This window comes from Phyllostomus discolor, chromosome 12, assembly GCF_004126475.2.
Source record: "Phyllostomus discolor isolate MPI-MPIP mPhyDis1 chromosome 12, mPhyDis1.pri.v3, whole genome shotgun sequence".
NCBI classification, from domain to species: domain Eukaryota; kingdom Metazoa; phylum Chordata; class Mammalia; order Chiroptera; family Phyllostomidae; genus Phyllostomus; species Phyllostomus discolor.
The window spans coordinates 27,960,527-28,032,615 of NC_040914.2; the positions used below are offsets into that span (position 1 = coordinate 27,960,527).

At 44.0% G+C, this 72,089-nt stretch overlaps 1 protein-coding gene and 1 long non-coding RNA gene across 2 annotated transcripts in view; one reads left to right on the forward strand and one right to left on the reverse strand.

Moving 5' to 3' along the window:
• Positions 1-21,714: 21,714 nt before the first annotated feature.
• Positions 21,715-39,930, forward strand: LOC114511244 (putative zinc finger and SCAN domain-containing protein 5D). The gene is made up of 5 exons (XM_036013536.1): positions 21,715-21,999; positions 22,349-22,561; positions 23,562-23,712; positions 24,176-24,529; positions 39,875-39,930. The coding sequence occupies exons 1-5, from the start codon at positions 21,739-21,741 to the stop codon at positions 39,928-39,930; spliced, it is 1,035 nt and encodes a 344-aa protein (XP_035869429.1). The 5' UTR covers positions 21,715-21,738.
• A 16,057-nt stretch (positions 39,931-55,987) lies between these two features.
• The window catches only part of LOC118497634, a 19,972-nt gene continuing 3,870 nt past the window's right edge, over positions 55,988-72,089 (reverse strand). Inside the window, exons 2-3 of the long non-coding RNA XR_004900174.1 lie at positions 60,907-60,912; positions 55,988-56,163 (exon numbers count right to left, since the gene is read on the reverse strand). This is a non-coding gene — a long non-coding RNA (uncharacterized LOC118497634). The remainder of the gene's footprint in view (positions 56,164-60,906; positions 60,913-72,089) is intronic.

Consider the following 72,089-nt stretch of genomic DNA (forward strand, 5'->3'; position numbering starts at 1 on the left):
ATATCTGGGCCCCTTCTGTCCAAGCCATCAAGACAGAAAATGGGAAATCAGTTCTAAAGTGAAGCCCTGAGATTGCCGGAACCCTTCACCAACCCAACCATGTAGGTTCAGCCAAACCATTGAGTCTCAGGGTGATGATGAACATGGGCTCCTTAAGTGAGGCCTATATTGCAACCAATCCCTCAGGTAATGAGGTCATAGGCATATGCCCTATGAAAACAGAAGAACACACAGGTTAATTCACACAACATTCCTCAAACCAGTCTCTGTGCCTGGGAGATTGTCTTTTGGGAAGACATTCAGTTGCAAGGCCCTTTCTGCAATGACATTTAGCAATGGCAATTGGACAGGTCCTCTGTACGTGTAAATTGTACATCTTTGGTGATATTACAAACCCACCTTCAACTTTCAAATGAAAACAAACTTTCAAGACAGCTGCACCTTTCTGATGTCCAGTACTGAGCATTGTGATTTTCCTTGAACTGCAATTTTTCCCGTTAAGGTCATCCTCACTGTAATTAAAGGGACTACTTTGTGTCCTGCTTTGAATCTTGCCTGTTCATTTGCATAAGCACACCAAGAACAGCCTGGATCACTTATTATCTTTAAGTCCACTTTGCTGGAACTCACACAGGGAACCTTTAGATTGACCTCTCAGTTCACCCCTCGGGGCACAGAAGCAGAGGCACACAACTGCCATGTGGTTTCACGTGTACCACTTGTTTCACTCAAATCCTTGAGGCTTCCATTGTGCCTAGAGGTTCCTTTTTGGCCATCTTCCAGGAGAGCAACCTTTGTTCCTTCCAGGAAAGACTGCCATGCACTGCACAACCAACCAAAGTACTGGGCTTTTCTTGTGCGCTTACACTAGCTTCGCAAGTCAATACCCATTCCCCAGGGCTTTTTGGTGACGACCAGAACCCATCCATGCCTCCTCCAAGTGTGACATTCCAGTCAAAGTCTTGGTTAACAAAACCACTATTAATGACTGGTCTTATTGGATTTATGCAAGGAAACCTTATGTCATCACTCCTTCAGAATGGCCAGTTCTGAAGGAATCAGATAGGGAGAAAAACACAAAGTGTGAAGGAAAATCCTTTTCCTTCTGATATCCACCAGGCTTCTCAAAACTTTCACTTCCACTGACCTTCTGCAACACTCACAAACCCTCTAATCTTTCTTTCCTACACCTTCTTCATTTACATATTTTTTACTTCCCCATTTGCTTTCCTACAGAATGTGAAGTTTCAACCTTCCCTGGAATCCTCCATTAACTTTTCAGAGCAGATACAGAGCAAAATCCAAAACACAGAGTTCCAGAACACTACACAGGTAGAGGCATTCTGTTGCACTAGTGTGTCCATTAGTGTCTCACAGAAACATGCTTCTTCAGGCCCGGTCTCTTGGCAGAGACATGCCCCCTTTGCCTCAGGCTGAAACACTCATCAGCCCCGAATGACCCCTCCTGGGGCCAGAGAGGCAAAGGCATGCTCCCCCTCTGGGGAGCATGAAACTGTAAGTGAGCAGATAGGGGCAACCTGGGAGCAGCCTACTAAGCAAACCATTACCCACAACTCCATTGTTCCAAAACAGTGTTCAGAAATCAGTTTTCAACCAAACCACTTCACTTTATTGCTCCCTTTCTGTTCCCTTTCCTTTTCACCTTTCCAGGTGTGATTAGGCAGCCAATGCCCTCAGGAGGAGTGCAGAAAAAATCTTGAGACTGGGAAAATTCCGTAGTCTCACTCTATCACACCTGAGGGGGTCGGTCTGCCATGGACAATTATTGTCTCCAAGAAGTCGCCAAAAACTGTTACAGAACAACAAGGGCTGGGGCTAAGGGTGATATACTATTACCAAGAGGAACCCCTCAGGCTCATTATGTCCACCACCAGGGGAAAGACATCTCTCCATGCCAGAGATTCCTGAAAAGGAAAGGAATGTTTATCTAATTCCATACAGACTTAAAGTAGTGACCTAATGTCTTCATCAAAATCACAAAGTTCCTTCAAACACCCACAAACACGCACAGTCCTTCCTTCCCCCTTTGTCCAGTCTGGGGGAACCTATCTCAGGAAAAGAAATAGAAGTTGGTGGCTCAGGCAGCCCCAAGTTCTCCCAATAATCCATGTCAGCTGGTAGACCTCCCTCAGTTCCCGGCACCATCAGCTGTGTCACCAGGATCTCTCCTAAAGATGGGTGGTGGTTTCCCCTATGAAAGCTGAGGGGACCCCACTCTGGCAAAGCCGCAAGATTCTCTTTCTATTGCCTCAGCCACGAAGTCCTCTCTGCACAATGGCTGCAGTAGTCTCTACTCTGCCAAAGCCACGTGGTTCTCCTTTCACTGCCCCAGCAGTGTGGTCCTGTCTCCCAGGGCTGAGGGAGTCACAATTCTGTCAAAACTGCTTGGGCCTCTCTCCACTGCCTGCAAGGATCGGGGTTGCCAATCTGCCTAAGCCATGTGGAGGTTCTCTGCTAAAGCCGCATGGTGATTCTCACAGGGCTGTGGGAGTCCCCACTCTCCTAAAGAACAAGTGATTCTCTCCCTGCCCAATGGCCATGGAGTCTGGGTTTAAAGCCAGTGGCGCTCTTTTCAGAGACTCCAGGGTGGTTTTGGTCTCCACAAAGCCCATGATCAGGTCATTTCTCAAGCCACCAGCTCTCACTGAAACTCTTGCAGCACTGATGAACTTGAACTCAGCCATGAACTAGCCTGTCCTTCCTCATGTCACTGGCTTCTCTCCTGCCCACTCATCGGCCTCACAACCTCCTTGTTGTTGTTGGGTTTTTTTTTGCCCCAGATTTATAAGTATCAATACCCCCTTTTTAGGGGTAAATTACCTCATATTGTTAGAATAAAAAATTAAAAAAATTTTGGATATGGACACGTTCACCATGGAGTAATGATGAAATACAGAGAAAATAAAAGAAGACATCTTAGAAGTGTGCTTTCAAAGTACAGAGTTTTTAAAAATAATGTAAATGATTTTAAAAAATATTTTCTAAGAATTTCTAAAAAATTCCTGTTAATACCTAGAGGTATTAGTTGTTCACAAGTTGGCAAGAAATGAAGTGGTCAGGGGTGGGCCTTGTTACATTTAGGGGGACTGAGGTTGAAAATGTTAGAAGTCTCATGGTTAGCAGCATGGAAAATTATCTTGAGTCGTTGACATTAAAGAGATTTCTGACAGGGCAAGGTTCAAGGTCTGAGGAATGACCAAGTATTGGTAAAGCCAGGGCTGTGGCGTTTCTTGGCGGATTCACGTTTTTTGCAGAACAAGGTGGTGATGACTAAGCTGGTGCTCCCAGAAGCACAAACCGCTAGGTTATTTCCAACATCTTCAATTGTTACCTTGTAAGGACTGGTGATTCCAGAGCTCGTTAGTATCGTTACTATTACAAACATCCACTAGATAGGAGCAAAGGCCATTGAATAGGTTCTGGATGGTTTTTGCTCCCAGGTTTAAAAAAGAATTGCTCTTAATAACTTAATTTAGCTACAATGAACGGACCACAGAAAGACATGAGTGTAATAGGAATTTTTTCTTATCACCTATATCCATACTTTCAAAAAATGTGTATAGCTTTAGTAATTCTTCTATTTCTTATTTTTTCCTACATATATATGTATAAACACACATCTTTATTATATTTTCCCCATTACCATTTAGTCCCCTTATATTCTCCCCTTACCTACAGCATATTTATTAAAGTGTACTTTTATGTATTTTTAACATATGAATAACAAATTTGGTCTTGTATTTTATAAACAACATTGCTAAAGGTGAAGGGATTAAGTACAGGTAGGTGGTGACAAAACAGTCACAGGGATGTCAAATACAGCACAAATGTCAAGTTTATTAAAAAATAACTTTATTTTTTAGCCTTGGGTAGTGTGGCGCTGTGGATTGAGTTCCGGCCTGTGAAGGAAAGGGTTGCCACTTTGATTCCCAGTCAGCACATACTCCTGAGTTGTGACCCAAGTCCCCAGTAGGGGGCGCGCGAGAGGTAACCACACACTGATGCTTCTCTCCCTCTCTACCTCTCTCCCGCACTCTCTAAAAAATAAATAAAATCTTTTTAAAAATTGTTTTAATTTTTCAGTTACAGTTAGCACACAGTATTGTATTAGTTTCAACTATGTATATTTTTAATTGGAACAAATTCCAGAATCAACTGCAAAACTGTTATATGACCTTTCCTGATGTCAGAATTTTTTAAAGGCTCAGAAAGAGAAAATAGAAAGACACTCAAGATAAAAATGGACAAAAATTTACCTTGGTCATTGCCTAGTCTTTAAGAAAACTGGTGGAATGCCACAGAAGAAAAGGAGTTTAGAGCTCCTGATTTCAGATACATATAGGATACAACCTTGAGGGATAGGTTTTCAAGGTTTTCATGAACTATACCAAGTTAATTATTACTGATGGCTCCCTCCCCAAAACCATAACAGAAAAAGAAAAGAGTCAATTCATATCAGCATTTTTTCATCTTAAATTTTTTTAAAAAGAGATTTTATTTACTTATTTTTAGATGGAGGGGAAGTGAGGGAGAAAGAGAGGGAGAGAAACATCAATGTGTGTCAGATACATCCATCATTTGCCTCTTGCACGCCTTCAACTGGGGTCCTGGCCTGCAACACAGCATGGGCCCTGACTGGGAATCGAACTGGTGACCTTTTGGTTCACAGGCCAGCACTTAATCCGCTGAGCCACACTATCCATGGCTCCCCACCCCCCATTTTTAACATTGTGACAAGGCACACATAAGATAAACTTTAGCATTTAGGCATTTTTAAAAACGATTTTATTCACTTATTTTTTATACAGGGGAAGAGAGAGAAAGAGGAGAAAAGCATCAATATGTTGATACCTCTCACATGACCCCCAATGGGAACATGGCCTGCAATCCAGGCATATGCCCTGACTGGGAATCAAACCTGCAACCCTATGGTCCACAGGCTGTCACTGAACTACTGAGCCACACCAGCCAGGGCCTTTGCCCAGCTTTTTAACTGGATTGTTAGTTTTTTGGTGGTGGTGGTGAGTGTTAGATTTTTTTACATATCCTTGATATTAACCCCTTATCAGGCATTTGCAAATATTGTTTCCCATTCTTAGGTTGCCTTACACACTGTGAATTATGTCCCTTTGATGCAGAGATGTGGCTTTAAGATATATTTTGATAACATTATTTACTATAATTAAGATACAGTCCAGTGCACATATTATTAGTTTATGGATCATATACTTCTGGCAGACCTGGGAAGGCATAATCAAACCAAGATAACAATATCCATAGCCCCAGAAGTTTCCAGGGCCCCCTGTGTGGTGCACCACTTTCTCCTGCCCAGGTGACTACTGATCTGCTTTGCATTATTACAGGTTAGTTAGCGTTTTTCACTACTCTAAATAAGGGGAATCACACCGTTACCATGGACTCTTTGGGTGTGCTTGCTTTCACTGAGAAATATGACTTTCTGATGCACCCCTACTGTCCTCATATCATGAATTCTTTATTCTCCTTGTTGAATATTATTCCCTTGTGTAGACTTAACATTGTTGCTCTATTTGTTAATGGACATGGGAGTTGCAAAATGTGGCCTTTTATCACACACAAAATTCTCCCGAGTACCTGGGTGTGTTTTTATTGTCTCTGTTTGCTTCTGCAGATCTGTTTATTCAGGTGACTGTGCTCCAGGAACATAGTCTCTCTGTTGCTGCATTTGAATAGGCATTTTTCTCATGATTGTCTTCTTTTTATTTTAGTTTGTGTGTGTGCACGTTCTCTTCTCTGTGAACTTTAGACACTACTTAATAAGTTGCATCAACTATCCAATTGAAATATGGCTTTCATTGCATTTTCTTTGCAACTGGACTCCCAGCCACTGGCAACATACCCAGAACGTGTCCTGTATTAAGCAGTATTTGCTGAAGGGGAGAGTGTATAACACCATGGGACATAAGAAATATGAAGAGGGTCCTCACTGAGGACTGGCCTTTACCTACCAGTCTGAACAAAATGTCCATGACAATCTGATGACTGAAAAAAAAAAATAAAAGCAGGTTACTTAACCACAGAGAACACTTGGTTCACTTGCCTTGTTAGTCCAGGTGCTTGCATGCACCTGCAGATATGCCTGCAGGTGTGCAGGTGCATGTGCACGTGCAGGTGCAGGTTCAGGTGCATGCAGGTGTGCGTGCCGATGCATGCATGCGTGTGTGTAACAGGGCTACAGCACACTGTGAAGAGGGTTACTGTGAAGAAGAATAAAGGGGGAAACAGGCAGAGACACTGGCGCTGTCTCTGCATTTTGAATGCTGCTGTCTCTGGAAACACTGCAGATACTTTTGCTTCAGTTGGGAAGCTTGTTGGCGACAGAGGGGTATCTCCTCTAGACTGCAGCATGTCCCCTCTGAGCCCGAGGACCTCGAGTGGGAGTAGGGGGAGAAATGAGCAACCTGACATCGGGGACAGCTTGCGCGTCACCCCCAGAGAATCAGGACCCCGCCAGGAGCCCCTGTCATCAGGGGCAGGGGAAAGAAGAAGAAAAAAAAAAAAACAGCGGCCACAGACGCAGACGGGTCCCTCCTCGGCACTGCTCCTGGGACTCCCCTTCTTGCAGTTTCAAAGTTTTCATTCCCTCTAATGGGTTCAAATTAATTTATTCCCAAACCTCTCGCACCTGTGGCCTCCACCTGTTTTTCCCGCCAGCTCCAGGTGGGGCGAGCACTCATCCCCACTCACTGCATGGCCTGCCAGGAAAGAGCAAGAACCCAGTAGTGGGACCTGCGTCCCTACCAGGCTGGTTAAGGCCGCCTCGACGGATCCCGGAGCACGAGGCCCCGGAGGCCGTGAACTGGACCCAGAAAGTTTACTCTGTTGACATGGAAAACTTTGTTTGCCAACGGCCAGCCTCCAGGGTGGAGCGCTGCGTGTCAAGGATGCCTGTGGAAACAGCGCTCCAGGGGCTGTTTCTGGTGCTAAAGTTAATATCTGTCTAGAAAATACAGACCAAGGGCAATGGAGAATACATAAATTGCCTATAACCTTGGGCTGCTGACAAGCAGTTTTAATGGCATTTCCATTTTTTTCTTTTCAATGGTCACTTGTATTTATTCATTTTCCAGTTAGAGTTGGCGTTCAATATGACATCAGTTTCAGGTGTGCGCCCCAGCGATCAACCATTTATAGGACTTGCCAAGTGCTCCACCTGCCGAGTCCAGCACCCTCTTGGTGCCATCCACACTGATCAGAATATTCTTGATGGTGTTCCCTGTACTGCACCTCACATCCCTGGGACTGTTCTGTGATCACCAGTCTGTCCTTCCCAATCCCTTCACCTCACCCAGCTACGCTGACCCCCTGCCATCTGGTAAATATCTGTCTATTCCCTGTATCTATGAGTCTGTTTCCGTTCTGTTTGTTTATGTTGTGCTGATTACATACAATATAAGTAAGTGAAATCATTTGGTATTTTATTTTATTTTTATTTTTTAGTTTATTAAAGATTTTATTTATTTATTTATTTATAGACAGAGGGAGGGAGAGAGAAACAGAGGGAGGGAGAGAAGCATCGTTATTTGGTTGCCTTTCGAGAGCCCCCTACTGGGGACTTGGCCCCCAACTCAGGCGTGTGCCCTGACTGGCAATCAAAGTGGCAACCCTTTGTAAAGATGTAAAAATATGTCCAGAAAGACAAGGAGTTGACTTCCTCTTCTTGGCTCACGGGGGTAGACTAGACAACCCAGTTGAAGTCCAGGGCATCAGAGTTCAGTTTACCCAAAGAGAAAAACATCCTGAGGATTAGGACCCCCAAAAGACTCTACCCAAGGCCCCCTGGTGGTCCCATAATTGCCCCAGGGGAGGGCGTGGTCCAGGTGGGGAGGACAGTGTCCCACCTCAGCCTCTCCCTTCAGGAGTCCAGGTTCCTAAACCCTAACTTGTGTCCCAGACCACACTGTGAAGACCTCTGGTTCTGGGCTGTGGAGACCCCTGCAGAGGTAGAAATCCTGGTTCTGCAACATTTTAGCAGCAGGAATTCTGGAAAAGCTGCTTAATCCCTTTGTCCCTGGAAGTTCTTTGTAAAACTACTGGCCCGTTAGCTCAGTTGGTAGGAGTGTCGCCCCGATTGCCAAGTTTGTGGGTTCAATCCCCCATCAGGGACCATACAAGACGCAACCAAAAAATGCATGAATAGTGGAACAACAAATTGATGTTTCCTCGCCCCCCCTCCCCCCACAGCTTTCTCTCTCTCTCTCCAATAAGTTTTTAAAGAACTGGAGGGTGAATTGAGTTCTTCCTTGCAAGACCCTGGGGGGGACTTGGCACACTGATGTTACCCCTGACTTGTGGGGTGCCCGCCACCTTCTCCGTCTCTCTGAGCCTTGATCTCTCCATTTCTGTCCAGGGTCAAGGAGGCTGGATGCCCAAAGTGCTGCCTACCTGCTGGGTCCTGGTAAGTGAGTCTCTCTGAGCACTCCATCCCTGGCAGGCTTGGACCCTCAACCCACATCCACTGAAGTCCACAGGTTTTATTCCAATGCTGGAGTCAGAGCACTGGGTTCAAGTCCCAGCTCTGCCACTTGCCTGGTGTGTGACTCTCATCTCCCTCAGTTTCTTCACCTGTTTCAATGGGTACAAGATGGCTCTTGCCTCATAAGGATGTTGGGAAATCTCCTCCATCCCTCACTCCCCATGTCTCCATGAACATCCTCACTGGGTGTTTGTCAGTGTGCTGCCCAGTGACAATCCCGTTACACAAGGAGAACCCCTGTGAGGCTCAGGGCATGGTTTATCCTGGGCCTCACTCGGTGGTCTCAGCAAACCCAGCCTCCCACCACTGTGTGGTGGAACGCACCTGAGACCTTGATCCAGAGGGACCTAGTCATGTTCAGATGCTATTTCTGCCCCTTGGAGTGGTCCTTGTGAGCAGGTGACTTTCCTTCCCAGAGTCACAATGTCCTTCCTCACTGGCAAGTAGAGATGGTCACAACAGCATTATCATTACCCTCCAAGGACCACCCGGTTTGCTTCTCCCCGCTCTTCCCAGCCCCAATGCTCCTGCTCCAGAGTGCTGAGCAGGACGGGAAGAAGGTGACAACTCTAGAGACCCTATGAGGGGCCACTGGTGAGTCACCTCATTACTGCCCTCCATGTGCCCACAGTTGCTTTGAAAAGTGGCCACTGTGGGGGCCATGCACTCCTTGGAAGACTGTTCAAATGCTCATCCAGGAGTCAGAATAGGGGAGGAACAAAAGGGGTCATAGTTGTTATTTGTAATGTTATCTCCTTGCTATACCCCTTCCCCGGCCACTTCCCCCTTGTTCCCCAGGCTCCTGTTATCTCCTCTTCTTGCCTGACCACATAATATCTCTGACATTTCCCTCCCCTTCTCACTCCACATCTCAAGGGAGAGAATCTCAGATTTGCACAGGGCTTTGGAGCCCTGAGTGTGTACACCATGATTGCAGCCTATGAATTGGACATGATTTTCTCATGATTGGCACCTGCCAAATGGGGTCAGTGGAGTGTACCTGAGGGAGGTTTTTTGCTTCCACAGTGTTCACATTTGGGGATAGATCCTCCTGTACTGTGCGGGCATCCTGTTCATTGGGGGGTGTTTAGCAGCATCTTTGGCCTCCCCCACTAGAGGGCAGGACAAACTCCAAGCTGTGGTGACCTACAATGTCTGCAGACATTGTCAAATGTCCCAAGGGGGGCAAAATCGCCTCTCAATGAGACCCACTGAGTACTTTAAGATCCCAGGAAAATAAGGACGTCGTATACAGTCCTGTTGAAGACAGAATGATTTTTGGCTTTGTTCCTAGATGAGTTGCCCTATTTCCACCCTCAGCCTGTCTCCAAGAGGACTTGGAGGAAGACTCTGGCCAAACCACTCATTGGAGGTAAAGGCAGGGCAGATATGGGAGAAAGAAATAAACATGAGAAGGAGAAAAGTGAAGTGGCAGACAGAGCACTGAAGGTCAGGGAGGGTGGAGAGGAAACAGAAATCCACCGAGAACCCCCCTTACTTACAGCCACCACCCCTACTCTCAACTCAGAATGCCCCTCTGGCCTGGAATCTGCCTTCTTGAAACACTGGGTCCCTTTCACTCTGGGATCTTTGCATCCACTATTGGCTCAGTCTAGGAAGTTCTGGTTATAGAGCTTTGCACTGCCAGATCCTTCCTGTCCTTCACAAATCATTTCAGTCTCCACTTCCTCCTCAAATGTTTTCCCTGAAACAAAGCTCCTTTTTCTCTATTTTTTCCATCTCATTATATTCCAACAGTAACATTGATCACTGTATGACTCCTCCTTGCCTTGTATATTTATCTGTTCATTCTCCACTTTCCCCCAATAAAATCTACAGTCCATTTGAGGAGGGAGCTCCTTTGTCTTGCTCACTGCCTAGTATAATGAGTCCTTAGTAAATATTTGTTAAGTGACTGAACTAAATCGCCCAAATATAGGATGCACATGCCACCATCCTACCTAGCCATGATCAAGGTCAATGCTCAAACTCCAGCTTTGCTTGCCTTCCTACTGTTGGATATTCAGCCCCATTCTATTTCCTTCTGTACTTTTTTGAAATTAACCCCATGGTTTTATTTCAACTACACTTAATTTATTTGAAAAGCATGTATCGGACAATTACCAACACTAGAGATGTCATGCCTCCTGAATTCACTAGTTCCTGTGCCAGCCTTGAAAATACCCACAAGCAATATGTGGCTTCTTGACATGGAGATGGAGTCTTGGCAGAGCAGCTCAACTGGTTAGAGTGTCATCCCAATGCACCAAGTTTACAGGTTCGGTCTTCAGTCAGGACACACACAAGAATTAGCCAATGAGTGTATAAGTAAGTGGAAAAATAAATCAATATTTCTCTCTCTCTCAAATCAATTAATAAATAAAAAGTTTAAAAAAAACATGAGGATGAGACAGAGGAATGTGTGGGTGGATGAAAACGAAGAGAAGGTTGAACAAAAAAGGAGAAAAAAGGGAGGAAAGGGAAGGCTGTTGGATCTGAGATGAACAAAAGAGGTCTTGTTTGGAATAGTAATTTTTTCAGAAGCAATCAATGTCTTCTTCAATTAATTAGGATTTTAATTTATTGGTGGTAGAAAGATCAAGGATGATAGGATCAGGTGTGGAAATAAAACATGTTGGAAACAAGAGATCTTGAGTTATTTAATGAAAGAACCTAAATTTAATTCCAGTTTCTGGTTGTTGTCCATTCCTGGGTATCTGGCCTCCTGTGTGCTTAGTGGTCCATTAGTTGTTTGTTTGTTTTTTATCCTCACATGAGGATATTTCCTTTTTCATTGAGTTCAGAGAGAGAGAGAAAGGGAGAGAGAGAAATATTAATGTGATAGGAAAACATCAGTAGACCTTCTCCAATATGTGCCCGGACTAGAGAGTGGAAATCACAACCCAGTTATATGCTCAGACTGGGAACCGAACCCCCACTCTTTGGTGTACTGGTGAATGCTTCAACCAATTGAGCCATAGCGACCAGAGAGAGTTTTATACTTTCAAGTGGTAGAGAAAGAACAAAGCAGAATGTAGGCAGAGGCTGCAAAGCCTAAAATATCTTTTTTTAAAAGGACATCAATTTATTTTTATCTTTTTAAATATATATATGTTTATTTTTAGAGAGGGGAATGGAGGGAGAAAGAGAGAGAAAATATTATTGTGTGGTTCCCTCTCGTGTGGCCCCCATTGGGGAACTAGACTGCAACCCAGGCATGAGCCCTGACTGGAAATGGAATCTGTGACTCTTTGGTTCTCAGCCTGCACTCAATCCACTGAGTTATGCAAGCAAGGGCATAAAATATATATATTTTTAAAATTCTTTATTTATTTGAGAGAGAGAAGAACATCAATTTGGTGTTCCATGAATTTATGCATTCTTCTTGTATGTGCCCTGACCAAGCATCGAACCTGCAACTGTAGCATATTGGCACAACGCTCCACCCCATGGAGCTAGCCAGCCAGGGCAAGCCTGACATATTTATTATTTCACCCTTGACCTGGAAAGTTAGCCAATTCTTGCTGCAACAACTCCAACACAATAGAAATATTTTCTTCTTCACCCAACCGCCCCAGGAGGGTGTCTGCAGTCAGCCAGGGACTCTCTTCTCATGACTGAGATGCCAAGATTCATTCCACATAGCAGTTCACCCATCACTGAGAGTCTTGTCTTTGGTTACACTCAACCAGTGAGAGGGGAAAAGGAATATTGAGGGTGGGGTGGACCTGTGCTTCATCATCATCATTCTGGCCACCCTTGGCTTCAATGCTCAGTGGGAGACAGGGAGGTCTTTGAAAGGACAAAAGACCCTCATTCCAGGTGTGAGTCACCCTCCATGTGTCCTGGTGACTCACAGCAACTGGGAGACCCATCTCCTGTGCTCAGAGGAGTCAGGTGAGGGACACACCTGAGGAAGGAGGAGAGAGGTGCACACTTGTCTGGCCACTGTCCCTCCTTCATCCAATTCTCCAAACTAGTCTTTTAAAAATACTTAGAAATGGTTTGGTTGTGATACAATACATGTAACATGAAATTTACCATCTGAACTATTTTAAGTGCACAGTTCAATGTTACCAGTGATATTAAGCACATTCATAATGGTGAAACCATCAACCCCACCTGTCTCCATCTCCAGAGCTCTTCTCATCTTGCAAAACAGACACTCTGTCCCCATCAAACAACAGTTCTCCCTTCCTCCCCCAGCACCCGACACTCACCATTCTCCTTTCCATCTCCAATCGCAGCATTTGCTCTTTTTTTAAAAATGACATTTCCCAGTGGTTTTGTTTCTCATGATCACTATTGACATTGTGACTGAACCATGTACCCTCCTGATGCATTTTTCAGTTCTTTTAAAAATATATTTTATTGATTATGCTATTACAGTTGTCCCATTTTCCTCCTTCACTCCCTTCCACCCTCCCTACCCACATTCCCTGCCTTTAGTTCATTTCCACATATCATAAGTTCTTCAGCTTCCACATCTCCCATACTATTCTTGCCCTCTCCCTGTCTATCTTCTACCTACTGTCTATGCCACTTATTCTCTGTACCTTTTCCCCTCTTTCCTCCCCCCACTCCCCTGTTGCTAACCCTTCATGTGATCTCCATTTCTGTGGTTCTCTTCCTGTTCTAGTTGTTTGCTTTTGTTTTAGGTGTGGTTGTTAATAACTGAGTTTGATGTCTTTTTTACGGTTCATATTTTTTAACCTTCTTTTTCTTACATAAGTCCTTTTATCATTTCATATAATAAGGCCTTGATGATGATGAACTCCTTTTTCTTGACCTTATCTCAGAGGCACTTTATCTGCCCTTCCATTCTAAATGAACACTTTTCTGGACAGAGCACTCTTGGATGTAGGTCCTTGCCTTTCATGACTTGGAATACTTCGTTCCATCCCCTTCTTGCCTGCATGGTCTCTTTTAAGGTATCAGCTGACAGTCTGATGGAAACTCCTTTGTAGGTGACTGTCCCCTTATCTCTTGCTCCTTCTAGAATTCTCTCCTTCATTTTTACCTTGGCTAATGTAATTATGCTGTGCCTTGGCTTGTTTCTCCTTGGGTCCAACCTCTTTGGGACTCTCTGAGCATCCTGGACTTCCTGGAAGTCTATTTCCTTTGCCAGAGTGGGGAAGTTCTCCTTTATTATTTCTTCATATAAGTTTTCCACCTGTTGCTCTTCCTCTTCTCCTTCTAGTACCCCTATTATTCAGATGTTGGAACGTTTAGAGATGTCCTGGAGGTTCCTAAACTTCTCCTCATTTTCTTAAATTCTTATTTCTTCATTCTTTTCTGTTTGATTGTTTCTTTCTTCCTTCTGGTACACTCCATTGATTTGAATCCCAGTGTTCTTTCCATCACTATTGGTTTCCTGTGCATTTTTCTTCATTTCACTTATTGTAGGCTTCATTTGTTCATCTAATTTTCAACCAAAATTCAACCCATTTTGTGAGCATCCTGATCACCAGTGCTTTGAACTGTGCATCTGATAAGTTGGCTATCTTTTCATCACTTTAAAGTATTGGCTGTGCAGATTTGATTTGTTCTGTTTGAGCCATATTTTTTTTGTCTGGTCGTACCTGTGCTACATATGAGGTGTTGAGCCTTAGGTGTTGACCAGGGCAGGGCAACCCACTTGCTGGGTAGTGACTTTGTATGTGGGGACAGGGTCAGACAGGAAACAATGGTGCTTGTTCTGCTCTCTCTAGGACTTCAGTACCCTCTGCCACTTTTCAGAAGATGATTGGGCCCTTCTGTGCTGGCTCCCGGGCGGGTGGGCTTGTGTACATTCTAGGACTCTGTGGGTCTCCTCAAAGAACTCTCCTCTGAGGCTGGGAGATTCTTCTGGCACCTCAACCCCCAAAGGTGTTTTCAGCCAGAGCTTTTAGGGTTTGTTTCCATTGCTGGATCCCTGGATTGTGTAGTCTGTGTCCCTGCCCATTTTCACCTGGTTTATCTGTGCTCGAATGTGTGATTGTGGGCAGCCAGCTTCCTTGAACACCTCACTGGGTCTGTTCTTTGCCTCCCACATTCAGGGTCTACCACCAGGTCCGTCAGCTGCTCCTGGATGTCTTGGGTTGCCAACTGCCACCTGGATCATTCACACCTGAGTCTGCAAGTCACAGCTTTTTCCTGCTGGGACACCTCGACCCCTCTCCAAAGGCCTCCAACTTTGCCCCTCCTACCGGCCTGCATGAATGGTTCCCAGACTTCTGTACACTTCATTTGTGTGTGTTCTCGTTTGTTTGTTTGTTTTTTGTTTGTTTGTTTGTTTCTAAATTTTTGTTCTCCTTAGTTTTGGTTGTGCGAGGAGGCACAGTGTCTACTTACGCCTCCATCTTGTCTGGAAGTCACTTGCAGAAGCCTTTTCAAAAACCCTCTCTAAGCCCTGACCTGTGTGGCTCAGTAAAGAGGGCATTGTCTTCCAAAGTGAAAGGTTGCTGGTTCTATTCCTGGTCAGGGCACTTATTTGGTGGGTTTGTTTCCTGGTCAGTGGGTGTAGGAGAGGCAATTGACTAATGTTTCTTTCTCACACTGATGTTTCTCTCCCTTCCTTCTTCTCTCCATTCAAACAGAGAGGGGGGGGGTGGGGGCGGGGGGAGGGGGGGGAGAAATCCTATCTAAGCTCGTCTCCAGACTACATAACTCTCTGAGGGTGGGGCAAAGGTGCAAGCTACATAACTCTCTGAGGGTGGGGCAAAGGTGCAAGCAAGATTTTTGTTTGTTCTTTGTGCTCCAGGGGTTTTATTAACTGAGGTTTAAGGAGTGAATCTTGTAAAAGCTAATCTCCAAGGAAGGGTTCCAGGAGGGAGTCACATTTTTGGTTTTAGTGGTAGAATTTCAATAAACTGAGTTAACAGTTCATTAATGCCCTTATCTCTCCTCTCCCCATGTGAGTACTAAAATGGATTACTCTGTAGTTTAACTTGTGCTGCCAGGTTTATCAACTACAGACACTATCACCACCCCAGGCTTTCTCGGCCTTAGCACTTCTGACATTTTGGAGGGGACCACTTTGTTGTGGGGCTGTCCTGTGCATTGCAGGGTGTTCAGTGGTGTGCCTGGCCTCCCGCCCACTAGATAGCAAGAACATCCTTTCCACGATGTGACAATGAAAAATGTCTAGACATTGCCCAGTGTCCACTAGACATTTTACAAGTATCCACTCAGTCCACAAAGTTATCCTGGACTGAGAATCTCCATCCTAAAAAATATTAACTCACAGGCCAAATAAGACAACTAACTCAGATACAAAGGACTATAAAAATATGGTACACAAACCAAAGACAAAAAGAAACAGGAAAAAGACCCCACTGGTGCAGATACCTTCAGAAACAGGAATATTTGAATACAAATATTCATCATCCAGGAAATATGAATACAAATAAGAAACATTAGGAAAGAAATCAGCCAAATGCTATAAGAATAAAATTTAAAAACATCAGTGTAGTTGAATACTAGTTAAAATACATATGTTTTACATATTATATACAATAGGTGGAATAAAAAAATAAGTTGGGACATAGGGCAGAATGAACGCAATAGAAAAACAAATTAAAGAGGTGAAAACCATATAGAAGACTTTTCTTGCAACAAGAAGGTATAAAGAATTTAGAGAAGTAATAGGATTTGTGAGAGAACAGGACTTCCCCCAAAGAGGAGAAAATACTAATGGAGAGGATGAAATATTTGAAGAAATAATGATGAATAGGGAGTTCCCATGAGCTTTCACTCAGATTCCTAGTGATTTCATCTTCCATACCCCCACTTAAACAGGACGGTAACAAGGGCACAAAACTCTTAACTAAACAGATTGTATGTGGATGAGCAGAGCAGAGAGACTAGGGGTCCCATGTGAGAAAGAAAAGCAAACAAATCAATATTTCCAGGGATGGATTTGCTATCGAGACACTCAATGAGGCATTCTGTCTGGGCAGGGACCTGGCTGAATCCTTCATGACTTCCCATCTCCTCGTTAAGAAAGATTCATGAACAGTTTATGCTGAAACAAAATGAGCTGAGAATTTCCATAGACCTGCCAAAATTATCCATTTTTAGTTCAGTATAGACTTACAGCAGATCTAAGGTTAAAATAATGAATGTCAGGGTGCCAGAAGTCTAAAGTAGCTCTAATAACATAGAGTCCAAAAAACAAAACTTTGAAGGCTACACACAATGAGATGAATTTTTAGAAAGAAAGAGTCGGACATGTTGGGTAGGTAGATGGTGGTGTGGGGCAGAGCCCAGTTAATTCTGGGTCTCGCCATGATTCATACTGAATTGTTGACATAACTTCCATTGTTCTGAGTGAAAAAAAGATCAGAAAGGATCAGAAAATAATCATTACAATTTGGGGGTCAAAACAACCTTCCACTCTTCTATGCCCCACACAAGGTAGGGAATAACCTCCCCATTCCCATTCTACTCACAAGGCATTTGAGATTCATAGGGTTAAAAACCTGGTTTTAAGATTCCATACAGATCTAAACCAAAATCAGTCCAAAGCCAACCACTCTCCAATTCATCTAAAAGGTTAAATAAAAAACGGGTTAATGTTAACCAGATACAAACAACTCCCTATTTGCATTCACGTAGTGATTTGTTCTGATTTGATCAACTAGGGGAATTTTCAAACTGGTGATCCAATTATGCCCACTCCTTGATTAAAATTCAATATTGACTCAGTGACTCCAACAAAAACATTCAGACCCTGGCCACCCCCGCTATAGTTTTTGAGATTTAATTATCTTTTTAAAATCTTTCAATTTTTTTTCAGATCTAATTTGCAGGAACAAAAACTAAGGTCCATGTAGGATCCCACTCTGTCTATAAACACCCTTTTACCAACCCTGGGGGGAATGGAATGTAGAGTGAAATCTATGTGCTTTTTCCTGGTTTCTATTCTTTTTATTTAAAAAAATTATTTTAAAAAATGTATTGATTTTACAGAGGCAGAGGAAAGGAGACACAAATCAATTTGTTGTTCCACTTATTTCTGCATTCATTGGTTGATTCCTGAAAGCACTCTGACTGGAGGTTGAATCCGAAACCCTGGCATATCAGCCGGACTTTCTGACCCACTGAGGACCAAGCCAGGGCTTAAAAAACTATTTCAATTTTTGTCTCTCTATTTTTTAGAAAAGGTTGTTGACTAATAGCAAACAAGCTATTGAATCTATTTTGAACAACAGTTTAATGTATTAATTTTGAGATACTAAAAAGTTTTAAATGTTTTAAAAATGACTCTTTCCTGTGTATGAATAGTTACTTTTCTCTTGTTCAATATCTTGTTTTGCTAAATTGGCATGAGATCATTGTTTTTCTCTCCTGGTGTTCGACCTCTGGTTTGCTATGTGTCTTTTCAGAAATATGTTCTTCTCACACTTTGTCATTTTATTTATTTTTTAATTTAAAATGTTCATCTATTCTTAGAGAGAGAGGAAAGGAAGGATGTCTTACGTTATTTGTGTTTTATTTTTCCATTTTTATTTATTTATTTTTAGAGCGAGGGGAAGGGATGGAGAAAGAGAGAGGAACATGGATGTTAGAAGGAAAGATCAGTGGGTTGCCTCTCCTACACGTCCCGACTAGGGATGGAACCGCCAACCCAGGCATTTCCCTAACCAGGAATCAAACGCCGGACCTTTCGCTTTGCTAGACAATGCCCAACCCACCACTAATCACAATGCAACGGACAGATGATGTGTTGCAGAATTGTATCCCTGAATCCTATGTAATTTTATTAATCAATTTCACCCCAATGAACGCAATAAAAAATAAATTTTAAAAAATAAATATTTAAAAAAAATCATTTACAACTAACAAAAAAGTAGGTGACCTATCTCAAATGCATTAGGACTTGCAGGTCTCTTTGTTTGTCTATGGCTCTATATATCTCGATGCCTTCAAACACTTCAGCTGTATGGCAAATACCATAATCCACTGAACTAGACCAAAGCAATAAATGTTGGGTCCAACCGAGGGTTATTTTTTTCTCCTGTGAAGTTTCAGCGGGAAAATTTAATCAAAGCTGATAGTCTAAATGAGTGGGCGGTACCATGGCCTTCGACCAATCCCAGGGCTGACAGAGAACAGGGGCAGGGCCTGGAGCTTCTATATAAATGGACACCCTTCACGGCATGGCACAGTTAGTCCAGCTCCAGACTCAGGGTGACTTAGGCACCGGAGACCCGGAGAAGACCGGAGTAGATAGACTGCGAAGGAGGTAAGGCAGGGCTGGGGATGTGTGAGGGCGTCTGGAAATTAGGATGGATGGAGGTGGGCTTCGGAAAGGTTTGGGTTTATGTTCGTGGTGCATTATTTCCGTGATCTCAGGAAAACAAGAGGTCTCCCTTGTTCTCTATTCACTCGGATTTCTTGTATACCTCCTGGTTTAACATGCATGATGTGGTTTACATTTTTATTTTAGTGCCTGATTTTATTTTATTTCATTTTTGGCAGTGAGAGGCTGTATATTTCTCGGTGTAAGTTTACTTATCAATTACAGTTGATATGGACTATTATATTATTGTAGTTTCAGGTGTACAGTGTAGTGATTAGAATTTTATATAATTTAAGAAGTGGTCCCCCAAATAAGTCTAGTACCCGCCTGGCAGCATCCATGGTTATTACAATATTATTGACTATATTCCCTGTGCTGTACTTTACATCTCCGTGAGTATTTTGTAACTACCAATTAGTATCCCTCAATCCCCTCATCTCTCTCACTCAGCCCCTGCCCAACCCTTCTCCTCTCTGGCAACCATCAGTCTATTCTCTGTATCTATGAGTTGGTTCCGATTTTGTTCTTTAGATCCCACTGATGAGACAGATCCCACAGTGTTTGTTTTTCTCTGCCTGAGTTCACTCAGCACAATGCCCTCCAGGTCCATCCGAGTTGTTATCAATGACTAGGTTTCACTCTTTTTGACGGCTGAGTCATATTCCATTCAGTAGAAGCTCCACTTGTTTATCCAACTATTTCTTGATGGGCTCTTCAGTTGCTTCCATATCTTGGCTCTGATTTTTATTGCTTCCTGTGACTGCGTGTTTTTGATTAATGTGAAAGGAACCTGGAGGGATTAAAAATGACCAGTGGAATCACTGCCTTCTTCCCAATGGCAAACAACCTGAAACCCCTTAATTCCTGGGGTTCCAGATGGTCTTTTCTCCCATGCCAAAGCTTGTGGGAGGATGTGTTCACCTTCCAGACAAGAACCTCTAGGAATGCTCCCCTCCCCCACCTGTCCTAGGGGTTCATCTTTTTGACTCTCAGTGACCTTGCCCAGACCTTCAGAGAGACACCCTCCATCTCTGGCTGGAAGGAAGGTTGTTTTTCCCTGGCTTTTGTACTTGGAATCCAATGAATCTCTGGAGAAAATAGAAAATGGCTTTTTTATTTCAGGAGGTATTATTCGGGACTCATGCATAACTGCTTTTTAGACATCTTGATTCCTGGAACTTCCAAAGGTGATTGGGTTTTAATCAGTTTTCTGGAATGAGATTAAGTATAGGTGGTTCAGCCCTGGCTGGAGTAGCTCAGTGGATTGAGCATGGACTCAGAACTAAAGGGTCACCAGTTCGATTCCCGGTCCAGGCACATGCCTGGATTGCTGGGCAGGTCCCTAGTGGGGCCCACATGAGAGGCAACCACACATTGATATATCTCTGCCTCTCTCTCCCTCCCTTCCCCAGTGTCAAAAAATAAATACATAAAATATATATTTTTAAATGTTAATCCATTAACATTTAATGGTTCTGTTAATTCATTAATCCCAAAATGCCAGCAGGAGATTGTGCTGTAGGGGGTTGGGAGTGGATGAGCAGGAACCAGAGGACCATTCCAAGGTACAAGGTTACCTTTTAGGGCAATGAAAATGAGGTTCACACAACACTGGGAGTGCATTTAGTGGCATGAAACCGTACCCTGTTAAAAAATAGTGAAAGGGTGAATTTTTTCCTTATGCATTTTACCACTATACCAAAGTATCTGTAGCAGCCTAACTCTCGTAGGATTTTTTTGTGCATGTGTGTGTTCTCCCTTCTCTGGAACAAAGAAGGAAATCTTAGAGGACAACCTTGGGTTAATATTTTTCATGTTTACCTTGGTCAGGTGGCTCTCAGTTGGTTGGAGCATCATCCTCTGCACCACACCGTTGCTGGTTTGATTCCCAGTGAGAGCGCAAAGAGAAGGTAATCGAAGTTTCTCTGTGACACTGGTGTTTCTCTCTCTCCCTTGCTCTCTCTCTCTCTCCAGTCAATAAGCATCCTCTGATGAGAATTTAAAAATAAATCTTTCCCTTGTTACTACGCCACATGCAATTCCGTAGTTGTAAATATGTTTCTGTATCTTCCTACAGAATCATGGCTGATACAGTGATTAAAAACTACCAATCTATTCTCTGTTCCAGGGGTGTCAAACTCATTTTCACTAGGGGCCACATCAGCCTCCCAGTTGCCTTCAAAGGCTGAAATAGATTTAGGACTGTATAAATATAACTACTCCTTAACTCTTAAGGAGTTAAAATCCCACTCAGCCCTTTGAAGGCAACTGGGAGGCTGATGTGGCCCCCAGTGAAAATGAGTTTGACACGCCTACTGTATCATGTCTTGATGAAAAGCTATATAAGGTGATGTCATTATTAAAACAGAGTTTAGAAGCATCCCACTTCATGACTGTATTTGATTTACATTACAGGACAAACAATATTGTTCCAAATCACAGGTGAGAATACTGAGCGCCCCCCCCCCCAACCTGTGTACATTTAGGAGTCAGAATCTAGGGGGTCATTCATGAGTGGATAACAAGCATCTACAATCAAATATGGACATCAGAGAATAATAGTACAGGTTAACTTCCAGGGTATTAAGTATGGGACCAGCGAGGAGTGTCTCCTATTGTGAGGAGGGTTTTTGAGGGCAGGAAAGGGTAGAGTAATAGGTTAAACTCACTTTATTCTTTTCCCCCTGCTCAACTTCTAGATTTATTACAGAGTCAACTGCTTCCTTGGGTCTCCATTAGTTGCTGGCTTCAGGAACAGCTTGCTCGAGTGACATTGAAACATTTTCTAGTGACTATGGCCACACACCAGACATTCCAGTGTGGTCCTGGAAATCCCCAGGAAGGCCGGGGACCGCAGCTGCCACCGTCTGCACTGCCCCAGGGAAGCCTTCCTGGCAGGCAGGGACAGGACTCGGAGATGTGGCACGTAGCCTTCAGAGCCTTCACCAGCTCGGAGGACTCAGACCCAGTCCAGGATCTGCAGAAACTCTCTGAGCTCTGTCGTCTGTGGCTGAGGCCGGACCTGCACACCCCAGAACAGATTCTGGACAAGCTGGTGTTGGAGCAGTTCATGATCTCCATGCCCCTAGAGCTCCAGGTCTTGGTCAAGGATCATAACGTGCAGAGTTGCAAAGACTTGGAGGACATTCTGAGACGTCAGGAGAAACCTAAGACATGGGTGAGTAGGAATCTCAGGGTTGGCACGCGGAAGGGAGGGCAGGCATGGGGGCCCCAGACCTGAAAGGCAGGTGGGATTGTTTCTGTGTCTTTGGTTCTCCAGTGGGGACGCTTGGAGATAACTGGATACATTTTGGGCTGTCACAGTGGGGAGCAGAGAGGATGCTGGAGGCCAGCAGTGCTGCTCACATTCTGTACTGCCCAAGACAGAACCATGCAGCCTTGAATGTTCACTGTGCCCAGGTTCAGAAACACTAGTCTGTGCCCACACAAAGTGTGAGTGTTGGGTCAGATGCATACAAAGAACATGATATCTATGGTTCATAACTAGTTTGATGTTCTCCCCACAGACCATAGTCACCATCGAAGGACAGAAGTTTCTTGTGTCAAATTCAGATGTCCAGATGGCTGGAGTGGAAGTGGGTGACCAGGACCCTGTGATGGGCTTATCCATGAAGTCCCGAAACTTCGTGTGTGAGGCAGAAGTACATGGCAAGAACAGCCAGGAGGTCAGCCAGGAGCCAGAGAATCAGCCAGAAATCAAGGACGTGTCAAGGGAGCAGGTGAGTGTGTGATACCCTGACCTCTGGGGACACGTGGGAGAAGGTACAAGAGGAGGAAGCAATGGGTGGAGTGATGGGGACATTCGGCCCAGGACAGAACTGGACCTGTTAAATGCATCCCAAGAATGCATTCAAATCCAGACATTTCTGAGCTAATGTGGACAATAAAGACTCACCAACCTTTGCCCCTCCTCCACAAACAGTCCAGTGAACTCAAAGCTAATTTTCTTCAAAAGGCGTTTCATGAAATGATAATTGGCCAAAGGACCCATTTTTGGAATATTGCCCATTTCTTAACATTAAAGGAGTGGATTTCCCCTGGAGTCCTTTTGCCTCCAAGGCCACCTTAACCAGTGGCGGGAGACACTTTGAGTTGTCCACCTGGGTGGGGGATGCTATCGCTGCCCAGTGGGCCAATGTCCATTGTTGGAAACGTGCAACAGAATAATCCAGGCAAAATGTCAACAGGGATGACTCAGGAAATCTGGGGCTAGAATGGCTGTGCTCCCACAGTTGGGAGCAGGGGGCATGTGGGATGTCATGAAGAGGCACATTTAGTGAATTAAGAGTAAAAACTGTCAGATACAGCCCTGACTGGTGTAGGTCCATGGGGTGGGCATTGTCCTGCAGGCTGACAGTTCCAATTTCTGGTAGGGCACATGCCTGGGTTGTTCGCCAGGTCCCTGGTTGGGGCAAGTGAGTGGCAACTGACGGCTGTTTCTGTTGCACATCCATATTAGAAAAGAGAAAGAAAAAAAAACCCTGGAAGTATAGACTTGACTGAAATAGGTGGTGGGTAGAGATGAACAATGGGGGTGTCAGGTGTGGGTTACCGGGGACAATGGAGTAGCCCCCAAGAAACTGTGGGTAGAGCCCCAGAACTGCACCATTAGGGTAGCTGGAGTCTCAGGGAGCTGGGAGCTGGGTAGTTCAGGGGAAGAGGAGATGGAGCTTTTTATGCCTGAATGTAGACACATCCACAATCCCTCTTGGTTGTCAGGGACAGACAGCTCTCCTGCCAGAGACCATCCCCAAGGAAGGAGACTTGGAGGGAATGAGACCCACGTGCATCCTGGAGGAGGACCCAATGGAAGATCAGGAGGAGGTGACAGTGCTTGCACCTCCAGAGACTCAGCTTCTGGGGTGTCCTGGTGAGTGGGACATGGGGGCTTCAGTGGATTTAGTCACCCAGCCAGGCAGGAAAGTTCTCAACCAGCATCAGCACTGGTTCAAATATGCTTACTAGTGTTGAACATGCTCTTGGTTAAATGATACATGGTGATTCCTTTCTTCTAGAAGTTTCTTTGTGGACGGAGAGGAAGGACAACCTGCCAGAAGGGGCTGGCACTGAAAACGCAAATTCCACCCACCATTTGGAGATAGACATTTTGCCTCAGTGTCAGAAAAGAAAAGATTTTCAGGCTGCAAGAGGTCCCCTCAGAAGAGAACGCTTCAACCCCTCCATGCCCCAGGATGTTTCAGAAGAAGGAGCCATGTGTCTGGATGAAGGAGAACTCTCCAGACAGCTCAGGTCCCATTCAGGTCAGGCACAGAGCCCCGCGGGAACTACTGTCAGAAAAGGAGCCAGAGGACGCACACTGTCTGAATATGCAGATTGCAAGAAAACATTTATTTATGAATCACAGTTAACAATTCACCAGAGGTCACACACTGGAGAGAGGCCCTTCCAGTGCCAGCTTTGTTCAAAGAAGTTCACACAACCTTCAGATCTGCGAGTTCACCAGCAAGTCCACATGGGTGAGAAGCCCTACAGATGTCAGATCTGTGCGAAGTCCTTTGCCCGTGAATCCACGCTGCGAGGCCACCAGAAGGTCCACACAGGGGAGAAGTCGTACTCATGCAAGATCTGTCAGAAGCGTTTTGGCCACAAGGGGAACTTCAACGTCCACTTGCGCACCCACACGGGCCTCAGGCCCCACCGCGGCCCCGAGTGTGGCCAGGACTTCTGTCAGGTGGGGACTTTGAAACACCACAAACAAACACATTTGAACATGACTCCCTGAGGATTCCAACTCCCTTCTGCCCAAGAGGGAAATTCATTGTATCACCTGTGTTGGAAAAATGTTGGATGTCAGGCTAAACCCACTTGAGGTTTCTAGAACACAGTAGGGCTTCTACACTTTGGAATTCAGATCCTTGCATAAGCACAGACCCTCCTTACTGGTTTCTGTTTTCTGCCTCATTATAACCTACAGTTTCCTTCCACACAGGAAGTTTTCTGGTTGTTTATGATACTGTTGTTATTCTATATTGTTGTTCATTGCTTCAATAAATATTCCACAATTTAACCATGATCTCTTATTTTGTCTTCTTGTTGTTATTCTTTATTTCATGGTAGAAGGGGGCAACCCCACACCTGGACTCCGCTTTGATGGGTAGAGTTGTTACTGAACAACAAGGGGGTGCCTAAGGGTGATATAGTATTACAGCAAGGAACCCCCCAGGTTCATTATGTCTGCCATGAGAGGAAACACATCTCTCTCAAATCCCTTTTTGGGGCCCCCCTCTTGGCTGCACCCTGTTACACTCCCTCCTTTCAGATATATATCCACCTTATAATATTATAAAGGACAATGGACGAAGGTCTCATCTTCTTGTAACTACTTCCTGCTGGACATGGATGTCATCCTACCTACCCTTGGGTCAAGGGTGCCCTGAAAGGGAGGAGGGTTTAGCACCGAGGGAGTCCTTCCTGTAAGGGGAAGGAGCTTACAGAATCCCAGTCAGCTGGCTGTCACCAGGAAGTCCCAGGCTTGGTGTCCAAAGGCTGGCATTACTGGGCCATAGGCATCCTGGTCATATTCTGGAAGTCACAGATTTGGAAAGAATTGGAAGGCACAATGAAATCATAACCACTAAATGACAAACACAAGGACTTAAGTAAATAATGGCTTATTTGCAGGAAGGTGTACAAGGCATGCTACACCTTTCCAAAACTCTTGTGGCCCATTATATACTTCACTTTCAGATGTTGGCCCCTTTCTGTCCAAGAAATCAAGACAGAAAAGGGAAAATCAGTTCTAAAGTGAAGCCCACAGATCACCTGAACCCTTCAGGAACCAACCACTTAGGTTCAGCCAAACCACTGAGTCTCAGGGGTTGATGATGAACATGGGCTCCTTAAATGAGGCCTATATTGCAACCAATCACTCAGGTAATGAAGTCATAGGCGTATGCCCTAGGAAAACAGAAGAACACATAGGTTAATTCGCATAACAGTCCCCAAACCAGTCTCTCTGCCTGGGAGACTGTGTTTTGGGAAGACATTCAGTTGCAAGGCCTTTTCTGCAATGACATTTAGCAATGGCAATTTGACAGGACCTCCTTACCTGTAAATTGTACATCTTTGGGGATATTACAAACCCAGCTTCAACTTTCAAATGAAAACAAACTTTCAAGACAGTTAGATGTTCCATTCTGATGTCCAATACTGAGATTTATGATTTTCCTTGAACCACAATTTTTCTCCTTAAGATCACCCTCACTGTTATAAAAGGGACTACTTTGAGTCCTGCTTTTAAGTTTGCCTGTTCGTTTGCATAAACACACCAAGAGCAGCCTGGATTACTTATGATCTTTAAGTCTGCTTTGCTGGAACTCACACAGGGAACCTTTAGATTGACTTCTCAATCCACTCCTCAAGGCACAGAAGCACAGCCACACATCCGCCATCTGGTTTTGCCTGTATCAGTTATTTCACTCAAATCCTTGAGGCTTCCATTGTGCCTACAGGTTCCTTTGCGTCCATCTTTCAGGAAAGCAACCTTTGTCCCTCCCCTGGAAAGACTGCCATGAACCGCATAGCCAACCAAAGTACCAGGCTTTTCTCGTGGGCTTACACTAGCTTCGCAAGTCAACCCCAGTTCCTCAGGGCTTTCTGGTGATGACCAGAGCCCACACATGCCTCCTTCAGGTGTGACAATCCAATCAAAGTCTTGGTTAACAAAAGCAATATTAACAACTGGTCTTATTGGATTTATGCAAAGACACCTTATGTCATCACTCACTCCTTCAGAATGCCAAATTCTGGAGGGATCAGGTAGGGAGAAAAACACAAAGTATGAAGGCAAATCCTTTCCCTTCTGATACCAACAAGGGTTCACAAAACTTTCACTTCCACAGACCTTCTGCAACATTCACAAACCCTCTAATCTTTCTTTCCTACACCTTCTTCATGTACATATCTTATACTTCCCATTTACTTTCCTACAGAGTATGACATTTCAACCTTCCCTGGAATCCTCATTTTCCTTTTCAGAGCAGATACAGAGCAAAATCCAAAACAGAGTTCCAGAACAATACACAGGTATAGGCATTTCTTGCACGAATGTGTCCATAGGTGCCTCACAGAGACATGGTCCTTCAGGCCCGGTCTCTTGGCAGAGACATGCCCCCTTTGCTTCAGGCTGAAGCACTCATCAGCCCCAAATGACCCTTCCTGGGTCCCAAGCGACAAAGGCATGCTCCCTACCTGGGCTCACTGAAACTGTGAGTGAGCAGACAAGGGCAACCTGGGAGCAGCATACTAACCAAACCATTACCCACAACTCTATTGTTCCAAAACAGTGTTCAGAAACCAGTCTTCAAGCAAACCATTTCACCTTTTTGCCCCCTCCCCGTTTCATTTCCTTTTCACTTTTCCAGGTATGATTAGGAGGCTGATGCCCTCAGGAGGAGTGCAGAGAAATTCTCGAGACTGGGAAAATACCAAAGTCTCACTCTCTCACACCTGACGGGATCGGTCTGCCACCGGCAATTATTGTCCCCAAGAAGTCACCAAAAACTGTTACAGGACAACAAGGGGGCCTAAGGGTGACATACTATTACCAAAAGGAACCCCCCAGGTTCATTATATCCGCTGCCAGAGGAAAGACATCTCTCAATCCCAGAGATTCATGAAAAGGAAAGGAAATGTTTATTTAATACTGTACATACTTAAAGTAGTGACCTAATGTCTCCATCAAAGTCCCAAAGTCCCTTAAAACACCCACAAACACACACAGTCCTTCCTTCCCCCTTTGTGCAGTCAGGGGTACCATGTCTGAGGAAAAGAAATGGAAGTCTGTGGCTCAGACAGCCCCAAGTTCTTCCTAGTAATCCATCTCAGCTGGTAAGCCTTCCTCAGTTCCCGGCACCATCAGCTGTGTCTCTGGAATCTCTGCTAAAGCCGGGTGGTGGTTCCCCCTACTAAAGTAAGCTTCGGGGGTCTCCACTCTCGCAAAGCCACAAGATTCTCATTCTATTGCCCTGCCACGTGGTCATCTCTGCACAGTGGCTGCAGTAGTCCCTACTCTGCCAAAGCCACATGGTTCTCCTTTCACTGCTCCTGCAGTGTGGTCCACTCCCGTGGGTGAGGGAATCAGCACTCTGGCAAAGCCGCCAGGTCTTCTCTCCACTGGCTGCAAGGAGGGGGGTTGCCACTCTGCCTAAGCCGAGTGGAGGTTCTCTGCTAAAGCCACATGGTGATTCTCTCTCGCAGGGCTCTGGGAGTCCCCACTCTGCTAAAGACCCAGTGATTCTCTCCCACCCCAATGGCTACCACGTCTGGGTTTAAATCCCCATGCCAATCTTCCTCTGAAGCCCCATTTCTGACTTCTCCCACAATTGGCTACACTTGCCAGCACTCCTATATCCTTCCAGCTTCACTGGGCTGCCATCGTGGGTCTGGGCAGCCGTGGCCCCATGTCATGGAGCCAATCCTCTCCAAGCTCCCATGCAGGTGCTGTAACTTGAGGGACCTGCCCCTCAGGTACGTCTTGGTGGGGAAGTTACTTCCATTCCCCTGGCTCAGAGCTTGGCCACAGCTATTTAACATGTCTATGTAACCAGTTAAATGTTACAGATATGTTAAATGACCATACCAAAGATTAGCTGCAAAGCTCTTGCTATGCAAAACAACTCTCAATGGCTCTGCTCCTTTTGTTCCTTCGACCAACTCACACCTGTGGGTGGAGGGGAGTGATGACAGCCTAATATTTCCTGGACACCTAGAGTTCTGGACTCCATTCCCAATCCCCATTTGGGGCCCCTCCTCTTGGCTGCACCCTGTTGCAGACTGAGGGTTTAGAAGGAGGCTGAGTAGGGCCACATGTGGCAAACAATCCACTCACCCCCACCTCTAGCTGTGGCCCCCAACCTGCAGCATCCACAGAGTTTAAGTTCTAAGTTGGACCCTGGCTGGCGTAGCTAAGTGGATTGAGCGCAGGCTGTGAACCAAAGTGTCGCAGGTTCCATTCCCAGTCAGGGCACATGCCTGGGTTGCAGACCACAGCCCCCAGCAACTGCAGATTGATGTTTCTCTCCCTCTCTCTCTCTCTCTCTCTCTCTCTCTTTCTCCCTCCCTCTCTCTCCAAAAATAAATAAATAAAATATTTTTAAAAAGATTAAAAGAATAATAAGTTCCTTGTTGGAAATTAAAACCTGCCAAAGCAGAAAATGTGGGCTTTGGTCCCATGTGCTGGTTGAACCAGCCCTCCAGGTGGTTGTCATACAGGTGGATCCCTGAACCGCAGCCCTTCCTCCCTGGTTCTTAGGCCTGGAGTCACCTGGTGGGAGTTTTCCTTCATTTTAGTTTTATTTTGAAATCATTGTAGCATCAGAAGAGTTGCAACAAAAGCTCAAGGAGGTCTTGTGTATTAAAAATTGGCCTGGCAGCTGTGGAGGTGAGTGGATTTAAACATCCTAAGGGGACAGGGTGGCTGGGCTTGCTTGTATTTCTTCCCATCCCATTGCCTCCAATGGCACTCTTTTCAGAGACTCAGGGGTGGTTTTGGTCTCCACAAAGCCCAGGGTCATTTCCCAAGCCACCAGCTCTCACTGAAACTCTTGCAGCACTGGTGAAATTGACCTCAGCCCTAAACTAGCCTGACCTTCCCTTTGTTACTGGCTTCTCTCCTGCCTCCTCCTCTGCCTCACACCCTCCTTGTTTTTTTGCCCCAGGTTTATAATAGCAACACCTCCTTTTTATGGGTAAATTACCTCAGATTGTTATAATGAAAAATTAAAAAGTTCAGTGATGTGTACACGTTCACAATGGAGTAATGATAAAATACAGAGAAAATAAAAGAAGACATCTTAGAAGTGTGCTTTCAAAGTACAGAGGTTTTTATAAAAATGTAAGTGGTTTAAAAAAATATTTTCTAAGAATTTCTAAAAAATTCCTGTTAATACCCAGAGGTATTAGTTGTTCACGAGTCGGCAAGAAATGAAGTGGTCGAGGGTGGGCATTGTTACGTTTGGGAGGGCTGAGGTTGAAAATGTTAAATGTCATGATAGCAGTGTGGACAATTATCTTGAGTTGTTGACATCATAGAAAAGCATTTCTGACAGGGCAAGGTTCAAGGTCTGAGGAGTGACCAAAAATTGGAAAAGCCAGGGCTGTGGCGTATCTTTGTGGATTCAGGTTTTTCGCAGAACAAGGTGGTGATGACTAAGCTGGTGCTTCCAGCAGCAAAAAGACTTGGTTATTTCAAACATCTTGAATTGTTCTGTTGTAACAACTGGTGACTCCAGAGCTTGTTTGTATATTTATTTTGACAAATGTTGACTAGATGGCAGCAAAGGCCCTTGAATAGGTTCCTGATGGTTTTGCTCTCAGGTTTTAAAAACAATTGCTCTTTTTAACTTGAAGTAGCTACAATGAACGGATCACAGAAAGTGATAAGTGTAATAGGAATTTTCTATTATCACCTATATGCATAGTTTCACAAAGGATGTGTATAGCTTTAGTAATTCTTCTATTTTTTATTTGTCCTACAAATATATGTGCATTTTTATTATATTTTCCCCATTACCATTTAGTCCCCTTATATTCTTCTCCCTTCTACTTACAGTATATTTATTAAAGTGTACTTTTATGTCTTTTTGACATATGAATAACAAATTTGGGCTTTTATGATAAAAACCACTATGCTAAAGGTGAAGGGATTAAGTACAGGTAGGTGGTTACAAAACAGTCACAAGAATGTCAAATACAGCACAAAAGTCAAATTTGTTAAAAAAAATAACTTTATTTCTTAGCCCTGGCTAGTGTGGTGCAGTGGATTGAGTGCCCGCCTGGGAACCAAAGGATCGCCACTTTGATTACCAGTCAGGGCACACACGTGAGTTGTGGGCCAAGTCCCCAGTAGGGGGCGCGCGAGAGGCAACCACACATTCATGTTTGTCTCCCTCTCTTTCTTCCTCCCTTCTCCTCTCTGTAAAAAATAAAATATTTTTTAAAATTATGTTTTAATATATCAGTTGCAGTTAGCACACAGTATTGTATTAGTTTCAAGTATATATATTTTTAATTGTAACAAATTCCACAATCGATTGCCAAGCTGTTATATAATTTTTGCTGATGTCAGATTTTTTTTAAAGGCTCAGAAAGAGAAAATAGAAAGACACTCAATATAAAATTGGGAAAAAAATTTACCTCGGTCATTACCTAGTCTTTAAGAAAACTGGTGGAGTGCCAAAGAAGAAAAGGAGTTTAGAGCTCCTGATTTCAGATACATATAGGATACAACTTTGAGAGATAGGTTCTCAAGGTTTCCATGAACTATACCAAGTTAATTATTACTAATGGCTCCCTCCCCCAAACCATAACAGAAAAAGAAAAGAGTCAATTCAAATGAGTATTCTTTCCTCTTAACTTTTTTAAAGAAGACTTTTGTAAAAAGAGATTTTATTTATTTATTTATTCTTAGATGGAGGGAAAGGGAGAAAGAAAGAGAGAAAGAGAAACATTAATGTGTCAGAGATACATCCATCATTTGCCTCTTGTACGCCTTCAACTGGTGTCCTGGTCTGCAACACAGCATGTGCCCTCGGGGGGGGGTGGAACTGGTGACCTTTTGGTTCACAGGCCAGCTGAAGCGACACTGAGCGACACTGTCCATGGCTCCCCCCGATTTGTAAACTTGTGATAAGGCACACATAAGATAAACTTTACCATGTTAGGCATTTTTAAAAAATATTTTATTCACTTATATTTAGGGAGGGGAAGGGAGGGAGAAAGAGAAGGAGAGAAGCATCAATATGTGGATGCTCTCACATGACCCCCACTGGGGAACTGGACTGCAACCCAGGCATATGCTCTGACTGGGAATCAAACCTACAACCCTATGGTTCACAGGTCAGCACTGAACCATGCCAGCCAGGGACTTTGCCCAGTTTTTTAAACTGAGTTGTTAGTATTTTGTTGTTGTTCCTGGTGGTGGTGGTGGTGAGTGTTAGAGTTCTTCTTTTATATATATAATATATTTTATTGATTATGTTGTTACACTTGTCCCATTTCCCCCTTCACTCCCCTCTACCCTGTACACCCCTTCCACTCACATTCCCCCCTTTACTTTCTGTCCATGTGTCATAAGTTCTTTAGCTTCTACATTTCCCATACTATTCTTGCCCTCCCCCTGTCTATTTTCCACCTACCATTTATGCCACTTATTTTCTGTACCTTCCCCCCTTCCTCCTCCCACTCCCCTGTTGCTAACTCTCCATGTAATCTCCATTTCTGTGGTTCTCTTCCTGTTTTAGTTGTTTGCTTAATTTCTTTTGGTTTTGTTTTAGGTGTGGTTTTTAATAAGTGTGAATTTGCTGTCATTTTACTCTACATGTTTTTTTTTAATCTTCTTTTCTTAGATAAGTCCCTTTAACATTTCATAAAATAAGGGCTTGGTGATGATGAACTCCTTTAACTCGACCTTATCTGAGAAGCGCTTTATCTGCCCTTCCATTCTAAATGTACGCTTTGCTGGACAGAGCACTCTTGGGTGTAGGGCCTTGCCTTTCATAACTTGGAATACTTCTTTCTAGTCCCTTCTTGCCTGTAAGGTCTCTTTTGAGAAATCAGCTGACAGTCTGATGGGAACTCCTTTGTAAGTGACTGTCTCCTTATCTCTTGCTGCTTCTAGGATTCTCGCCTTCATTTTTACCTTGGCTAATGTAATTATGATGTGCCTTGGTGTGTCCTTCTTGGGTCCAACTTCTTTGGTACTTTCTGAGCTTCCTGGACTTCCTGGAGGTCTATTTCCTTTGTCAGAATGGGGAAATTCTCCTTTATTATTTCTTCAAATAAGTTTTCCAGTTGTTGCTCTTCCTCTTCTTCTGGTACCCCTATAATTCAGATGTTGGAACATTTAAAGATGTCCTGGTGGTTCTCCTCATTTTTTTGAATTCTTATTTCTCCTTTCTTTCCTGTTTGGTTGTTTCTTCCTTCTGGTACACTCTATTGTTTTGAGTCCCAGTTTTCTTCCCGTCCCTATTGGTTTCCTGTGCATTTTTCTTCATTTCTCTAATTGTAGTCCGCATATTTTCATATGTTCATCTAATTTGTGATGAAAATCAACCCATTCTGTGAGCATACTGATCACCAGTGTTTTGAACTGTGCATCTGATAGGTTAGCTATCTCTCGGTCGCTTAAAAGGATGAGTTCTAGGGCTTTAATTTGTTCTTCTGTTTGAGCCATCTTTTTTTTTTTTTTTTTGGTCTGGTCGCACCTGTTACAGTAAGGGGCGGAGACTTAGATGTTCAACAGGGCAGGGAAACCCGGTTGCTGGGTTGTGACGTTTTATGTGGGGGCAGAGTCGAGAGGGAACAATGGTGATTGCTCCATTCCCCCTGGGATCTCAATCCCCTCTGCTGCCTCCCCCAAGCAAACTGGGCCCTGTGGTGCCAATTCCCTTGTGGGTGGGCTTGTGCATGCGGTGGCACCCTCCAAGCATCTCCCCTATGAGGATGGGTGTCCCTCTGTGTGCCTCATTTCCCACAGATGTCCTCAGTCGGTGTCCCAAGGCCCTATTTCCCAGCGCTGTGATCTGGGGTTGCGCGCCCTGCCTTGCTTTATTATCGCCACCTCACTGGGTCTGCCAGTTGCCGGTTGCCACCCCTGGGCCTGGGTCTACAAGCTGCTGTCTGCACACTCAGGGTCCACCCACTGTGGTCCTGTGCACCCCGGATGCCTTACACACCCCCAGATATCTTATGCTCCAGTCCCACTGTTCTCTGCTCTCCACACTGCGACCCAACCCACACCTGGATGCTAGTCTCCGCTCCTCCTACCGGTCTGGATGCATGGGTCTAATTCAACTTCTTGGTTATCCGACTTCCATTCAGATCAATTTTCTGTCATTTCTGGATGTTATTCTGTTTCTAAATTGTTGTTGTCCCTATCTTGGTTGTGCATGGGGGTACGGTGTGTCCATCTATGCCTGCATCTTGGCCAGGAGTACCGAGTGTTAGAGTTTTTTACATATCCTGAATATAAACCCCTTATCCAGCCTTTGCAAATATTGTTTCCCATTCTTAGGTTGCCTTACACACTGTGAATTATGTCCCTTTGATGCAAAGATGTGATTTTAAAATATATTATTTATAATATTATTTAGGATAATTAACATACAGTCCAGCACACATATTATTCATTTATGAATTATATACTTCTGGCAGACCTGTGAAACCATAATCAAACCAAGATAACAATCTCCATAGCCCTCAGAAGTTTCCAGGGCAGCCTGTGTGGCACACCCCTCCCCCTGCCCAGGTGACCACTGGTCTGCTTTGCATCATGACAGGTTAGTTAGCGTTTTTTACTACTTTAAATAAGAGGACTCACACCATCAGCATGGACTCTTTAGGTGTGCTGGCTCTCACCAAGAAATTTGACTTTTTGATTCACCCCCCACTCTCCTCATATCACTAATTCTTTCTTCTCCTTGTTGAGCATTATTCCCTCATGTAGACTTCACATTGTTGCTCCATTTGTTAATGGACATGGGAGTTGCAAAATGTGATCTTTTATTACACACAAAATTCTCCTGAGTACCTGGGTGTGTTTTTATTCCCTCTGTTTACTTCTGCAGATCTGTTTATTCAGGTAACTGTGCTCTAATGACATACTCTCTCTGTTGCTACATTTCAATAGGCATTTTTCTCATTATTGTCTTCTTTTTATTTTAGTGTGTGTGTGCACTTTCTCTTCTCTGTGAACTTTAGAAACTACATAATAAGTTGTATCAACTATCCAATGGAAATATGGCTTTCATTGTGTTTTCTTTGCAACTGAACTCCCAGCCACTGGCATTGTACCCAGCACATGTCCTGAGCTTCAGGAGTGTTTGATGAAGGGGTGAGCGGGTAACACCTTGGGACATAAGAAATATGAAGAAGGTGCATCCTCACTGAGGACTGCCCTTTACCTACCAGACTGAAAAAAAAAATGTCCATAACAATCTGATGATAAAAAAATAAAAGCAGATTACTTAACCACAGAGACCACGTGGTTCACTTGCCTTGTTGGCACAGGTGCTTGGAGGCTGGTGCAGATATGCCTCCAGGTGTGCAGTTCCATGTGTAGGTTCATGTGCAGGTGCATGCGCAGGTGTGCATGAACGTGCATGTGCAGGTGCATACAGGCATGCGTGCAGGTGCATGCGTGCACGTGTATAAAAGGGCAACAACACACTGTGAAGAAGAATAAAGGGAAAAACGTGCAGGGACACTGGTGCTGTCTCTGTATATTGAACGCTGCCCTCTCTGGAGACAGTGCAGATACTTCCATTTCAGTTGGAAATATTTTTGGCGACAGAGGGGTGTCTCCTCTGGAGTGCAGGATGTCAGCACTGAGCCCGGGGACCTGGGGTGGGAATAGAGGGAGAAATAAGCAACCTTACATCAGGGACGGCTTGCGCATCACCCTCAGAGAATCAGGACCCTGAGAGGAGCTCCCGTCATCAGGGGCAGGGGAAAAAAATAACCCGACGCAGTGAAGGCAGGTGGGTCCCTCCTGGATACTGCCCCTGGAACTCCCCTTCTTGCAATTTCAAAGTTTTCATTCCTCTAATAGGTTCAAATTAATTTATTCCCAAAGCCTCTCGCGCCTGTGGCCTCCACCGGTTTTTACCGCCAGCCCCAGGTGGGGCAAGCAATCATCCCCACTCACTGCATGGCCTGCCAGGAAAAAGCAAGAACCCAGTACCACGGGGCCCGCATCCCTGCCAGGCTCCTTGAGGACGCCTCGAGGAGTCCTGGAGCGTGAGGCCCCTGGAGCCTCTAAAATGACACCAGAAAGTTCACTCTGCTGACCTGGAAAACTTTGTTTGCCAACGGCCAACCTCCAGGGTGGCACACTGCATGTCAATGCTGCCTGTAGAAACAGCGCTCCAGGGTCTATTTCTGACCCTAAAGTTAGCATCTGTTTGGAAAATACAGACCAAGGGGAATGGGGAATATATAAACTGCCCATAACCTTGGGCTGTAGACAAGCAGTTTTAATGGCATTTCCTTTTTTTTTGTTTTCAATAGTCACTTCTTTTTATTTCTTTTTCAGTTACAGTTGGCGTTCAATATGACATCAGTTTAGGGTGTGCCCCAGTGATCAGCGGTTTATAGGACTTGCCAGGTGCTCCACCTGCTGAGTCCAGCACTCGCCTGGCACCATCCACACTCATCACAATGTTACTGATGGTGTTCCCTATGCTGCACCTCACATCCCTGGGACTGTTTTGTGACCTCCAGTCTGTCCTTCTCAATCCCTTCGCCTCTTCACCCAGCTACCCTGACCCCTGCCATCTGGCAAATATCCCTCTATTCCCTGTACCTATGAGTCTGTATCTGTTTTGCTTGTTTATGTTGTGTTGATTAGACACAATATAAATAAGTGAGATCATAAGGTATTTTGTTTTATTTTTTTCATTTATTACAGATTTTATTTATTTATTTTTAGACAGAGGGGAAGGGAGGGAGAAAGAGAGGGAGAGAAGTATCAATGTGTGGTTGCCTCTCCCAAGACCCCTACTGCGGACATGGCCCACAACTCAAGCATGTGCCCTGACAAGGAATCAAAGTGGCGACCCTTTGTAAAGATGTAAAAATATGTCCAGAAAGACAAGGAGTTGACTTCCTCTCCTTGGCTCTCCAGGGTAGACTAGAGAACCCAGCTGAAGTCCAGGGCGTCAGGGTCAGTTTACCCCAGGGAAAATGTTCTGAAGATTAGCATTGCCTCAAAAGACCCCACCCAAGCCTACCAGAAGCCCGCCTAACTGCCCCAGGGGAGGGTGTGGTCCAGGTGGGGAGAACAGAGCCAAACCCCAGCCCTTCCCCTTAGGAGCCCACTTCCCTAATTCTTAACCAATGTCTCAGACCACACTGTGAGGACCTCTGATTCTGGGCTGTGGAGACCCTCAGAGAGGTAGAAATCCTGGTTCTGCAACTTTTTAGCAGCAGGAATTCTGGGAAAAAATTCTTAATCCCTTTGTCCCTGGAAGTTCTTTGTAAAACTGCTAGCCCATTAGCTCAGTTGGTTAGAGCATCCTCCCAATAGCCAAGGTTGTGGGTTCAATGCCAGGTAAGGGTATATACAAGAAACAACAAATGAGTGAATAAATAAGTGGAGCAACAAATTGATATCTCTCCCCCCCCCCCCCCCGTTACTCTCTCTCTCTCTAATAAATTTTTAAAGAACTGGAGGGTGAACTGAGTTCATCCTTGCAAAACCCTTCAGGGGAGGTGACACATTGACGTTACCCCTGACTTGTGGGGTGCCCTCCAGTTTCTCCATCTCTCTGAGCCTTGATCTCTCCATCATTGTCCAGGGCTGAGGAGGCTGGATGCCCAAAGTGCTGCCTACCTTCTGGGTCCTGGTAAGTGAGTCTCTCTGAGCACTCCATCCCTGGCAGGCTTGGACCCTCAACCCACATCCACTGAAGTCCACGGGTTTTATTCCCGAGCTGGAGTCAGAGCGCTGGGTTCAAGTCCCAGCTCTGCCACTTGCCTGGTGTGTGACTCTCATCTCCCTCAGTTTCCTCATCTTTCACAATGGGTACAAGATGGATCTTGCCTCATAAGGATGTTGGGAAATCTCCTCCATCCCTCACTCCCCATGTCTCCATGAACATCCTTACTGGGTGCTTGGCAATGTGCCACCTAGTGAGAATCCCATGACACAAGGAGAACCCCTGTGGGGCTCAGGGCATGGTTTATCCTGGGCCTCACTTGGTGGTCACAGCAAACCCCGCCTCCAGCCATGGTATGGCGGAAGGCAACTGAGACCTGGATCAAGACAGACCTAGGCAGGTTTAGAAGCCATTTCTGCCACTTGGAGTGGTCCTTGTGAGCAGGTGACTTTCCTTCCCAGAGTCACAGTGTCCTTCCTCACTGGCAAGTAGGGATGGTCACAACAGCATTATCATTACCCTCCGAGAACCACCCAGTCTTGTTCTCCTTCTAATTCCCAGCCCCAGTGCTCCTGCTCCAGAGTGCTGAGCAGGACAGGAAGGAAGTGAAAACCCTATAGACCATGTGGAAGGCCACTGGTGAGTCACCTACATTACTGCCCTCCGTGTACCCACGGTGGCTTTGGAAACTGGCTGCTGTGGGGGCCATGCACTCCTTGGAAGACTGTTCAAATGCCCACATGAGAGTCAGCATAGGGGAGGAGCAAAATGAGTCATGGTTGTTATTTGTAATGTTATCCACTTTCAAGACCCCCTCCCTGGCCACTTCCCCCTGGTTGCCCCAGCTCCTGCTATCTCCTCTAATTCCTGACCTTGTAATATCTCTGAGATTTCCCTCCCCTTCTCATTCCACATTTTGATGGAGAGAATCTGAGAAGTGTGCAGGGTATGGATACCTGAGTATGTACACCATGAATGCAGCCTATGAATTGGACCTGATTTTCTCATGGTTGGCACCTGCCAAATGAGGTCACTGGAGTGTATCTGAGGCAGGATTTTCAGCTTCAGCAGTGCTGACATTTTGGGCTGGATCCTTCTGTGCTGGGGGGCATCCTGTTCATTGGGGGGTATTTAGCAGCATCTTTGGCCTCCGCCACTAGAGGGCAGGACAAACTCCAGCTGTGGTGACCTACAATGTCTTCAAACACTGTCAAATGTCCCAAGGCGGGTAAAATGCCCCTCAATGGGACCCACTGAGTACTTGAAGATCCCAGGAAAATAAGGACGTCGTATACAGTCCTGTTGAAGACAGAATGATTTTTGGCTTTGTTCCTAGATGAGTTGCCCTATTTCCACCCTCAGCCTGTCTCCAGGAGGACTTGGAGAGAGACTCTCGCCAAACCAGAGATTGGAGGTGAAGGCAGAAGAGATACAGGAGAGAGAAATAAACATGAGAAGGAGAAAAGTGAAGTGGCAGACAGAGCACTGAAGGTCTGGGTGAGTGGAGAGGAAATGGGGATCCACTGAGAACCCCCCTTACTTACAACCACCACCCCCACTCTCAACTCAGAATGCCCCTCTGGCCTGGAAACTACCTTCTTGAAACACTGGGTCCCTTTCACTCTGGGATCTTTGCATCCACTATTGGCTCAGTCTAGAAAGTTCTGGTTCTAGAGCTTTGCACTACCAGATCCTTCCTGTCCTTCAAAAATCATTTCACTTTCCACTTCCTCCTCAGATGTTTTCCCTGAATCAAAGCCCCTTTTTCTCTATTTTTTTCCATCTCATTATATTCCAACAGTAACATTGATCACTGTATGACTCCTCCTTGCTTCATATATTTATCTGTTTATTCTCCACCTTCTCCCAATAAAATCTATGCTCCATTTGAGGAGGGAGCTCCTTTGTGTTGCTCATTGGCTAGTCCCAGTCCTTGGTAAATATTTGTTAAGTGACTGAACTAAATTGCCCAAATATAGGATGCACATGCCACCATCCTACCCAGCCATGATCAAGATCAATGCTCAAACTCCAGCTTTGCTTGCCTTCCTACAGTTGCATGTTCAGCCCCATTCCATTTCCTTGCATAAGTTTTTTAAATCAACCACATGTTTTCATTTCAACAGCACTTAGTTTATTTGAAAAGCATATGTTGGATGATTACCAACCCTGGAGATGCCATGACTTCTGAATTCACTAGTTCCTGCACCAGCCTTGAAAATACTCACAAGCCACACGTGGTTTCTTGACATGGAGGTGGAGTCTTGGCAGAGAGCTCAGCTCGTTAGAGTGTCACCCCAATGCACCAAGGTTACAGGTTCGGTCTTCAGTCAGGGGACACACAAGAATCAGCACGAGTGTATAAGAAAGTGGAACAATAAATCAATGTTTCTCTCTCTCTCTCAAATCAATCAATCAATAAAATATTTTTTAAAATATGGAGATGGGACAGGGAAATCTGTGGGTGGATGAAAACAAAGAGAAGGTTGAACAAAGAAGGAAAAAAGGGGGAGAAAAGGAAAGGCTGTTGGATCTGAGATGCACTAAAGAGGCCTTTCTCCCCAGTTTCACCCCCAACCTCAGGGAGGAGTCGCGGGCAGACCCAGCCTAAATTCACCTCTTTCTTGCCCACAGATCTGGGCATGGTCCACAAGAACATCCCCAAGCAGAAAGCTGTCCTGCGTTCGTAGACATCTCCAGATTCTGCTCCTCGTCAGTCTCCTCTGTGGCTCCACCTGAAACCCAGTCTAGACCCCTCTGTGAAGACAAAGATCCTGAAATCCCATCCCCACATTTCATGAAGAAAATTTGACACATTTGCTGAATTTGTCTCAAACGTCCCTGACCTGTGTCAGGTTTTACTGATTGATTTTTAGAAGAAATACAAAGTATGTTAACAGAGTGAAGAATAATTCTGGAACCAGTGAGCAAATTCTGGGACCAACTGGGAAGCATTCCTGCAGTCCATCAGAAGTAACTGTCTTCTTTGGGATCCAGCTGATCAGAGCATGAGCTATTGAAGGACACAATATTAATATGCCTTTCTACTTGGAGTGGCTTTGACGTCTTGACTTGAAAAGATTCTCCAAAGTATATCATTCTTGCCTTTCAAGGTATGAAGCAGAATAGAGAGAATAATTTTTTCCCAAATAATCAATGTCTTCCTTAGTTAATTAGTATGGTAATTTATTGGGGGTAGCAAAATAAAGGATGATATGGTCAGGTGTGGGAATATAACTTTTTGGAAACAAGAGATCTTGGGTTATGTAATGAAAGGGCCTAAATTCAATTTCAGTTTCTGGCTGTTGTCCATTCCTGGGTATCTGACCTACTGTGTGTTCAGGGGTCCAATAAATGTTTGTTTGTTTTTTATCCTCACCTAAGGACATATTTTTTTCATTGAGTTCAAAGAGAGAGAGGAAGAGAGAGAGAGAAACATTGATGTGAGAGGAAAATATCAATAGGCCTCCTCTCATATGTACCCGGACTAGAGCGTAGAAAGCACAACCCAGTCATACGCCCAGACTGGGAACCGAACCCCCAAACTTTTCTTGTACTGGTGAATGCTTCAACCAATTGAGCCACAGCTACCAGAGCGAGTTTTACACTTTCAAGGGCTAGAGAAAGATCAAAGCAGAATGTAGGCAGAGGCTTCAAAGCCTAAAATATCTTTTTTAAAAAAATATTTATTGATTTGAGGGAGATAAAAACATCAATTTGTTGTTTCATGAATTTATACAGTCTTCCTGTATGTGCCCTGACCAGGGATCAAACCTGCAACCTTAGCATATCAGCACAATGCTCTAACCAACTGAGCTACCCAACCAGGGCAAACCTGACATATTTATTATTTCACCCTTGACCTGGAAAGTTAGCCAATCCTTGCTGCAATGAGTCCAACACAATAGAAATGTTTTCTTCTTCACTAAACTGTCCCAGGAGGGTGTCTCCAGCCAGCTAGGGACTCTCTTCCAATGACTGAGACACCAAGATTCATGCTACACAGTGGTCCTCCCATCACTTAGAGCCTTGTCTTTGGTTACACTCAACCAGTGGGAGAGGAAGAAGAATATTGCGGGGCGTGGGGGTTGTGCTTCATTTTCACCATCTGGCCACCCTTGCCTACAATGCACAGTGGGAGACAGGGAGGTCCTTGAAAGGACAGAAGACCCTCATTCCAGGTGTGAGTCACCCTCCATGTGTCCTGGTGACTCACAGCAGCTGGGAGACCCATCTCCTGTGCTCAGAGGAGTCAGGTGAGGGACACACCTAAGGAAGGAGGAGAGAGGTGCACACTTGTCTGGCCACTGTCCCTCCTTCATCCAATTCTCCAAACTAGTCTTTTAAAAATACTTAGAAATGGTTTGATTGTCATACAATACCTGTAACATAAAATTTACCATCTGAACCATTTTAATTGCACAGTTCAGAGTTACTACCGATATTAAGCACCTTCAGAATGTGGTGCAACCATCACCACTGCCCATCTCTGTCTCCAGAGCTCTTCTCATCTTGCAAAACAGACACTCTGTCCTCATCAAACAACAGCTCCCCCTCCCTCCCTCAGCACACAGCACTCACCAGTCTTTCTGTCTCCAATAGTAGCATTTGTGCTTTTAAAAAAAATGACATATGCCAGTGGTTTTATTTCTCATGATCAGTATTGACATTGTGACTGAACCATGTGCCCTCCTGATACATCTTTCAATTCTTTTTTTAAATATATTTTATTGATTATGCTATTACAGTTGTCCCATTTTCCCACTTCACTCCCTTCCACCCTGCCCACCCACATTCCCCCCCCTTTAGTTCATTTCCATGTGTTATAAGTTCTTTAGCTTCTACATTTTTCATACTATTCTTGCTCTCTGTCTATTTTCTACCTACCATCTATGCTATTTATTCTCTGTACCTTTCCCCCTCTCTCCTCCTCCCACTCCCCTGTTGCTAACCCTCCATGTAATCTCCATTTCTGTGGTTCTGTTCCTGTTCTACTTGTTGGCTTAGTTTGCTTTTATTTCAGGTGTGGTTGTTAATAACTGAGTTTGATGTCTTTTTTTACTGTTCATATTTTTTATCTTCTTTTTCTTAGATAAGTCCCTTTAACATTTCATAAAATAAGGGCTTGGTGATGATGAACTCCTTTAACTTGGCCTTATCTGAGAAGCACTTTATCTGCCCTTCCATTCTTAATGAAAGCTTTGCTGGACAGAGCAATCTTGGATGTAGTTCCTTGCCTTCCATGACTTGTAATACTTCCTTCCAGACCCTTCTCGCCTTCAAGGTCTCTTTTGAGAAATCAGCTGACAGTCTGATGGGAACTCCTTTGTAGGTGACTGTCCTCTTATCTCTTGCTCCTTCTAGAATTCTCTCCTTCATTTTTACCTTGGCTAATGTAATTATGATGTGCCTTGGCGTGTTCCTCCTTGCATCCAACCTCTTTGAGACTCTCTGAGCTTCCTAGACTTCCTGGAAGTATATTTCCTTCGCCAGAGTGGGGAAGTTCTCCTTTATTATTTGTTCAAATAAGTTTTCCACTTGTTGCTCTTCCTCTTCTTCTGGTACCCCTATAATTCAGATGTTGGATCATTTAGAGATGTCCTGGAGGTTCCTAAGCCTCTCCTCATTTTTATGAATTCTTATCTCTTCATTCTTTACTGTTTGGTTGTTTCTTTCTTCCTTCTGGTCCACTCCATTGACTGGAAACCCAGGTTTCTTTCCATCACTATTAGTTCTGTGTGCATTTTTCTTCATTTCACTTATTGTAGGCTTCATTTGTTCATCTAATTTGTGACCAAAATCCACCATTTCTGTGAGCATCCTGATCACCAGTGCTTTGAACTGTGCGTCTGATAGATTGGCTATCTCTTAGTCACTTAAAAGTATTGGCTGCACAGATTTGATTTGTTCTGGTTGAGCCATTGTTTTTTGTTTGTTTGTTTGTTTGTTTGTTTGTTTTCATATCTGTTATGTTTGAGGTGTGGAGCCTTATGTGTTGACCAGGGCAGGGCAACCCACTTGATGAGTCGTGACCTTGTATGTGGGGGAAGAGTCAGAGAAGGAACAATGGTGCTTGCTCTGCTCTCTCTAGGACTTCAGTCCCCTCTGTCACTTCCCACAAGCAGATTGGGCCCTTCTGGTGCTGGCTCTCGGTCAGGTGGGCTTGTATATATTCTAGGACTCTGTGGGTCTCCCCAAAGAACTCGCCTATGAGGCTGGGAGATGGTCCTGGCACCTCAACCCCCACAGGTGTTTTCAATCAGTACTTTTAGGCTTTATTTCCAGTGCTGGATCCCTGGGTTGCCCCATCTGTATCCCTGCCTGTTTTCACCTGGTTTATCTGCATTCCATTGTGTGACTGCTGGCAGCCAGCTGCCTTGCACACCTCACTGGGTGTACTCGTTTCCTCCTGTGCCCAGGGTCTGCCCACTAGGTCTGTCAGCTGCCCCTGCGTGTCTGGGGCCTGCCAACTGCCACCTGGGCCCTTCACACCCGACTCTTCAAGTCACCACGTTTTCCAGCTGGGACTCCACAACCCGTCTCCCATGGCCTCTGACTTTGCCCCTCCTACCAGTCTGCATGAATGGTTGTCAGACTACTGTACAGTTCATTTCGCTCTGTTCTGGTTTTTTTGTTTGTTTGTTTCTAAATTTTTGTTGTCCTTAGTTTTGGTTTTGTGAGGAGGCACAGTGTGTCTACCTCCACCTCCATCTAGGCCGGCAGTCACTTGGAGAAGCCTTTAAAAACATCCTCTCTAAGCCCTGCCCTGTGTGGCTCAGTGGGGAGGGCATTGCCTTCCAAAGTGAAAGGTCGCTGGTTCGATTCCTGGTCAGGGCACTTATGTGTATTGGTGGGTCCAGTTCCTCATCAGTGGGTGTAGGAGAGGCAACTAACTAATGTTTCTTTCTCACACCGATGTTTCTCTCCCTTCCTTCTTCTCTCTCTCTGTTTGGAGAGACAAAGAGAGAAATCCTATCTAAGCTTGGCTACAGACCAAATAGCTCTCCCAGGGTGGGGCAAAGGCAAAAGCCAGAATTTTGTTTGTTTGTTTTCGTACTCCAGGGATTCTATTAACTGACGGTTAAGGAGTGAATCTTGTCAAAGCTAATCTCCAAGGAAGGGTTGGGGAAGGGAGTCATATTTTCGGTTTTAGTGGTAGAATTTTAATCAACAGAGTTAACAGTCATTTAACCCCTTTATCTCTCCTCTCCCCCTGTGAGTACTAAAATGGATTAGTCTGTATTTTAACTTGCTCTGACAGGTTGATCAACTATAGACACTATCCCCTTCCCAGGCTTTCTCAGCCTTAGCACTACTGACATTTTAGAGGGGACCACTTTGTTGTGGGGCCGTCCTGTGCATTGCAGGGTGTTCAGTGGTGTGCCTGGCCTCCCGCCCACTAGATAGCAAGAACATCCTTTCCCGGATATGACAATTAAAAATGTCTAGACATTGCCCAGTGTCCACTAGACATTTTACAAGTATCCACTCAGTCCACAAAGTTATCCTGGACTGAGAATCTCCATCCTAAAAGATATTAACTCACAGGCCAAATAAGACAACTAATGCAAATAAAAAAGACTATAAAAATATGGTACACAAACCAAAGACAAAAAAAAAGAAACAGGAAAAAGACCCCACTGGTGCAGATACCTTCAGAAAGAGGAATTTTTGAACCATCATCCAGGAAATATGATTACAAATAACAAACATTAGGAAAGAAATCAGCCAAATGCAATAAGAATAAAATTTAAAAACATCAATGTAGTTGAATATTAGTTAAAATAAATATGTTTTACATATTATATATAATAGGTGCGATAAAAAAAAAGCATTAGTTGGGATATAGGGTAGAATGAACACAACAGAAAAACAAATTAAAGAGATGAAGACCATATAGAAGACTTTTCTTGCAACAAGAAGGTATAAAGAATTTAGAGAAGTAATAGGATTCATGAGAGAACCGGACTTCCCCAAAAGAGGAGAAAATACAAATGGAGAGGATTCAAAGAAATAATGATGAATAGGCAGTTCCCGTGAGCTTTCACCCAGATTCCTAGTGATTTCATCTTCCATACCCCTGCTTAAACAGGAAGGTAACAAGGGCACAAAACTCTTAACTAAACAGATTGTATTTGGATGAGTAGAGCAGAGAGACTAGGGGTCCTGGGTGAGAAAGCAAAGCAAACAAATCGGTATTTCCAGGGATGGATTTGCTATCGAGACATTTAATGAGGCTTTCTGTCTGGGCAGGGACCCAGTGGAATCATTGATGACTTCCCATCTCCTCGTTAAGAAGGATTCATGGATAGTTCATGCTGAAACAAAATGAGCTCAGAGTTTCCATAGACCCACCAAAATTAGCCATTTTTAGTTCAGTCGCGACTTTACAGAAGATTTAAGATTAAAATAATGAAGGTCAGGGTGCTGTGAGCCTAACCTACCTCTAAAAATGTAGTCCAAAAAACTTTCTTTTCTAGGCTATGCACAACAGGATGAATTTTTAGAAAGAAAGAGTCAGACGCATTGGGTAGGTAGATGGTAGTATGAGGCGGAGCCCAGTTAATTCTGGGTCTCCCCATTATTCTTGCTAACTTGTTGATACAACTTCCATTGTTCTGAGGGGAAAAAAGATCAGAAAGCATCAGAAAATAATCATTACAATTTGGGGGTCAAAACAACCTTCTACTCTTCTACACCCCACACTAGGTACCGAATAACCTTCCCATTCCCATTCTACTCACAAGGAGTTTGAGATTCGTAGGGTTAAGAGACTGGTTTTAAGATTCCATATAGATTTAAACCAAAATCAGTCAAAAGCCAGCCACCCTCCAATTCATCTAAAAGGTTAAATAAAAAACTGGTTTACTGTTAACCTGACACAAACAACTCGCTATTTGAATGGATTTGTTCTGATTTGATCAACACCAGGAATTTCTAAACTGGTGATCCAATCACGCCCACTTCTTGATTAAAATTGAACATTTACTCACTAATTCAAATGAAAACATTCACACCCCCACCTCCTATTATAGTTTTTTTCCTGATTTTATAGCATCTAATTTGCAGAAACAAAACCCAAGATCCATGTAGAATTCCACTCTGTCTATAAACTGTCTTTTCCCAGCCCTGGGGGGAGTGGAATGTAGAGTGAAATCTACGTGCTTTTTCCTGGTTTCTATTGTCTTTACTTTTTGAAAACAATTTTTAAAAGTGTATTAATTCTACAGAGGTAGAGGAAGAGAGAGAGAAATCAATTTTTGGTTCCACTTATTTCTGCATTCATTGTTTGATTCCTGAAAGCACACTGACTAGAGATTCAATCCAAAACCCTTACATATCAGCTGGACTTTCTAACCCACTGAGGACCCAGCCAGGGCTTAAAAATCTATCTTAATTTTTCTCTGTCTAGTTTTTTAAAAAGGTAAAGTTGACTGATATCAAACCAGTTATTTAATCTATTTTGAACAACAGTTTCATGTATTAATTTCAAGATACTAAAAAGAGTTTTAAATGTTTTTAAAATGACTCTTCCTTGTGTATGAATAGTTACTATTCACTTGTTCAATACCTTGTATTGCTAAATTGGTATGAGATCATTCTATTACTCTCCTGGTGTTCTGCCTCTGGTTTGCTGTGTGTCTTCCCAGAAATATGTTCTTCTCACACTTTGTCATTTTATTTATTTTTTATTTGAAAATATTCATCTATTTTTAGAGAGAGGAAAAAGAAGGACGTCTTATTTTATGTGTGTTTATTTTCGCATTTTTATTTATTTATTTTTAGAGAGAGGGAAGGGGAGGGAGAAAGAGAGGGAGAGGAACATCGATGTGAAAAAGAAATATCAGTGGGCTGCCTATGGTACATGTCCCGACCAGGGACGAAACCGCCACCCCAGGCATTTGCCCTGATCGGGAATCAAACGCCGGACCTTTCACTTTGCTAGACAATGCCAAGCCCACCAATCACAATACAACGGACAGATGATCTGTTGTAGAATTGTACCCCTGAATCCTATGTAATTTTATTAACTAATGTCACCCCAATAAATGCAATCAAAATAAATTTATAAAACGGTTTTTAAAAAATCGTTTACAACTAACAAAAACATAGGTGATGGATCTCAAACTGGTTAGAACTTGTAAATCTCTATTTCTTTGTGATGTTTGTCTATGGCTCTATATATCTTGATGCCCTCAAATACCTCAGCTGTATGATAAATACTGTAATTCATTAGACTAGACCAAGGCACTAAATGTTGGGTCCAACAGAAGGTCATTTTTTTCTCCTGTGAAGTTTCAGCGGGAAAAATTAATCAACGCTGATAGTCTAAATGAGTGGGTGGTCCCATGGCCTTCGACCAATCCCAGGGCTGACAGAGAACATGGGGTGGATCCTTGAGCTTCTGTATAAATGGAGACCTTTCATGGCATGGCACAGTTAATCCAGCTCCAGACTCAGGGTGACTTAGGCACCGGAGATGCGGAGAAGACCAGAGAAGACTCGGAGGAGGTAAGGCAGGGCTGGGGATGTGTGAGGGCGTTTGGAAATTAGGATGGATGGAGGTGGGCTTCGGAAAGATTTGGGTTTGTGTTCATGGTGCATTATTTCCGTGATCTCGGGAAAACCAGGGGTCTCCCATGTTCCCCCCTCATTCTGATTTCCTGTATAATTCCTGGTTAACATGCATGATGCGGTTAACATTTTTATTTTAGTGCCTGATTTTATGTTATTTCATTTTTTTTAGTGAGAGACTGCATATTTCTCTCTTTTTACCTTTACTTATGAGTTACAGTTGACATAGAGTATTGTATTATTGTAGTTTCAGGTGTACAGCATAGTGATTAGAAATTTATATTACTTAAGAAGTTATCCCCGGAATAAGTCTAGTACCCACCTGGCACCATCCATGGTTAATACAATATTATTGACTATGTTCCCTGTGCTGAAATTTACATCTCTGTGAGTATTCTGTAACTACCAATTAGTACCCCTCAATTCCCTCACCTCTCTCATCCAGCCCTCCTCCCCCAACCCTTCTCTCTGGCGACCATCAGTCTGTTCTCTGTATCTATGAGTTGGTTCCTATTTTGTTCTTTAGATCCCACTGATGAGTGAGACCAAATGGTGTTTGTTTTTCTCTGACTGAGTTCACTCAGCACAATGCCCTTCAGGTCCATCCGAGTTGTTACCAATGGCAAGATTTCATTCTTTATGATGGCTGAGTCATATTCCATTCAGTAGAAGCACCACTTGTTTATCCAACCATTTCTTGATGGGCTCTTCAGTTGCTTCCATATCTTGGCTCTGATTTTTATTGCTTCCTGTGATTGCGTTTTTCATTAATGTGAAAGGAACCTGGAGGGATTAAAAATGACCAGTGGAATCACTGCCTTCTCCCTGATGGCAAACAACCTGAAACCCCTTAATTCCCAGGATTCCAGATGGTCTTTTCTCCCATCCCAAAGTTTGTGCAAGGATGTGTTCACCTTCCAGAGAAGAACCTCTAGGAATGCTCCCCTCCCCCACCTGTCCTAGGGGTTCACCTTCCTGACTCTCAGTGACATTGCCCAGACCTTCAGAGGGACCCCCCCCATCTCTGGTTGGAAGGAAGCTTCTTGTTTTTTCCTGGCTGTTTTCCTTGGAATCAAATGCATCTCTGGAGAAAATAGAAAATGGCTTTTTGACTTTAGGAGGTATGTTCAGGATCCAGGCATAACTTCTTTCTAAACATCTTGATTCCTGGAAATTGCAAAGGCCATTGGGTTTTCATCTGTTTTCTGGAATGAGATTAAGTATAGGTGATTCAGCCCTGGCTGTGTGGCTGAGTGGATTGAACATGGGCTAAGATCCAAAGGGTTACTAGTTGATTCCCGGTCTAGGCACATGCCCATATTGCAGGCCAGGTCCCCAGTGGGGGCCACATGAGAGACACCCACACATTGATACTTCTCTCCCTCTCTTTCTCCCTCCCTTCCCCTCTCTCTAAAAATAAATAAATAAAATAGTTTTTTCAAAATGTATACAGGGTTCTGTTAATCCATTAATCCCATAGTCCTAGCAGCAGATTGTGCTTTAGGGGGTTGGGAGTGGGTGAGCAGGAACTAGAGGATTGTTCCATGGTACAAGGTTACCTTTTGTGGTTATGAAAAATGAGGTTCAAACAACAGTGGGAATGCATTAAGTGGCATGAAACCATAAACTTCAAAAAAGAATTAAAAGGGTGAATTTTTTTTCCTGTGCATTTTACCACAATACCAAAGTATCTATAGGAGCCTAACTCTAGTAGGATTGTGTGTGTGTGTGTGTGTGTGTGTGTGTGTGTGTTCTCCCTTCCATGGAACAAAGAAGGAAATGTTAGGGGACAACCTTGGGTTAACATTTTCCATGTTTCTCCTGGCCAGGTGGCTCTCAGTTGGTTGGAGCATCATCCTCTGCACCACACCGTTGCTGGTTCGATTCCCAGTGGGAACGCAAACAGGAGGTAATCAATGTTCCTCTGTCACATTGGTGTTCCTCTCTCTCTTCCTTTTCTTTCTCTGTCCAATCATTAAACATCCTCTGAAGAGGATTTAGAAATAAATCTTTCCCTTGTTACTACACCACATGGAATTCCCTGGTTGTAAATATGTTTCTGTATCTTCTTATAGAATTAAGGCTGATACAGTGATTAATAACTTACAATCTATTCTCTGTTCAGGGGTGTCAAACTCATTTTTACTGGGGGCCACATCTATCATCGCTGTGGCCTTCCAAGGGCTGAAATAATTATAGGACTGTATAAATGTAACTACTCCTTAACTCTTAAGGAGTTGAAATTACTCTCGGCCTTGGAAGGCAACTTCGAGGCTGATGTGGACCCTGGTGAAAATGAGTTTGACACCCCTGCTGTATCATATCTTGATAGAAAGCTATATAAGCTGATGTTACCATTAAAATACATTTTAGAAGCATCACACTTCATGACCATATTTAATTTACAGTATAGGACAAACAATATTGTCCCAACTCACAGATGAGAATACTGCCCCCCTCAACCTGTGTACCTTTAGGAGTCAGAATCTAGGGGGGCCATTCAGACGTGGAGAACCAGCATCTATAATCAAATGTGGGCATCAGAGAATGATAGTCTGGGTTAACTTCCATGGTATTAAGTATGAGACCAGCAAGTCGTGTCTCATACAGTGAGGAGGGTTTTCAAGGGGAGGGAAGGGTGGAGTAATAGGAGTAATAGGTTAAACTCATTTGATTCCCCTTTTCCCCCTGCCCGACTTCTGGATTTATTACAGAGTCAACCCCTTCCTTGGGTCTTCATTAGTTGCTGGCTTCAGGAAGAGTTGTCTCCAGTTACATTGAAAATTTTTCAGGTGACTATGGCTGCACAACAGGCATTCCTGTGCAGTCCTGGGAAACCCCAGGAAGGCCGGGGATCACAGCTGCTACCATCTGCACTGCCCCAGGGAAGCCTTCCTGGCAGGCAGGGCCGGGAGGCAGAGATGTGGCACATAGCCTTCAGAGCCTTCACCAGCTCAGAGGACTCAGACATGGTCCAGGATTTGTGGAAACTCTGAGCTCTGCCGTCGGTGCCTGAGGCTGGACCTGCACACCATGGAACAGATTCTGGACAAGCTGGTATTGGAGCAGTTCATGATCTCCATGCCCCTGGAGCTCCAGGTCTTGGTCAAGGGATCACAATGTACAGAGTTGCAAAGATTTGGAGGAAATCCTGAGACATCAGGAGAAACCTAAGACATGGGTGAGTAGGAATCTCAGGGTTGGCATGGGTAAGGGAGGGCAGGCATGGGGGCCCCAGACCTGAAAGGCAGGTGGGATTGTTTGTGTCTTTGGTTCTCCAGTGGGGACCCTTGGAGATATCTGGATACATTGTGGGCTGTCAGAGTGGGGGGCAGAGAGTATGCTAGAGGCCAGCAGTGCCGCTCACATTCTGTATTGCCCAAGAGAACCATGCAGCCTTGAATGTCGACTGTGTTGAGGTTCAGAAACCCTAGTCTGTGCCCACACAAAGTGTGAGTGTCACGTCAATGCATACAAAGAATACGATGCATGTGGTTTTTACATTGTTTGATGTTCTCCCCACAGACTGTAGTCAGCATCGAAGGGCAGAAGTTTCTGGTGCACAATTCAGTCCAGATGGCTGGAGTGAAAGTGGGTGATGAGGACCCTGTGTTGGGCTTGTCCATGAAGTCCTGGTCCTTCTCGTGTGAGGCGGAGGTACATGGTGAGAACAGCCAGGAGGTCAGCCAGGAGCCAGAGAATCAGCCAGAAATCAAGGACATGTCAAGGGAGCAGGTGAGTGTGTGATGCCGTGACCTGTGGGGACAGGTGGGAGAAGGTCCTAGAGGAAGAAGCCGTGGGTGGAGTAATGGGGTCATTGGGCCCAGGACAGAACTGGACCCGTTAAATGCATCCCAAGAATGCATTCAATTCCTAGACATTTCTGAGCTCATGTGGACAATAAAGACTCACCAATCTTTGCCCCTCCCCCACACACAGGCCAGTGAACTCAAGACTAATTTTCTTCAAAAGGCATTTTATAAAATGATAATTGGTCAAAGGACCCGCTTTTGGAATATTGTTCATTTCTTACCATTAAAGGAGTGGATCTCCCCTGGAGTCCTTGTGCCTCCAAGGCGACTAGCCAATGACGGGAGACACTTTGGGTTCTCCACCTCCATGGGGGATGCTATCCCTGTCCAGTGGGCCACTGTCCATTGCCCTAAATGTGCCACAGAATAATCCAGGCAAAATGTCAACACGCATGACTCAGGAAATCTGGGGCTAGAATGGCTGTGCTCCACAGTTGGGAGCAGGGGGCATGTGGGATGTCCTGAAGAGACAGGCTTAGAGAATGAAGAGTAAAAACTGTCAGATACAGCCCTGATTGGTGTAGCTCAGTGCATTGGGTATTGTCCTGCAGACTGACTGGTTCAATTTCCATTAGGGCACATTTCTGGGTTGCCTGCCAGGTCCCTGGTTGGGGGCAAGTGAGAGGCAACTGATTGCCGTTTCTATTGCACATCCATATTTGAAAAAAAAAAAAAAACAAAAAACAAAAAACCCCTGTTAGTATAGACTTGACTGAAATATGTGGTGGGTACAGATGAACAACAGGGAGTCGGCTGAGGGTTTAGGGGCAATGGAGTGGCCCCCAAGACAGTCTGGGCAGAGCCATAGAACTGCAGCATTAGGACAGCTGGAGTCTCAGAGCAGGGAGCTGGGTAGGTTGGGGGAGGAGGAGATGGAGCTTTCTATGCCTGAATGTGCACACATCCATAATACCTGTTGGTTGTCAGGGACAGACAGCTCTCCCGCCAGAGACCATCTCTGAGGAAGGAGACCTAGAGGGAGTGAGACCCACACGGATGCTGGAGGAGGACCCGATGGACGATCAGGAAGAGATGAGAGTGCTTGCACCTCCAGAGCCTCAGCTCCAGAGGGGTCATGGTGAGTGTGGACACGGGGGCTTCAGTGGAATTACTGACCCAGCCGGGCAGGGAAGTTCTCAACCAGCATGAGCACTGGTTCCAATATGCTTGCTAGTTTTGAGCATGCTCTTGGTTAAATGGTATGTGGTGAATCCTTTCTTCCAGAAGTTTCTGTGGGGACGGAGAGCAAGGAGAACCTGCCAGAAGAAGCTGGCACTGATAACAAAAGTTCCACCCATGATTGGGAGACAGACGTTTTGCCTTAGTGTCAGAAAAGAAAAGATTGCCAGACTACAAGAGGTCCCCTCACAAGACAATGCCTCAACACTTCCATGGCCGAAGATGTTCCAGAAGACGAAGCCGTGTGTCTGGATGAAGGAGAACTCTCCAGACAGCTGAGGTCCCATTCACGTCAGGAACAAACCACCATGGGAGCCACTGTCAGAAAAGGAGCCAGACAAAGCTGACTGTCCGAATGTGCAGATTGCAAGAAAACATTTATTGATAAGTCACAGCTAATGATTCACCGATAAGTCGCAGCTAATGATTCACTAAAGGTCACACACTGGAGAGAGGCCCTTTGAGTGCCAGGTTTCCCCCAAGAAGTTCACACAACCTTTGGATCTGCAAGTTCATCAGGGAATCCACAGGGGTGAGAAGCCCTACCACTGTCAGATCTGTGGGAAGTCCTTTGGCCATGAATCCACGCTGCAAGGCCACCAGAACATCCACACGGGGGAGAAGCTGTATTAGTGGAAGGTCTGTCACAAGCGTTTTGGTCACAGTGGGAACCTCAACGTCCACCTCCACACCCACATGGGCCTCAGGCCCCACAGCTTCCCTGAGTGTGGCCAGGACTTCTGTCTACTGGGGACTTTGAAATGCCACACGCACACACACACACACAAAAAAAACCCTACTTGAACGTTACTTCCTGAGGATTCCAACTCCCTTCTGCTGGAGAAGGAAATTGTGTCACCTGTGTTGGAAAAATGATGGATGTCAGGCTATACCCTTATGAGTTGTCTAGAACACAGTAGGGCTTCTACACATTGGAATTCAGATCCTTGCATAAGCACAGACCCTCCTTACTGGTTTTTGTTTTCTGCCTTATTATAACCTACGGTTACCTTCCACACGGGATATTTTCTGGTTGTTTATGATACTGTTATTCTTCCAATGAAATGTAAGTCTTGTTCATTGTTTCAATAAATAGTCCACAATTCAACCATAATCTCTTCTTTTGTCTTGTTGTTGTTCTTCATCTCACTGTAGAAGGGGGTGATCCCAGTAAAGAGGCCAAATTTACTTCAGAACACCCAGGCAAGTGACCATTTCAGCTTGTCTGCGCAGTTCCCGACACCTGGACTCCACTTTGAAGGGCATACTTGTAACAGAACAACAAGGGGGGGGAGCACTAAGAGTGATATACTATTACATCAAGGAACCCCTTAGGTGGATTATGTCTGCCACCAGAGAAAACATGTCTCTCTCTCAAATCCCTTTTTGGGGCCCCCTCTTGGCTGCACCCTGTTACAATCCCTCCTTTTAGATTTACACACACTTTAGAATCTTGTAAAGGACAATGGACGAAGGTCTCATCTTCTTTTAACTACTTCCTGCTGGATACGGCCGTCATCCTACTCCTTGTGGGTCAGGGGGGCCCTGAAAGGGAGAAGGGTTTAGCACTGAGGGCGTCTTTCCTATAAGGGGAGGGACCTTACCGAATCCCAGTCAGGTGGCCATCACGAGGAAGTCCCAGGCTTGGTGTCCAAAGGCTGGCATTACTGGACCATTGGCATCTTGGTCATATTCTGGGAGTGACAGATTTGGAAAGAATTGGAAGGCACAGTTAAATCAGAACCACTAAATGACAAAGACAGGGACTTAAGTAAAGAATGACTTATCTGGAGGATGTTGTACAAGGCATGCTACACCTATACAAGGCATGAAGTATGTGGCCCACTATACTTCACTCGGGCTGAGGGGAATATATTAGAAGTTCCCTTTTTTCAGAGATCTGGGCCCTTTCTGTCCAAGCCATCAAGACAGAAAACGAGAAATCAGTTCTAAAGTGAAGCCCACAGACCGCCTGATCCCTTCACCAACCTAACCCTTTAGGTTCAGCCAAACTGTTGAGTCTCAGGGTGATGATGAAGATGGGCTCCTTAAGTGAGGCCTATATTGCAACCAATCACTCAGGTAATGATGCCATAGGCATGTGCCCTATGAAAACAGAAGAACACACAGATTAATTCGTACAACAATCCCCAAGCCAGTCTCTGTACCTGGGAGACTGTTTTTTGGGAAGACATTCAGTTGTAAGGCCCTTCCTGAAATGACATTTAGCAATGGCAATTGGACAGGTTCTCTGTACGTGTAAATTGTACATCTTTGGTGATATTACAAACCCACCTTCAACTTTCAAATGAAAACAAACTTTCAAGACAGCTGCACCTTTCTGATGTCCAGTACTGAGCATTGTGATTTTCCTTGAACTGCAATTTTTCCCGTTAAGGTCATCCTCACTGTTACTAAAGGGACTACTTTGTGTCCTGCTTTGAATTTTGCCTGTTCATTTGCATAAGCACACCAAGAACAGCCTGGATCACTTATTATCTTTAAGTCCACTTTGCTGGAACTCACAGAGGGAACCTTTACATTGACTTCTCAGTCTGGCCCTCGGGGCACAGAAGCAGAGCCACACATCCACCATCTGGCTTTGCCTGTACCAGTTGTTTCACTCAAATCTTTGAGGCTTCCATTGTGCCTACAGGTTCCTTTTTGGCCATCTTCCAGGAAAGCAACCTTCGTTCCTTCCAGGAAAGACTGCCATGCACTGCACAACCAAAGTACTGGGCTTTTCTTGTGCGCTTACACTAGCTTCGCAAGTCAATACCCATTCCCCAGGGCTTTTTGGTGACGACCAGAACCCATCCATGCCTCCTCCAAGTGTGACATTCCAGTCAAAGTCTTGGTTAACAAAACCACTATTAATGACTGGTCTTATTGGATTTATGCAAGGAAACCTTATGTCATCACTCCTTCAGAATGCCCAATTCTGAAGGAATCAGGTAGGGAGAAAAACACAAAGTGTGAAGGAAAATCCTTTTCCTTCTGATATCCACCAGGCTTCTCAAAACTTTCACTTCCACTGACCTTCTGCAACACTCACAAACCCTCTAATCTTTCTTTCCTACACCTTCTTCATTTACATATTTTTTACTTCCCCATTTGCTTTCCTACAGAATGTGAAGTTTCAACCTTCCCTGGAATCCTCCATTAACTTTTCAGAGCAGATACAGAGCAAAATCCAAAACACAGAGTTCCAGAACACTACACAGGTAGAGGCATTCTGTTGCACTAGTGTGTCCATTAGTGTCTCACAGAAACATGCTTCTTCAGGCCCGGTCTCTTGGCAGAGACATGCCCCCTTTGCCTCAGGCTGAAACACTCATCAGCCCCGAATGACCCCTCCTGGGGCCAGAGAGGCAAAGGCATGCTCCCCCTCTGGGGAGCATGAAACTGTAAGTGAGCAGATAGGGGCAACCTAGGAGCAGCCTACTAAGCAAACCATTACCCACAACTCCATTGTTCCAAAACAGTGTTCAGAAATCAGTTTTCAACCAAACCACTTCACTTTATTGCTCCCTTTCTGTTCCCTTTCCTTTTCACCTTTCCTCAGGCAGCCAATGCCCTCAGGAGGAGTGCAGAAAAAATCTTGAGACTGGGAAAATTCCGTAGTCTCACTCTATCACACCTGAGGGGGTCGGTCTGCCATGGACAATTATTGTCTCCAAGAAGTCGCCAAAAACTGTTACAGAACAACAAGGGCTGGGGCTAAGGGTGATATACTATTACCAAGAGGAACCCCTCAGGCTCATTATGTCCACCACCAGAGGAAAGACATCTCTCCATGCCAGAGATTCCTGAAAAGGAAAGGAATGTTTATCTAATTCCATACAGACTTAAAGTAGTGACCTAATGTCTTCATCAAAATCACAAAGTTCCTTCAAACACCCACAAACACGCACAGTCCTTCCTTCCCCCTTTGTCCAGTCTGGGGGAACCTATCTCAGGAAAAGAAATAGAAGTTGGTGGCTCAGGCAGCCCCAAGTTCTCCCAATAATCCATGTCAGCTGGTAGACCTCCCTCAGTTCCCGGCACCATCAGCTGTGTCACCAGGATCTCTTCTAAAGATGGGTGGTGGTTTCCCCTATGAAAGCTGAGGGGACCCCACTCTGGCAAAGCCGCAAGATTCTCTTTCTATTGCCTCAGCCATGAGGTCCTCTCTGCACAATGGCTGCAGTAGTCTCTACTCTGCCAAAGCCACGTGGTTCTCCTTTCACTGCCCCAGCAGTGTGGTCCTGTCTCCCAGGGCTGAGGGAGTCACAATTCTGTCAAAACTGCTTGGGCCTCTCTCCACTGCCTGCAAGGATCGGGGTTGCCAGTCTGCCTAAGCCATGTGGAGGTTCTCTGCTAAAGCTGCATGGTGATTCTCGCAGGGCTGTGGGAGTCCCCACTCTCCTAAAGAACAAGTGATTCTCTCCCTGCCCAATGGCCATGGAGTCTGGGTTTAAAGCCAGTGGCGCTCTTTTCAGAGACTCCAGGGTGGTTTTGGTCTCCACAAAGCCCATGATCAGGTCATTTCTCAAGCCACCAGCTCTCACTGAAACTCTTGCAGCACTGATGAACTTGAACTCAGCCATGAACTAGCCTGTCCTTCCTCATGTCACTGGCTTCTCTCCTGCCCACTCATCGGCCTCACAACCTCCTTGTTGTTGTTGGTTTTTATTTTTTGCCCCAGATTTATAAGTATCAATACCCCCTTTTTAGGGGTAAATTACCTCATATTGTTAGAATAAAAAATTTAAAAAATTTTGGATGTGGACACGTTCACCATGGAGTAATGATGAAATACAGAGAAAATAAAAATAGAAGTGTGCTTTCAAAGTACAGAGTTTTTAAAAATAATGTAAATGGTTTTAAAAAATATTTTCTAAGAATTTCTAAAATATTCCTGTTAATACCTAGAGGTATTAGTTGTTCACAAGTTGGCAAGAAATGAAGTGGTCAGGGGTGGGCCTTGTTACATTTAGGGGGACTGAGGTTGAAAATGTTAGAAGTCTCATGGTTAGCAGCATGGAAAATTATCTTGAGTCGTTGACATTAAAAAGATTTCTGACAGGGCAAGGTTCAAGGTCTGAGGAATGACCAAGAATTGGAAAAGCCAGGGCTGTGGCGTTTCTTGGCGGATTCACGTTTTTTGCAGAACAAGGTGGTGATGACTAAGCTGGTGCTCCCAGAAGCACAAACCGCTAGGTTATTTCCAACATCTTCAATTGTTACCTTGTAAGGACTGGTGATTCCAGAGCTCATTAGTATCGTTACTATTACAAACATCCACTAGATAGGAGCAAAGGCCATTGAATAGGTTCTGGATGGTTTTTGCTCCCAGGTTTAAAAAAGAATTGCTCTTAATAACTTAATTTAGCTACAATGAACGGACCACAGAAAGACATGAGTGTAATAGGAATTTTTTCTTATCACCTATATCCATACTTTCAAAAAATGTGTATAGCTTTAGTAATTCTTCTATTTCTTATTTTTTCCTACATATATATGTATAAACACACATCTTTATTATATTTCCCCATTACCATTTAGTCCCCTTATATTCTCCCCTTACCTACAGCATATTTATTAAAGTGTACTTTTATGTCTTTTTAACATATGAATAACAAATTTGGTCTTGTATTTTATAAACAACATTGCTAAAGGTGAAGGGATTAAGTACAGGTAGGTGGTGACAAAACAGTCACAGAGATGTCAAATACAGCACAATTGTCAAGTTTATTAAAAATACCAGCCCTGGCTGGTGTAGCTCAGTGGATTGAGCATGGGCTGGGAACCAAAGTGTCCCAGGTTCTATTCCCAGCCAGGGTACATTCCTGGGTTGCAGGCCATAACCCCCAGCAACTGCACATTGATGTTTCTCTCTCTGTATCTCCCTCCCTTCCCTCCCTAAAAGTAAATAAATAAAATCTTTAAATAAATCTATTTTTAAAAAATACCTTTATTTTTTAGCCCTGGGTAGTGTGCTGCTGTGGATTGAGTTCTGGCCTCAGAACCAAAGGGTTGCCACTTTGATTACCAGTCAGGACACACTCCTGAGTTGTGGGCCAAGTGCCCAGTAGGGGGCACTCAAGAGGCAACCATACATTGATGCTTCTCTCCCTCTCTACCTCCCTCCCCTTCTCTCTAAGAAATAAATAAAATCTTTTTAAAAATTATGTTTTAATTTTTCAGTTACAGTTAGCACCCAGTATTGTGTTAGTTTCAACTATGTATATTTTTAATTGGAACAAATTCCAGAATCAACTGCAAAGCTGTTATGTGACCTTTCCTGATGTCAGAATTTTTTAAAGGCTCAGAAAGAGAAAATAGAAAGACACTCAAGATAAAAATGGACAAAAATTTACCTTGGTCATTGCCTAGTCTTTAAGAAAACTGGTGGAATGCCAAAGAAGAAAAGGAGTTTAGAGCTCCTGATTTCAGATACATATAGGATACAACCTTGAGGGATAGGTTCTCAAGGTTTCCATGAAGTATATCAAGTTAATTATTACTGATGGATCCCTCCCCAAAACTATAACAGAAAAAGAAAGGAGTCAATTCATATCAGCATTTTTTCATCTTAAATTTTTTTAAAGAATACTTTTTAAAAAAGAGATTGTATTTATTTATTTTTAGATGGAGGGGAAGTGAGGGAGAAAGAGAGGGAGAGAAACATCAATGTGTGACAGATACATCCATCATTTGCCTCTTGCACGCCTTCAACTGGGGTCCTGGCCTGCAACACAGCATGTGCCCTGACTGGGAATCAAACTGGTGACCTTTTGGTTCACAGGCCAGCACGTAATCCACTGAGCCACAATATCCATGGCTCCCCCCCATTTTTAACATTGTGACAAGGCACACATAAGATAAACTTTAGTATTTAGGCATTTTTAAAAAAGATTTTATTCACTTATTTTTTATACAGGGGAAGAGAGGGAGAAAGAGAAGGAGAGAAACAGCAATATGTTGATGCCTCTCTCATGACCCCCAGTGGGTTCCTGGCCTGCAACCCAGGCATATGCCCTGACTGGGAATCAAACCTGCAACCCTATGGTCCACAGGCTGGCACTGAACTACTGAGCCACACCAGCCAGGGCCTTTGCCCAGTTTTTTAACTGGATTGTTAGTTTTTTGTTGTTGTTGGTGGTGGTGGTGGTGGTGAGTGTTAGGTTTTTTTAGATATCCTTGATATTAACCCCTTATCAGGTATTTGCAAATATTGTTTCCCATTCTTAGGTTGCCGTACACACTGTGAATTATGTCCCTTTGATGCAAAGATGTGACTTTAAGATATATTTGGATAACATTATTTACTATAATTAAGATACAGTCAAGTGCACATATTGTTAGTTTATGGATCATATACTTCTGGCAGACCTGGGAAGGCATAATCAAAGATAACAATTTCCATAGCCCTCAGAAGTTTCCAGGGCAGCCTGTGTGGTGCACCCCTCCCAACTGCCCAGGTGACCACTGATCTGCTTTGCATTATTTTTGGTTAGTTAGCGTTTTTCACTACTCTAAATAAGGGGAATCACACCGTTAGCAGGGACTCTTTGGGTGTGCTTGCTTTCACTGAGAAATCTGACTTTTTGATGCACCCCTACTGTCCTCATATCATTTATTCTTTATTCTCTTTGTTGAATATTATTCCCTCGTGTAGACTTAACATGTTACTCTATTTGTTAATGGACATGGGAGTTGCCAAATGTGACTTTTTATCACACACAAAATTCTCCTGAGTATCTGGGTGTGTTTTCATTCTCTCTGTTTGCTTCTGCAGTTCTGTTTATTCAGGTGACTGTGCTCCAGGAACATAGTCTCTCTGTTGCTGCATTTGAATAGGCATTTTTCTCATGATTGTCTTCTTTTTATTTTAGTTTGTGTGTGTGCACGTTCTCTTTTCTGTGAACTTTAGACACTACTTAATAAGTTGCATCAACTATCCAATTGAAATATGGCTTTCATTGTGTTTTCTTTACAACTGGACTCCCAGCCACTGGCAATGTACCTAGAACGTGTCCTGAGATTAGGGAGTATTTGCTGAAGGGGAGAGTGGATAACACCATGGAACATAAGAAATATGAAGAGGGTCCTCACTGAGGACTGGCCTTTACCTACCAGTCTGAACAAAATGTCCATGACAATCTGATGACTGAAAAAAAAATAAAAGCAGGTTACTTAACCACAGAGAACACGTAGTTCACTTGCCTTATTATCCCAGGTTCTTGCATGTACCTGCAGATATGCCTGCAGGTGTGCAGGTGCATGTGCAGGTAGGTACATGTGCAGGTTCAGGTGCATGCCAATGCATGCATGCACGTGTGTAAAAGGGCCACAGCACACTGTGAAGATGGTTACTATGAAGAAGAATAAAGGGGAAAACGTGCAAGGACACTGCTGCTTTCTCTGCATTTTGAACGCTGCCCTCTCTGGAGACAGTGCAGATACTTCCGTTTCAGTTGGAAAGTTTGTTCGCGACAGAGGGGTATCTCCTCTGGAGTTCAGAGTGTCAGCACTGAGCCCGAGGACCTGGGGTGGTAGTAAGGGGAGAAATGAGCAACCTGACATCGGGGACAGCCTGCGCATCACCCCCAGAGAATCAGGACCCCGCCAGGAGCCCCTGTCATCAGGTGCAGGGGAAAAAAGAAAAAAAAAAAAAAAACAGTTGCCGCAGACACAGGCTGGTCCCTCCTGGGCATTGCCCCTGGGACTCCCCTTCTTGCAATTTCAAAGTTTTCATTCCCTCTAATGGGTTCAAATTAATTTATTCCCAAACCTCTCGCGCCTGAGGCCTCCACCTGTTTTTCCCGCCAGCCCCAGGTGGGGCGAGCAATCATCCCCACTCACTGCATGGCCTGCCAGGAAAGAGCAAGAACCCAGTAGCGGGACCTGCGTCCCTATGAGACTGGTTAAGGCCGCCTCGACGGGTACCGGATCAGGAGGCCCCCGGAGGCGCTAAATTGGCACCAGAAAGTTCACTCTGTTGACATGGAAAACTTTCTTTGCCATCGGCCAGCCTCCAGGGTGGCGCACTGCGTGTCAAGGCTGCCTGTGGAAACAGCGCTCCAGGGTCTATTTCTGACCCTAAGTTAACATCTGTTTGGAAAATACAGACCAAGGGCAATGGAGAATATATAAATTGCTCATAACCTTGGGCTGTAGACAAGCAGTTTTAAAGGCATTTCCATTTTTTTTCTTTTCAATGGTCACTTGTATTTATTCATTTTTCAGTTAGAGTTGGCATTCAATATGAGGTTAGTTTCAGGAGTATGCCCCAGGGGTCAGCCATTTATAGGACTTGCCAAGTCTCCAACTGCCGAGTCCAGCACCCACCTGGCGCCATCCACACTGATCACAATATTCCTGACAGTGTTCCCTGTGGTGCACCTCACATCCCAGGAATGTTCTGTGATTACCAGTCTGTCCTTCCCAATTCCTTCACCTCTTCACCTATCTATGCTGACCCTCTGCCATCTGGTAAATATCTGTCTATTCCCTGTATCTATGAGTCTGTTTCTGGTCTGTTTGTTTATATTGTTTTGATTAGACACAATATAAATAAGTGAAATCATAAGGTATTTTGTTTTATTTTTTTCATTCATTACAGATTTTCTCTATTTATTTTTAGACAGAGGGGGAGGGAGAAAGAGAGGGAGAGAAGCATCAATGTGTGGTTGCCTCTCGCGCACCGCCTTCTGTGGTTCTCTTCCTGTTCTAGATGTTTGCTTTTGTTTTAGGTGTGGTTGTTAATAACTGAGTTTGATGTCTTTTTTAGTGTTCATATTTTTTATCTTTTTCTTATATAAGTCCTTTTATCATTTCATATAAGGGCTTGGTGATGATGAACTCCTTTGTCTTGACCTTATCTGAGAAGCACTTTATCTGCCCTTCCATTCTTAATGAATGCTTTGCTGGATAGAGCAATCTTGGATGTAGGTCCTTGCCTTTCATGACTTGGAATACTTCGTTCCAGCCCCTTCTTGCCTGTAATGTCTCTTTTGAGAAATCAGCAGAAAGTCTGATGGGAACTCCTTTGTAGATGACTGTCGCCTTATCTCTTCCTGCTTCTAGAATTCTCTCCTTCATTTTTACCTTGGCTAATGTAATTATGATGTGCCTTGGCGTGTTCCTCCTCGCATCCAACCTCTTTGAGACTCTCTGAGCTTCCTGGACTTCCTGGAAGTCTATTTCCTTTGCCAGATTGGGGAAGTTCTCCTTTATTATTTTTTCAAATAAGTTTTCCACTTGTTGCTCTTCCTCTTCTCCTTCTGGTAACCCTATAATTCAGATGTTGGAACGTTTAGAGATGTCCTGAAGGTTCCTAAGCTTATCCTCATTCTTTAAAATTCTTATTTCTTCATTCTTTTCTGTTTGATCATTTCTTTCTTTCTTCTGGTCCCCTACATTGATTTGAAACCCAGTTTTCTTTCCATCACTCTTGATTCCATGTGCATTTTTCTTCATTTCACTTATTGTAGCCTTTATTTGTTCATCTAATTTGCAACCAAAATTAACCAATTCTGTGAGCATCCTGATCACCAGTGCTTTGAACTGTGCATCTCATAGGTTGGCTATCTCTTGATCGCTTTAAAATATTGGCTGGACAGATTTGATTTGTTCTCTTTAAGCCATATTTTTTTTGTCTAGTCAAAAAAAAAAAACACCTGTGTTATGTATGAGGTGTGGAGCCTTAGGTGTTCACCAGGGCAGGGCAACCCACTTGCTGGTTTGTGACCTTGTATGTGGGGGCAGGGTCAGACAAGAAACAATGGTGCTTGCTCTGCTCTCTCTAGGACTTCAGTCCCCTCTGCCACTTTCCACAATATGATTGAGCCCTTCTGGTGCTGGCTCCTGGGCGGGTGGGCTTGTTTACATTCTAGGACTCTGTGGGTCTCCTCAAAGAACTCTCCTGTGAGGCTGGGAGATTCTTCTGGCACCTCAACCCCAACAGGTGTTTTCAATCAGTGCTTTTAAGCTTTGTTATCATCACTGGGTCCCTGGGTTGCTTGGTCTGTGTCCCTGCCCATTTTTGCCTAGTTTATCTGCACGTGAATGTGTGAGTGCAGGTAGCCAGCTGCTTTGTATACCTCACTGGGTCTGCTCATTGCCTTCGATGCCCAGGGTGTGCCACCAGGTGCATCAGCTGCCCCTGTGCTTCTGGGGTCCAACAACTGCCGCCTGGAACCTTCACACCTGCATCTTCCAGCCACTGCTCTTTCCTGCCGGGGCCTTTTGACCCCTCTCTGAATGCCACCAGCTCTGCCCTTCTTACTGGTCTGGATGAATGGTTGTCAGACCATTCCCTACAGTTCATTTCTCTCTGTTTGCTTGGTTTTTTGTTTCTAAATTTTTGTTGTCCTTACTTTTGGTTGTGCAAGGAGGCACAGTGTGTCTACATATGCCTCCATCTTGGCCAGGAGTCACTTGGAGAAGCCTTTAAAAAAAACCCTAAGCCCTGACCTGTGTGGCTCAGTGGAGAGGGCATTGCCTTCCAAAGGGAAAGGTCACTGGTTTCATTCCTGCTCAAGGCAGGTATATGTGTTGGTGGGTTCAGTTCCTGGTCAGTGGGTGTAGGAGAGGCAACTGACTAATGTTTCTTTCTCACACTGATGTTTCTCTCCTTTTCTTCTTCTCTCTCTCCAGACAGAGAGAGAAAGAGGGAGAAATCCTATCTAAGCCTGGCTCCAGACCAAATAACTGTCTGAGGGTGGGGCAAAGGTGCAAGTAAGATTTTTGTTTGTTTGTTCTTTGTGCTCCAGGGGTTTTATTAACTGAGGTTTAAGGAGTGAATCTTGTAAAAGCTAATCTCCATGGTGTGGGGAGTGTTGAGGGTGCCACCTTTGAGGTTTTAGTGGTGGCATTTTAATAAAGAGAATTAACAGTGGATTGATCCCCTTATCTCTCCTGTCAGGTGTGAGAACTAAAATGGATTAGTCTGTATTTTAACTTGCTCTGCCAGGTTTATCAACTACCCCCCTCTCAGGCTTTCTCCACCTTAGCACTACTGACATTTTGGAGGGGAATACTTTGTTGTGGGGCCGTCCTGTGCATTGCAGGGTGTTGAGCCATGTGCCTGGCCTCCCACCCACTACATGGCAAGAGCATCCTCTTGCCAATGTAGCAACCAAAAGTGTCTAGACATTGCCCAGTGTCCACTAGACATGCTACAAGTATCCATTCAGTCCACGCAATTATCCTGCACTGAGAATCCCCATCCTAAAGGATATTAACTCACAAGCCAAATAAGAAAACTAATCCAGAAAGGAAAGACTATAAATATGGTGCACAAATAAAAGACAAGAAAAATAAAAGGAAAAAAAACCCACTGGTGCAGATACTTTCAGAAACAGGAATATTTCAACCATCATCCAAGAAATATGAATACAAATAACATCAGGAAATAACAAATCAGGAAAGGAATCAGCCAAAAGCAATAAGGATAAAATCTAAAAACATCAATGTAGTTGAATATCAGTTAAAATACACATATTTTACATATTATATATAATAGATAGAATTAAAAAATTAGTTGGGACATAGGGTAGAATGAATGCAACAGAAAGACAAATTAAAGAGGAGAAGACGATATAGAAGACTTTTCTTGAAACCAGAAGGTATAAAGAAATTAGAGCAGTAATAGGATTTGTGAGAGAACAGGACTTCCCCCATCCCCCAAAGAGGAGAAAATACAAATGGAGAGGATGAAATATTCAAAGAAATAATGATGATTAGGGAATTTCCGTGAGCTTTCACCCAGATTCCTAGTGATTTCATTTTACATAACCCTCCTAAACCAGGAAGGCAGCAAGGGCACAAAACTATTAACTAAACAGATTGTATTTGGATGAGCAGAGCAGAGAGACTAGGGGTCCTGGGTGAAAAACAAAAGCAAACAAATCAATATTTGCAGGGATGGATTTGCCATTGAGACATTTAAAGTGGCATTCTGTCTGGGCAGGGACCTGGCTGAATCATTAATGACTTCCCATCTCCTCGTTAAGAAGGATTCATGAACAGTTTATGCTGAAACAAAATGAGCTGAGAGTTTCCATAGACCTGCCAAAATTAGGCACTTTTAGCTCAGTCTAGACTTTACAGCAGATCTAAGATTAAAATAATGAAGGTCAGAGTGCTGTGAACATAAATTACCTGTAAAAATTACCTGTAAAAAGACTTCAAAAACCAAAAATTTTGAAGGCTACACACTAAGAGATAAATTTTTGAAAGAAAGAGTCGGACATGTTGGGTAGGTAGATGGTGGTATGGGGCAGAGCCCAGTTAATTCTGGGTTTCGCCGTTATTCACGCTGACTTGTGAACATAACTTCCATTGTTCTAAGGGGAAAAAAGGCCAGAAAACATCAGAAAATAATCATTACAATTTTGGGGTCAAAACAACCTTCTACTCTTCTACACCCCACACAAGGTGAGGAAAAACCTCCCCACTCCCATTCTACTCACAAGGAGTTTGAGATTCGTAGGGTTAAAATACTGGTTTTAAGATTCCATACAGATCTAAACCAAAATCAGTCCAAAGCAAACCACCCTCCAATTCATCTAAAAGGTTAAAGAAGAAAACTGGTTTACTGTTAACCTGACACAAACAACTCGCTATTTGAATGGATTTGTTCTGATTTGATCAACTATAGGAATTTCCAAACCGGTGATCCAATTTTGCCCACTCCTTGATTAAAATTCAACATTGACTCAGTGATTCAAACAAAAACATTCAGATCCCCTCCAAGATTATAGTTTTTCAGATTTTATAGCATCTAATTTGCAGGAACAAAAACCAAGGTCCATGTAGAGTCCCACTCTATGTATAAACTACCTATTCCCAACCCTGGGGGGAATGAAATGGAGTGGAATCTATGTGCTTTTTCCTGATTTTTACTGTTTTTACTTTTAAAAAACTTTTAAAACATGTATTGACTTTACAGAGGTAGAGGAAAGGAAAGAGAAATCAATTTGTGGTTCCACTTATTTCTGCATTCATTGGTTGATTCCTGAAGGCACTCTGACTGGAGGTTGAATCCAAAATCCTGGCATATAGGCGGACTTTCTAACCAAGTACACAACCAGGGCTTAAGAAACTATTTCAATTTTTGTCTCTCTAGTTTTTAGAAAAGGTTAAGTTGACTAATATCAAACCAGTTATTGAATCTATTTTGAACAACAGTTTAATGTATTAATTTCAAGATACTAAAAAGTTTTAAATGTTTTTAAAATGACTTTTTCTTGTGTATGAATAGTTACTTTTCTCTTGTTCAATATCTTGTATTGCTAAATTGGTATGAGATCATTGTTTTATTCTCCTGGTGTTCAGCCTCTGGTTTGCTATGTGTCTTCTCAGAAATACGTTCTTCTCACACTTTGTCATTTTATTTATTTTTTAATTTAAAATGTTCGTCTATTTTTAGAGAGAGAGGAAAGGAAGGACGTCTTATGTTATTTGTACTTTATTTTTCCATTTTTAATTATTTATTTGGAGAGTGAGGGGAAGGGATGGAGAAAGAGAGAGGAACATGGATGTTAGAAGGAAAGATCAGTGGGTTGCCTCTCCTACATGTCCCGACTAGGGACGGAACCGCCAACCCAGGCATTTGCCCTGACCGGGAATCAAACGCCGGACCTTTCGCTTTGCTAGACAATGCCCAACCCACCACTGATCACAATACAACGGACAGATGATGTGTTGCAGAATTGTATTCCTGAATCCTATGTAATTTTATTAACCAATTTTACCCCAATAAACGCAATGAAAAATAATTCAAAAAATAAATATTTTTAAAAAATCATTTACAACTAACAAAAAAGTAGGTGATCTATCTCAAACTCGTTAGGACTTGTAGATCTTTGTCTATGCCTCTATATATCTCGATGCCTTCAAACATTTCAGCTGTATAATAAATACCGTAATTCACTAGACTAGAGCAAGGCAATAAATGTTGGGGGCAACGGAGGGTTATTTTTTTTCTCCTGTGAAGTTTCAGCGGGGAAAATTTAATCAAAGCTGGTACTCTAAATGAGTGGGTGGTCCCATGGCCTTCGACCAATCCCAGCGCTGAAAGAGAACAGGGGGCGGGGCCTGGAGTTTCTATATAAAGAGAGACCTTTCACCTCGTGGCACATTTAGTCCAGCTCCAGACTGCGGAGAAGACCAGAGGAGACTCGGAGGAGGTAAGGCAGGGCTGGGGATGTGTGAGGACGTTTTGAAATGAGGATGGATGGAGGTGGGCTTCGGAAAGATTTGGGTTTATGTTCATGGTGCATTATTTCCGTGATCTCAGGAAAACAAGGGGTCTCCATTGTTCCCCGTTCACTCGGATTTCTTGTATAACTCCTGGTTTAACATGCGTGGTGTGGTTTACGTTTTTATTTTAGTGCCTGATTTTATTTTATTTCATTATTTTGGCCGTGAGAGGCTGTATATTTCTCGTTCTAAGTTTACTTATCAATTACAGTTGATATGGACTATTACATAATTGTAGTTTCAGGTGTACAGCATAGTGATTAGAAATTTATATAACTTAAGAAGTGATCCCCCAAATAAGTCTAGTACCTGCCTGGCACCATCCATAGTTACTACAATATTATTGACTATATTCCCTGTGCTGTACTTTACATCTCCGTGAGTATTTTGTAACTACCAATTAGTATCCCTCAATCCCCTCATCTCTCTCACTCAGCCCCTGCCCAACCCTTCTCCTCTCTGGCAACCATCAGTCTATTCTCTGTATCTATGAGTTGGTTCCGATTTTGTTCTTTAGACCCCACTGATGAGAGAGATCCCACAGTGTTTGTTTTTCTCTGCCTGAGTTCACTCAGCACAATGCCCTCCAGGTCCATCCGAGTTGTTATCAATGACTAGGTTTCACTCTTTTTGACGGCTGAGTCATATTCCATTCAGTAGAAGCTCCACTTGTTTATCCAACCATTTCTTGATGGGCTCTTCAGTTGCTTCCATATCTTGGCTCTGATTTTTATTGCTTCTTGTGATTGTGTGTTTTTCTTTAATGTGAAAGGAACCTGGAGGGATTAAAAATGACCAGTGGAATCACTGCCTTCTCCCCGGTGGCAAACAACCTGAAACCCCTTAATTCCTGGGGTTTCAGACGGTCTTTTCTCCCATCCCAAAGCTTGTGGGAGGATGTGTTCACCTTCCATACAAGAACCTGTAGGAATGCTCCCCTCCCCCACCTGTCCTAGGGGTTCATCTTTCTGACTGTCAGTGACCTTGCCCAGACCTTCAGAGAGACCCCCCCCCATCTCTGGCTGGAAGGAAGGTTGTTTTTCCCTGGCTGTTGTACTTGGAATCAAATACATCTCTGGAGAAAATAGAAAATGTATTTTTGGCTTTAGGAGGTAGGTTCAGGACCCAGGCATAACTTCTTTCTAAACATCGTGATTCCTGGAAATTGCAAAGGCCATTGGGTTTCAATCCGTTTTCTGGAATGAGATTAAGTATAGGTGGTTCAGCCCTGGCTGGAGTAGCTCAGTGGATTGAGCATGGACTCAGCACTAAAGGGTCACCAGTTCGATTCCTGGTCCAGGCACATGCCTGGATTGCTGGGCAGGTCCCTAGTGGGGCCCACATGAGAGGCAACCACACATTGATATATCTCTGCCTCTCTCTCCCTCCCTTCACCAGTGTCAAAAAATAAATACATAAAGTATATATTTTTAAATGTTAATCCATTAACATTTAATGGTTCTGTTAATCCATTAATCCCAAAATGCCAGCAGGAGATTGTGCTGTAGGGGGTTGGGAGTGGATGAGCAGGAACCAGAGGACCATTCCGAGGTACAAGATTACCTTTTAGGGCAATGAAAATGAGGTTCACACAACACTGGGAGTGCATTTAGTGGCATGAAATTGTACCCTGTAAAAAATAATTGAAAAGGTGAATTTTTTCCTTATGCATTTTACCACTATACCAAAGTATCTGTAGCAGCCTAACTCTCGTAGGATTTTTTTGTGCATGTGTGTGTTCTCCCTTCCCTGGAACAAAGAAGGAAATGTTAGGGGACAACCTTGGGTTAATATTTTTCATGTTTACCCTGGCCAGGTGGCTCTCGGTTGGAGCATTATCCTCTGCACCGCACCGTTGCTGGTTCGATTCCCAGTGAGAGTGCAAAGAGAAGGTAATCGAAGTTTCTCTGTGACACTGGTGTTTCTCTCTCTCCCTTGCTCTCTCTCTCTCTCCAGTCAGTAAGCATCCTCTGATGAGAATTTAAAAATAAATCTTTCCCTTGTTACTACGCCACATGCAATTCCATAGTTGTAAATATGTTTCTGTATCTTCCTACAGAATCATGGCTGATACAGTGATTAAAAACTACCAATCTATTCTCTGTTCCAGGGGTGTCAAACTCATTTTCACTAGGGGCCACATCAGCCTCCCAGTTGCCTTCAAAGGCTGAAATAGATTTAGGACTGTATAAATATAACTACTCCTTAACTCTTAAGGAGTTAAAATCCCACTCAGCCCTTTGAAGGCAACTGGGAGGCTGATGTGGCCCCTAGTGAAAATGAGTTTGACACGCCTGGAACAGAGAATAGATTGGTAGTTTTTAATCACTGTATCAGCCATGATTCTGTAGGAAGATACAGAAACATATTTACAACTACGGAATTGCATGTGGCGTAGTAACAAGGGAAAGATTTATTTTTAAATTCTCATCAGAGGATGCTTACTGACTGGAGAGAGAGAGAGAGCAAGGGAGAGAGAGAAACACCAGTGTCACAGAGAAACTTCGATTACCTTCTCTTTGCTCTCACTGGGAATCGAACCAGCAACGGTGCGGTGCAGAGGATAATGCTCCAACCGAGAGCCACCTGGCCAAGGTAAACTGAAAAATTAACCCAAGGTTGTCCTCTAAGATTTCCTTCTTTGTTCCAGGAAGGGAGAACACACACATGCACAAAAAATCCTACGAGACTTAGGCTGCTACAGATACTTTGGTATAGTGGTAAAATGCATAAGGAAAAAATTCACCCTTTCACTATTTTTTTACAGGGTACGGTTTCATGCCACTAAATGCACTCCCAGTGTTGTGTGAACCTCATTTTCATTGCCCTAAAAGGTAATCTTGTACCTCGGAATGGTCCTCTGGTTCCTGCTCATCCACTCCAACCCCCTACAGCACAATCTCCTGCTGGCATTTTGGGATTAATGATTAACAGAACCATTAAATGTTAATGGATTACATTCATTTAAAAATATATACTTTATATGTATTATTTTTTGACACTGGGGAAGGGAGGGAGAGAGAGGCAGAGATATATCAATGTGTGGTTGCCTCTCATGTGGGCCCCACTAGGGACCTGGCCCGCAATCCAGGAATGTGCCTGGACCAGGAATCGAACTGGTGACCCTTTAGTTCTGAGTCCATGCTCAATCCACTGAGCTACTCCAGCCAGGGCTGAACCACCTATACTTAATCTCATTCCAGAAAACGGATTGAAACCCAATGGCCTTTGCAATTTCCAGGAATCACGATGTTTAGAAAGAAGTTATGCCTGGGTCCTGAACCTACCTCCTAAAGCCAAAAAGACATTTTCTATTTTCTCCAGAGATGTATTTGATCCAAGTACAACAGCCAGGGAAAAACAACCTTCCTTCCAGCCAGAGATGGGGGGGGTCTCTCTGAAGGTCTGGGCAAGGTCACTGACAGTCAGAAAGATGAACCCCTAGGACAGGTGGGGGAGGGGAGCATTCCTACAGGTTCTTGTATGGAAGGTGAACACATCCTCCCACAAGCTTTGGGATGGGAGAAAAGACCGTCTGAAACCCCAGGAATTAAGGGGTTTCAGGTTGTTTGCCACCGGGGAGAAGGCAGTGATTCCACTGGTCATTTTTAATCCCTCCAGGTTCCTTTCACATTAAAGAAAACACACAATCACAAGAAGCAATAAAAATCAGAGCCAAGATATGGAAGCAACTGAAGAGCCCATCAAGAAATGGTTGGATAAACAAGTGGAGCTTCTACTGAATGGAATATGACTCAGCCGTCAAAAAGAGTGAAACCTAGTCATTGATAACAACTCGGATGGACCTGGAGGGCATTGTGCTGAGTGAACTCAGGCAGAGAAAAACAAACACTGTGGGATCTCTCTCATCAGTGGGGTCTAAAGAACAAAATCGGAACCAACTCATAGATACAGAGAATAGACTGATGGTTGCCAGAGAGGAGAAGGGTTGGGCAGGGGCTGAGTGAGAGAGATGAGGGGATTGAGGGATACTAATTGGTAGTTACAAAATACTCACGGAGATGTAA

Bases quoted from the DNA above. Each gene is read 5' to 3' on its own strand.
- LOC114511244 (XM_036013536.1), top strand. From the start codon at position 21,739: ATGTGGCACGTAGCCTTCAGAGCCTTCACCAGCTCGGAGGACTCAGAC. The intron at 22,000-22,348 runs GTGAGTAGGAAT...TTCTCCCCACAG, and splicing joins AGGAGAAACCTAAGACATGG to ACCATAGTCACCATCGAAGG. The intron at 22,562-23,561 runs GTGAGTGTGTGA...CTTGGTTGTCAG, and splicing joins AGGACGTGTCAAGGGAGCAG to GGACAGACAGCTCTCCTGCC.